Raw genomic sequence first — 72,089 nt, 5'->3', positions numbered from 1 at the left:
TGCATATCGAAATAATTTCAGTACATCTTCAACATTATTGTCTTTGTTATCACTAGAGCCATTTTTGAGACGAGTCATTTAACTCAACTTTTCAGAGCATGTCACCTATACTTCTGCTTGAGGACTCGGAGTTGATCTACAAATCATACTCACATCTGAAATGTAATCCAAAGCACTAAGTACCCTTTTTCAGAACACTGGAATTTCTGCTTTTATTTGTCTTCTTGTGTAGATTTGTGATATTCAAAGCATAACCACTTTAATTCTATTGTTTTATGAAGCTGTCTAACTTTGACCCAACACTTACATTTGAGAAGGCAGAGCCCAAGAAAACTTACTGAATCTGGAGTTCCCATCGTGGCTCAGCGGTTAACAAATTTGCCTAGCATCCATGAGGACAGAGATTCGATCCCTGGCCTTGGCTCGGTGGGTTGAGGATACAGCGTTGCCGTGAGCTGTGATGTAGGTAGCAGACACGGCTTGGATCCTGCGTTGCTCCGGCTGTGGCATAGGCCGGCAGCTACAGCTCTGATTTGATCCCCAGCCTGGGAACCTCCACATGCCACAGGTGTGGCCTTAAAAAGCAAAAAAAAAAAAACTTACTGAATCTGTGTTAGATTCCTCTATCATTCTAAATGGCTACATCAGGTTGTATTTAGGTATACAGGGTAATGACTTTTTATAAAGTCTGTTTCATTCTATGATAGCACAGATATACTGAAATGTAATTTTGGTATTATGAATTCTAAGTTGTTAAATTTTTATAATTAATACAACACATATAAATTCCATATTTTTGCTTTTTAATCTCTGCTTAAACTCTAAATCCCTCAACACTGGAAATAAAACCGGCCTACATCATTCCTTCTCCCCAAATATAAAGATCTCCGTCTTTCTTGTCTTGCCTTTTTTGCTTTTTCATTCATCACCCTGAAATTCATTCATTCATGCATTCAGAGAACTCACCACGTGTCTAACCAGCTCATGAACATCAAAAGAAAGACCGCCCTCAGGCCGCCACTAGTCAATGGCATGGGATGCAAATTCATTTCATAATATTTGTCATTTTCAGTAAACTTACAGTTTTTTCTTGGTCTATTTCAAGTAGAGTTAAGTAATTTCTCTTATTATCTCAACAGTGCTTACTAGTCTTTTGACTTTTCAGAAAGCTCTCAGCATGGCCAAAAATAGAAAGGCTGGAATGAACCAAGCACTGAAGAGGAATTCAGGATCCTGCCCTGGCCCAAGCAGTAAGTTCATGCCAGAAAAACGGTGACAGTGAATGTGCAGCAGGAGAACCTGACTGGGAATTTGGACATTACCTTCTGGGCAATGGGGTACCACTGAATAGTTTTCAGCTGATAATAGTTCTAAGAAATTCACAGGTCATTTAGCATAACAGGGACGTGAGAAAGCACTGCATTCAAATCTGGTCATTTAATAACTGTAAGATCTTGGACATCTCACTTCCCATAAGCTTCTATTTAGGTGAACATCATAATACACACTTCAAAGAGTTGTTGAGTAAATTTCAGAAGAAGCCAGTTAGCCTCTTCCTCTCCTGTCCAGACATTCCTTGGGAATAGCACTGAAGTTGGCTTGATTAGGTATGTAGCTAGACTACCTCCGTCATCTTCAGTGCTTTTATCCTGATGCTTCTCCGGGAAGGCACTGGTATCCCCTCATTTAGGTGATTAGCGGGGTTGACTATCTGAGTCATCCCTAGTCTCATCTCTGTCTTGTCCCATCTGTCCTCTCTATCCCCAAGTCTCGTAGAATTTCATGGCATTATTCCAATCTTCCTGTACATTATAATTATTTCACTGCCTCTAATCCTTCATGTATACCCACCTCTAATAAATTAATTTTCACCAAACAAGACTTCATAACATGACTTGACAGCCATCATTTATTGAGCACCTAGTTTATGCCAAGTTCGATGCTAAGCATTTTATATTCACTGTATTTTTAAATCTACTCAACAGATTTTTGAGGTATATATTATTGTTTTTATTATGTTCACCTAAATAACAGCAGCTTATGCAAAATGAGATGTGATGTCCAAGACCTTGCAGTTTTTTTGCCTCTGATTATCTCAAGCAGTTCTGAAGCTCTAATCATCCCTTCATAGGGAAGAGTTGTGGGCAGAGATTTCAAAGGCGAAGGGGTGGATGCAGTCAAGAGCAATGAAATGGTCGAGAACCCCGGAGGACAGAAACACTGCCCCTCCCTGTGCATGTGATTCCGGCTTGGGGAAACAACCCTATTTGCCTGGGTTACTAAAACTGGGCCTCACTGGGGCAGGGAGGGGACTCTATCAAAGAGGGTCAGCCACAGCCTTGACGGAAGAGAAAGGAAGGCAGCCTGAGGAGGAAGACCAGTTTGGCTCAGACCACACCTGATTCTGCAGCCCCTCCCTGCCAGGTTGGGACTCTCCGAGCTCACACCTCATCAGCTCTGCAGGTGCTTTCCTCTTTCATTTCTAGTCTCCCAGCCTGACATTTCCTAGTGCCAACATGCCACTCTTCTCATTCCACTGGAATGAATGCTACCTTCTGGGTATGCCTTTCAAGTAGAATCAATACTCACCTCTCTTTCAAGTAGAATCAATATTCGCTCAACACTTTACAAATGGCAAGAGTGGAAGGCAGCCATGGAAAGCCTGAATCTCCTGATAGTTGAAAACCAATCACTACTGGATGAGGCTGTGGTCACACACGTTCAACAACTGAGGTTCCTGAGGGACTTTCCTCTGTAGGTTTCTAGGCTTTTCAAGAGGTTTTACCATCATCAGGACAGGGTTTCCCAGTTAGCCTAAAGAAATCAACATTACATAGATCAAAATGATTGCACCCTTCTACCTGCCAAAAGAGTTCTATTGTCTGTTTCCCAGCCAAAATACAGGCTTCAGGAAATACCCCCATTAGCAACTTGAATGTGATTACAGTAAAGCATTCTACAGTGGCCTGACCTTGCCCTTGAAGAAGAAAAAAAAATTCTTCCAACAACTGGCTTCACTTCCCCTCCCCCAAAAGAAGGATGAAAATAATAATAAATCAGATACCTCTCTAACATCGAAATCTGTCCCATGGGGTGTAGAACTGATTCGTCCATGTGATTGGCTGGTCTATAGCTGAGGTGACAGCCAAAAATAGGGATTTAAACCACAAACCCAAACAGGAAACCACAATTCAAGGAAACCATGTACACACCTCTCTCCAATCCCCTGGCCCTGGAAGAGGAAACAATCTATGAACAGTGTCCAGGGCTGCTTTTCCTCTTCTGCAGCAGTATCAAATTTGACAAATGGTGACCAAGCTTCTTTTGAAGGGGAGAAAAAGGGAATTTTGCTAACCTCAAAAGCGGATATTGCCAGACCTGGGCAAGGCCTGCTGACTACATAAGAGCACATGATCGTCACCCAGTTTTCTAAACATAATAACTTCAGAGTAAGACCTGTGTGTCACCAGATCTAAAGTCCACCCCTTGCTGGTGCATAAGCTCCTCAAAAACTGGGGATCTTGTCCGACTTGTTCACCGGTGGACCCCAAGCACTCAAGATGGTGCCTGGCACACAATGGACACTCAAAAATTTGCCTGGATATATGAACAGATGCCTCAAATGTGGTTTCTATTTGGAATTCCTGATGAACTTTAATGAAAGACACATGACATATCATTGATGCGCAGCAACAAACAAGCTTCTGGAGGTGAGATCCGATGTACAGGGTGGTCTATAACGTGTCGATGACTTCCCTTCCACCAGCATTTCAGAAAAGCACTGATTTGGGCGCAGGCAGACCTGGCCTCAAAGCCTGGCCCTACCGCTTTCTCTCTGGGTAAATCTGGGCAAGTTATTCCACTTCCCTGGATTCAGGTTACCATCTGTAAAATGGGAACGGTAACATATATCTCATCTGGCCTTTGTGAGAATTAAACAGAACAGGGCATGTCACATGTGTAATGCAGTACCAGCCCCAGAGCAGATGTTAAATGATATATACCATGGCTGGTGTTCTTATCCCTCCCAGGGTGGAGGAAGGAGAGGCAAACGGTGAGTGGCCTCCTAATGTCTATGACCTCCATTCTTCTCCATTCCTCTCTAGACACCATTAACCCTTCTGCCCAAGTTCCTGCTGGCAGGGAGGAAGACCAAGCTGGGCATTCAGGATTTGAAAAGCCCATTACCACAAACCTCTACCTATTTTAGCCAGTGCCAGGCTAGTAAATGTTTAATAACTGGTTCTCTAAGGGAGAAAAAGGGCCTTGATTTGTAGCTCTTGCCAGCTTCCATGGTGTAAATATTCCTTCCCCAAACCCCACCTGTCCACACCCCCATCCCTGTGGCCAATTTCAAGCTGCCAATGTGACATCACAGAGCATTGGTAAAAGATGAGTAATGCATGTCCTTGTATTTTCACCATTCAGCTACACTAGATGTCAATAACCTCAAGAATAAATAATTATACTAATAGCAAAATGTGGCAAAACAATTAAGAAGTGCTATCTTGACTATTCCCTTACCACTGTTTCCATTATAATTCATTTTGTTATAACTTTATATAATTTTCAATAAAGATTGTGTTTCACAACTAGCTTGCAGAATTTCTGAAAATGTTTAACCAACGGACCAGTATGAACTAGTTCTCGCCCAATGCTGATTTTAGCCTACTTCGCCCACAGTGTCAGTACCATCAGAATGGAGTCTGGGGAGCTCCCCTCCTGGCACAGTGGTTAACGAATCCGACTAGGAACCATGAGGTTGCGGGTTCGATCCCTGCCCTTGCTCAGTGGGTTAAGGATCCGGCACTGCTGTGAGCTGTGGCATAGGTCGCAGATGCGGCTCGGATCCCACGTTGCTATGGCTCTGGCGTAGGCTGGCGGCTACAGCTCCGATTAGACCCCTAGCCTGGGAACCTCCATATGCCGTGGGAGCGGCCCAAGAAATGGCAAAAAGACACCCCCCCCCCAAAAAAAAGAATGGAGTTTGGACAAATGCAGCAGGCCTGGACAGAGAAAGACTACAATGACCAACGAGACGTCCCCAGAATTCAAAACAACTTTCAGGGAGACAAATTCTCCTTTGACCTTCTCGAAAAATTCCTCTCAGAGAAAGTGGTCATCCTTAGGGGTCCTTAAATGAGGAGATTATTTGGTTCCTGATGTTCAGGGAAAATCCCCCATGTGTCAGCACACTGGAATACCAGATTTAATCTATAAAGCTGAAGCGACAGAGTGATGTTTGGAGGAAAGTATGTGGGCCATCACCTGCCTCTGCTGCCACATGGCTATGTGTCTTTAAGCAAGTGACTTCATCTCTCTTAGCTTCATTTTCATCACCTACAGGAAAGGGATAGCGCCTTCCTATAAAGTGTGGTTGGAAGGCTGATGAGATTATTTACCCCAGATGACTTTGTGAACGGCAAAGCATCATAAACACGTAAGGTATTGCTTCCATGTGGGGAATGAGGCAGAAACCTGGAGTGAGAAAGCACTGGGTGTGAAACAAAGGAGGAAGAAGGTAGCCAATTTAGATAGAGGACAACAGAAGAAGTCAGGAAGAAGAGGTTCAGAGTAGGAGGAAGATAGGGAAGTGTGGGGTGAGAGAGGGCAGTAAGCAGCCCACTGCTTTCGGAATCATTGCCTCAATGTTTTCCCAACCCTCTAGTCACACTTGCTATAGCTGGTTCTTCCTTATTTTTTTAACAGTTCCTGTGTTCATCCTAGGACAAGGCTTTTAGCCCATTCCTAAAACTAGGAATGGATTCTGGTTTTCTCAGCCTCCACCCTGTGGCCTTTCAGATCCACATGTACTCCTCATCGTGGGTATAACCATCTCACTTACAGCTGGCATTAGAATTATCTGACACCCAGAGCTCTATTTTGACAAAGTCCTTCTTGAGCTCAACCACGTTTCTGTCTCTATTTGACAGGAAGCTTGATATACTGTGGTGCCTTAAATTAAAAAAAAAAAAATGAAAATCAATTTCCATCAAGGCAAATGGCTTGTTTTTGTAATGCCTTTGTTAATCAAGCATTTTTGTGCAAGGATTCTTAAGACAGTCTCTTTCTAAGACACTCCATTCTCTGGCCAAGGTGGGGCAGAACTGGGACAGACTGGTTGATGTTCAGGGCTGAGACTTTTCAGCAATGGAACAGGTAACTCAGAAGGGGAGTGTCTTCTCATTACAAAAAGGACCAAGAGACTGGATCCTTCCTGTAATGAATGTCTTCAGTGAGCATGTTGTAGAGGTGTTGAGAGCACCCAACAGGATGGCTTCTCAAGGTCCTTCCAAACCTTAGACTCTCTTCTAATTTCTCAAATGTACCCAGCCTTAGCTTCCATCCTTCAAGTTTCAGAGCATAGTTTCTTCACCCTTTGGCTGGGCTGTTGTGAAAATTGGAGCACTCCCTCCCCCAAATATACCTAGCCAATAAAATTACAGTGAGTTTACAAAATGGTATTCCTCCAGAAGACAATCATTTTCCAGGGTATCTCCAATATCAGCTGTAGTTACACATTATTTTAGTCTTTGAGGCCATCATAGAAACTTGAGTTCAGAAATATTTTATTTGACTGTACAGATGGGGAATCTGCAGCCCCCACCCCATCTCCCTAGCTCCTGCCTTAGTCATCTCTCACCTGGACAAGTAGCACAGGCTTCCCTCCTGCCAGCCTCACCCCAACTCGTCCTCCACACAGCACTAGAATGATGGTTTTGAAAGGCAAATTGACTATGTTCCTCTCCTACCCACAATTTTCTGTAGCTTATCACTGTTCACAGGTACAAAAGTCCCAGGGAGTCTGGTTTTGCTGGATATTTATGATCTGTGCCCTCCCTTCTTCCCTGCTTTCTTCTCCATAGAGCTTAGGCTGGAGGTGTGCCCAGTCACAGCTGATTGCCCTAAGACACCATGCTTCCTCCTGCCTCCACACTTTGTGCAAGTTATCCTCTCCTTTGGGAACAGCGCCACCTGAACCACCATCATTCCTACTCGACCTGGTAAAGGTCGCTTCCTCTCTTAATGCCTATCTCAAACACCACCTCCTCTCTAATACCTCCCCAGAACCACTGGAGCAGGCTCAAGCCCTCCCCCTTTTGCATTCCCACAGTATCTGGACATCCTCTATCTCTGCAGCCATCACTCATCTTTGCCCGACCTGTGTGAATCCCCCAGGCCTGGGAGGGCTGAGACTGAGTTACACTCATCTCTATCTCCCAGAAGGCCTGAAACAATACTGAGTTCTTCTAGAAATGGCTTGTCCAAGGTCACTCAACTAGAAGAGATCCAGTGAACCAGCTCTTGATAAACTCATTTCTTCATCTGCATTCTCTCAATCTCTCAGCTCTATTTTTTACCTTTCCTCATTTCTTCTTTCCACCCTTTTGTGAACACAAATCTTACCTGAACGACCCAAAGTTTTGATTTTAAGTTTTACTGAGAAGCTCTCCCAAAACAGTGCAGCAAATACCTGTGCACTCTCTGCTTCTCCATCTACCTCAATGGCTCCCAGGGCCTAATCACTGCATAATCAGGGAGGCACACAACACTATTCCCTGTGCAAACCTCTAGAAAACACCCAAGTCTTTACCACTTACACAGAACTTGATCTGGTTATAAGCCACCAGTCATAAACTATCTGGAAATGGCTTCACTGTAAACTCTGATGTAAAGCTGGTTGTCCACAACAGTCCAGAAACAAACATATCTGGAGAATTTCCCATAGAGAAATCATAAAGAAAGGAAAGCGATGAAAGCAAAGTATTTTTCCCAAAAGACCTTCATATCCACTATTGAACTAAATCTTTACATCCATTCATCTCGCCTACTTCATTTTACAGACCAATCAGCAAACCAGAGAGGGTAAGGTGCTTGCCCAAGGTTGCACAGTTGGTTGTAAGCAAAAGTACAGATGTCCTCAGGGTCTCCAGCACCAGTTGGGGTTTTTTTTGTTGTTGTTTTTGATCTTTTGTCTTTTTAGGGCCACACCCATGGCATATGGAGGTTCCCAGGCCAGGGGTCAAATCAGAGCCATAGCTGCCAGCCTACACCACAGACACAGTAATGCAGGATCCGAGCCATGTCTGCGATCTACACCACAGCTCACGGCCATGCGGGATCCTTAACCCACTGAGCAAGGCTAGGGATCAAACCCGCGTCCTCATGGACACTAGTCATGTTGGTTAACCACTGAGCCACAGTGGGAACTCCTCCAGCCAGTCTTTAAGACTCTCCATTCTCAAGGAACAGTGGGTTCATTCACTCATTTCCTTCCTTTCTCCCTCCTTCCTTCCCCTACCATACACCAGCTGCTATGCTAGGTATCAGGGACACAGTAGTAACAAAACGTTTCTGCCTTCATGAAGCTTATATTCTAGTTTCTTATCTTAATTTTTATGGACCCATATGAACCACAGGAAAGATTTATTTTTTGAAAAAGCCACAAAGAAAGTTTAAAATCAGAAAACCAAAAAGAGAATTTGACTCTATTGCACTGGGCCACACAACATACCTTGACACGTTATAAGGCAACACTCTGATCCGAAGGAGAACGCCTCCAACTAGCATAACTAGCTAGTTTGGTACAACTTGGGGCAAAACATAAAAGAGGCAGAATCTAGCTGTAGAACTCCATGCAGTAAAAGTCAAGGCACACAATGTAAAAATAAACAAGATGCTTTTTCCTTCCAAAGCACACCGTTTGATTTAGGAATGCAATGAATCTCAGCCCAAAAGAATCCCTTTGCGTGTGTGAGGCCCCTTTATCCTCTGGTTGGTTCAGCCCCTGCCAATCACTGAAGGGCAAGAGAATTGGGCTAGATTCAATTCTGACGGGCCACATTGAGTCAGTCTTTGTCAGTGGCTTGAATAGATTTGGCAAAAATGCCATGAGATCAGATCAGAGAAGAGCAACTTATGGTCCACTATGATTTAGCAAACATCTGCTCAGATCAAACTCAGCAGTGCTAACTGCTAACTGCTTTTATAGATGTGGCCGTTTGGATCTTCACAGTTCCACTGTGCTATCCCTACTTTACCGGTAAAAGAAAACTGAGGCACCAAGAGGTTCTGTATAACTTGTTTTAATACCAGAGAGCTAAGAAGTGCTGAACTTCACACCCAGGTCTGTCTTTCTCCATAGTCCTTGCTTGTGTGCCATATGAAGTGTCCTCTTTTATTCCCCGGCACTTCTAATTAGGGCCTAACGGTTGGGGCACCATATTGAGCTCTTACAGATAAAGAATGAAAAGAAAATTGGCTTCCAGGATCATCATTTGGGGAAAAAAAAAAAAAAATGGGACTCTAAGCCTACCCAAATTTTTCACCCTTGCAGGCTTAGGTTTGGAGAGAGGACAAATGAATCAGAGTAAGGCTGTATCTAGTAGAGGAACAGGGGGCTGACAGATTTAAATTTAGAGCACAAGAGGAAGCTGTGATTTGCAAGGGACTCCAGGAGGAGAGTGTGTTGGGAGATGAGGCTGGCTGGGTGAGATAGATGCAGACCATGAACAGCTTTAATTAGGTCTCGCTGAAATCAGGCTGAACATTAGTCTAAAGTCCCTGAGGCCATACTGGGCAGGATGGAAGAGGGATGGAATTAGATGAATCAGAATTAGATGTTCACCAAAGATAAGCAAGAATTGACTCTAGCACCCTCAAGGCTTAATAGAACTCAGATGGTCCTCAAGGGACCAACAGTAAGAGATCTACTAATTAAGATGAACTTTTCATTTACTTTAGTCTCCTAGGATGAAGAGCATGACAAGGGGATGGCATGGAGCATCTGAGATTTTCTAAAGCTCATTTGTGGCTCTGAGAGTTAGAGGGTGAGCACAGCCAAGGGGGCAAGAGTGCCGCTTTGGGGTTGGCCAGGCATGAATACAAAACTTGACTCTGCCATTTCCTCACTGTTTGACTCTGCAGTTTCCTTCATGCCTCTTTGCCTCAATTTGCTCAGTGCGGATGGGGGAAATAATTCTGACCTTCCTCACATAGCTTCTGCAAATGTATGAAATTACAAATGTCAACTCATTTAGCAGTTTGCCCACCCCAAGTTAGCACTTAATAACTCATAACTGACACTAAACTAAAGTGAGCTCAAGAGAAGACTAACCATCTATCAAACACTCAGTGGGTACCAGGTGACGTATAGGCATTATTTTATTTAACTCTCCCAGCAATACTTCTAAGGATATATTATCATCCCAATTTAGCATATTAAAAAAGTAAAGTTCCAGGAAGTTATGTTATCCCTAATTATTATTTTTTAATCTCAATTTGGCCATTTATACTCTGGAGCCCGAATGCCTTGGGTTAAACTTCTCACTCCACCACTTCTGACTTTGCTAGTCAATGTAACTTTGTATCTTAAACTCTCTGAAACACAGTTTTCTTCTCCACAAACTGTGAACCCTTCTTCGCATAGCTGTCATAAGAATTAACAAGATAATGCATGTAAAGTGACCCATGGGTACCATTCAAAAATGGTGTTATCCTTGTGGTAAATTCAGACACCTATAAAGAGGTGTAGCTGGAATCTGAACCAATGTCCAAAGCCCCGGTTCTTTCCTCTAAGTCACACGATGGGAAACAACCCCAGTGTGCACCTCTCTGTCGACAATGGTAGACTGAGTACATGACCGCCAAAGATGGAAATTCTCCAAAAAGAACTGGCTATTCCAAAATTCTTTCTAAACCTAGCCCAGTGCCTCAGAGTCCTACTATGAATTTCACTTCACTGGGTCAAACTCAATTAAAAGCCTTTTGGGAGGTAAAGTAAACACACTATTTCTTGCTAAAGAGTTATAGTTTTATGTTCACCAATCAGAAATTCAGATACAGAAGTGTAAAACCAAAGACATATTAAGATTCAGCGCAATGAAGACTTCAGCCAAGAAGTGAACACAGGGAGGCTTCCAGAGTGAGACGGCACAGAGTGGGAGAAAGAACACCAGACTACCAGACTCTGAACCAAGAAGCCTGCAACTGATAAGAAGTCCTAGAGTTCTACACAGCAACATGCCCATAGCTAACAACACTGTACTGTATACTTAAAATCTGCCAAGAGGGTGGATCTTATGTAAAGTATTCTTACCACAAAAAATTAATAATAATAATAATTAATAATAATAATAATAAAAAAGCAGGAAACTTTGGGAGGTGATGAATGGGCCTATGACCTTGATGAGGGTGACGGTTTCACACACTTGATCCCCAAACCAACAGAGTTACATACATTAAATAAGTACACATTTTCACTTGTCAATCATACCTCAATGAAGCAGTTTAAAAAAAAAAAATGGAGTCTCCATTGTGACTCAGTAGGTTAAGAACCCAACACAATCTCTGAGTGAGAGTGTGGGTTCAATTCCTGGCCTCGTTCAGTGGGTGAAGGATCCAGCAGTGCTCCGAGCTGTGGTGTAGCTCGCAGATGTGGCTCAGATCCATTGCTGCTGTGGCTGTGGTGTAGGCCAGATGCTGCAGCTCCAATGTGACTCCTAGCCTGGGAACATAGATATGCTGCAGGTACAGACATGAAAAGAAAAAAATAAAATAAAAGGAAATGAAATTTAAAAATAAATTAAAAAAAGAAAGAAACCTGGTCAATTAGAGGTCTTCCTCTAACATACTGTGTGACCTCAGCTAAGTCTCTTCCCTCTTCTGACTCTCAATTTCTCCCTCTCTAACAAAGGCCTCAGATCAAATGTTTCCAAGCACTTTCCAGCTCTGACAGTCTCAGCTGCTGGAGAGGAAAATAGCCAAAAGTGACTGAATTAGCCACTCCATCCTGGGACATCATGAGACGCTCTAAGGGAGGCAGCCGAGTTGGCCTGTGGAGACATGCTGTCTTGAGCACACAGAGGCTTGAATCTTATTGGCTGATTGTAGCTGCCCGGCCATAGATTCTCGGTCCTGAGCTCCTCCACCGCCTTCATCAGTCCTAAGACCAAAACTGAACTTGGAAGGAGTCACCATATTCTGGACTTGCATTGCTCCATTACTTCAGATGAGGAGGCTTTTATCTACAGAGGTCAAACTTCCCCAAAGTCAAACATGCTAATCTGGAATTCATATTGAACTTATTAAAAAACATCTTCTGGAGTTCCTGTCATGGCTCAGGGGAAACAAATCTGACTAGTACCATGAGGATGCAGGTTCGATCCCTGGCCTCACTCAGTGGGTTAAGGATCCAGCATTGCTGGGAGCTACGGTGTAGGTCACAGATGCCTCTCGGATCTGGCGTTGCTATGGCTGTGGTGTAGACTGGCAGCTGTAGCTCTGATTGGACCCCCTAGCCTGGGAATCTCCATTTGCCACGTGTGTGGCCTTAAAAAGACCAAAAAAAAAACAAAAAACAAAAAACAAAAAAAACTTCTATAAATGGCAAAGTTGGCAATGAACTTTAAACCCAACTCTCATCCTGTGTTCCCTTGGCTCCATCAGGTGGGCTCTAGTTCTAATTCTTCTGGGGCGTGATTCTCAAGCAGGGCCAATTTTGTCTCCACAGGGAACATCTGGCAATGTCTAGAGACATTTTTGGTTGTCACAATGCCACAAAGCACCACCAGCATGTAGTGAGTAGAAGCCAGGGATGCTGCAAAACATCCTACAATGCCCAGACTATCCCCGCCAACAAAGAATTAGCTGACCCGAAAAGTCAATAATGTTGAGAAATCCTCCTCTAAAGCATAGCAAAAGCTCACCTAGTTTTTCAAATTACATCATCCGAAAGACTCATTCATAAATTCTCTGAGAGCTAAGTTAAAAGTGAATCCTAGGTCATATACCTCTTGGTTCTCTAAACTTTTCCATCTGACATTCATACCACAAAAAGGAACAGGAGGTCCTTGTCAGATAAGGAGATGGTTTTTTATCTTAATGTCAAAGTTAACTGAGTCACATTTCTACCAAACAGGATAATCTTCCTGTTGAAATCCTGGAGATTTCAAGATGAAAAGAGGGGTTTCTGAGCCAATTTTAGGACCAGTTCCTACTTGTCGGTTTCTATTAACTCACTGCTTTGGTTTTCTCCTTCTTTCCGACAGCCACTCTTTAAGTGATGCAACACTGAGTATCATTCAGTTGTCTTTCAAACAATTTTTATATTTTATTATAGCAAGGCTCATGCTGGGTACTGGGGATTAGAAAAATGGTAAGCTAGTGGGGGAGAGAGAACTGTCCACAGATGATGATGGCACAGTATAGTAACTGCCTTCGTGGGGAAGCTAATGGAGGTTCTTGGTCAGGTTTAGGGACCAGAGAAGGATCCCAAGAGGCCAGGAGATCTAAGCTGAGGCTTGATGGAGTTATCTAAGCCAGAGCAAAAGTAACATGGAAGTGAGGAGAAAACACATGCAGAAAGCTAAAGAGAAGGGAGAGCACAGCCCCTTTGAGAATTGTGCGTGGTTCCATATGGCTGAAACTGAGAAAACAGTCGGGAGAGAGGCCAAAGCTGAAGGTGAAGAGAAGATGGAGCCAGAATGAGAAGGGCTCCAGTGCTGGTTAAGGAAATGGCATTTATCCTGAGAATAATGATGAAGAGACCTGGTCAGGTGCATAGCCGAGAGGATTATTCTGGCTGCACTTTCAGGATGCATTGTGAGGAAAAGTGTGGAGGCAATGAGATTGGTTTGAAAGCACTTTCAGCACCCGAATGCAAGGTATGATGACCTGGCCAGGAAAGAAAGGCAGAGAGGATGGAAGATGTAGACAAATGCAGGTAGGTCTCAGCAAGTACTTCGGATAGAGCCGGTTACTGCTTGGCCACAGGCAGTGAGGAGCTTGGAGACATCAAGAATGACTCCCAGAGTCCTGGCTTAGGTGACCAGGGTCACTGAAAAAAGGGACACAATGGAGAAGTAGACAACAGGCAGCGTGACTACTTCAGTTCTGGCTGTATTGAGTACAGACTTTCTGATGACCTCTGTCTATGCTGGTCTGGATGGATACAAGAAAGGCCTAGCCATCCAAGAGAGGATAATCCCAGGAATGAGGTGATACACTATGGAATGATGTTTTCAAACACTCCAGAATTGCTGAAGCCACACCCAGAGCTGCAGGGAAGGAATGAAAGCAATGTCAACAGTGTTCTCCACTGTTGCTAAGCATATTCGTTAGCTGGAGAAGGACCTGGTATGCCAGCTGTGTCTCTGCCTCATTTTATCCTCCAATGACGTACAAGTTGGTATTATCTTCAATTGAGCAATAGAAGAAATAGAGCTCAGTAAGGGGATGATGACCAGCTCATCCACTTGGAAGTGATCTTTTTTTTTTTTGTCTTTTTGTCTTTTTGCGATTTCTTGGGCCACTCCCACGGCATATGGAGGTGCCCAGGCTAGGGCTCTAATCGGAGCTGTAGCTGCCAGCCTACGCCAGAGCCATGAGCCGCATCTGCAACCTACACCACAGCTCACAGCAACGCCGGATCGTTAACCCACTGAGCAAGGGCAGGGATCAAACCCACAACCTCATGGTTCCTAGTCAGATTCGTTAGCCACTGCACCACGACGGGAACTCCGGAAGTGATCTTCTAAATGAGGTCTGTCTGCTTCCAAATTCTGTGTTCTTACTAAATAAACTATACTGCCATACTTTTCAAAAGACTTCTTCTATATTTCTAAAAATTTTAAAAAATGAAGCAAAACCTTCTTAATAAAATTCAATATCCAACGGCCAATATCAAAAAGTCTACAAACAATAAATGTCAGAGAGGGTGTGGAGAAAAGGGAATCCTATCACCCTGTTGGTGGGAATGTAAATGGGTGCAACCACTGTGGAAAACTAAAAGTAGAATTACCATTTGATCCAGCAATCCCACTCCTGGGCATCTATCCAGAAAAAACCATGACTCAAAAAGACACATGTACTCCAATGTTCATTGCAGCACTATATACAACAGCCAAGACATAGAAACAACCTAAATGCCCATTGACAGAAAAGTGGATAAAGAAGATGTGGTACATATGCACAATGGAATATTGCTCAGCCATTAAAAGGAAAGAAATAATGGCATTTGCAGCAACATGGATGGACCTAGAAATTATCATGCTAAGTGAAGTCACTTAGACAGTGAGACACCAACAGCAAATGCTATCACTTACATGTGGAATCTAAAAAAAAAAGGACACAATGAACTTCTTGGCAGAACAGATACTGACTCTCAGACTTTGAAAAACTTATGGTTTCCAAATGGGATGGGAGGGTTTGGGATGGAAATGCTATAAAATTTGGTAGTGAGGATCACTGTACAACTACAAGTGTAATCGAGTAATTAAAAAAAAAAATTCAACATCCATTTATGATAAAAAATCTCCACAAAGTGGGCATAGAGAAAACATACTTTGACATAATAAAGAAAAAAAAAGCTGGAAGACTCAGGGTCCCTGACTTCAGGCTATACTACAAAGCCACAATAATCAGAATAGTATATACTGGAACAAAAATAGAAATATAGATCAGTGGAACAGAACAGAAAGCCCAGAGATAAACCCATGCACCAAAGGTCAATTAATCTATGACAAAGGAGGCAAGAATACACAATGGAAAAAAGACAGTCTCTTCAATAAATGGTTCTGGGAAAACTGGACAGCTACATGTAAAAAACAAAATTAGAACATTCTCTAACACCACAAACAAAAAGAAACTCAAAATAAATTAAAGACCTAAATGTAAGACCAGATTCTATAAAATTCCTAGAGCAAAACATAGGCAGAACACTCTTTGATATAAATCACAGCAATATGGAGTTCCCATCGTGGCACAGCGGAAATGAAACCAACTAGGAACCATGAGGTTGAGGGTTCAATCCCTGGCCTCGCTCAGTGGGTTGAGGATCTGGCACTGCCATGAGCTGTGGTGTAGGTCGCAGATGCAGCTTGGATCCCACGTTGCTGTGGCTGTGGTGTAGGCCAGCAGCTGTAGCTCCAAATTCGACCCGTAGACTGGGAACCTCCATATGCCACAGGTGTAGCCCTAAAATGCAATAAATAAATAAATCATAGCAATTTCTTTTTGGATCCATCTCCTAAAGTAATAGAAATAAAAACAAAAATAAACAAATTGGACCTAATTAAACTTAAAAGCTCCTGAACAGCAAAGGAAACCATAAATAAAATGAAAAGATAACCAACAGAATGGTAGAAAACATTTGCGAATGATGTGACCAACAAGAGATTAATTTCCATAATATACAAATAGATAATACAACTCCAAATGTATACAACTCAGTATCAAAAGAACAAAAACTCAATAAAAAAAGGGCTGAATATCTAAACAGACATTTCACCAAAGAAGACATATTCAGCCATAAAAAAGAATGAAATAATATCATCTGCAGCAACATGGATAAACTAGAGATTATCATACTAAATGAGGTAAACCAGACAAAGACAAATATATAATATCACTTACATGTGGAATCCAAAAACTGATATAAATGAACTTACATACAAAACAGAAACAGACCCACCAACATAGAAAACAAATGTATGGCTATTGGAGTTCCCATTGCTGCTCAGTGGTTAACGAACCCGACTAGTATCTGTGAAGATGCGGGTTCAATCCCTGGCCTTGCTCAGTGGGTTAGGGATCCGGCGTTGCCATGAGCTGTGTTGCAGGTCACAGACACTGCTTGGATCCTGCATTGCTGTGGCTGTGACAAAGGCAACCCTTAGCCCGAGCACCTCCATATGCCATGGGTGCATCCCCAAAAAGACAAAAGACAAAAAAAAAAAAAGAAAAGGAAAGAAATTCATGGCTACCACAGGGGAAAGGGGGAGGATAAATTAGGAGTTTGGGGATTAATTTATGAACACTACTACATATTAAATAACCAACAAGGGCCTACTGTGTAGCACAGGGAACTATAACTATACTGAGTATTTTGTAATAACCTATAAGAGCAAAGAATCTGAAAAAAATAGATATATATGTATGTATAACCAGATCACTTTGAGGGACACACCTGAAACTAAACACAACATTGTAAATCAACTACACTTCAATTTAAAAACAATTTTAATTAAAAAAAAAGATAAAGTGGTGAAGCACTACAAGCTCTGAAGTTGGGATGGGTTCAAATCCCAGCTTCATCATTTATTCGTAGCTCAACACCTTCATGTGCTACACAGAGGCTATTAATACCTATTCTGCAAGGATATTATGAGGGCTAAATATGATTCCAGCGTGGAAATCTCAACATTGGGGCTGGCATAAAGAAGTACTCAACAAAGGTGGTCAGCATTATGTTTAGGTATCCCCAAGTCAATGGTCCTCAACCAAGTCCATTTTGCTCCCCCCACTCCCAGGACATTTGGCAGACTGAAGGTATACTTGGGTTGTCACAACTTGGAAGAGAGACACTACTGACATATGCGGATGGAGGCCAGGGCTGCTGTTAAACATTCTACAATATACAGAACAAGAAAGAACTATCTGCCCGGTAATGTCAACAAGGCCGAGGTTGAGAAATCCTGCTATAATTTAACACAAAATATCTAAGGTGGGGTGGGACAAAATACATTAGATTAGAGATGATCTAATTTAAACTATTAATTTCACAGAAGAAAAAATGCAAGTCAGAAAGGGAAAGGGACTCGTGTCCCCAGGAGGGATTCGATGGAGAGGAAGAGAATACTGCAGATTAAGAGCTGGCTATCCAGAAGCTTCCCACGAGGACAGTGGCATACCCTTCCTCACTCCACCTGGGGCGTGCAGCTGCGCGCTTCCTTTCCAGCCTCTTCCACGAACAGAAAGGAAGGTCCAGGCGCCCTGGGTGAGGGCATCCTGGCTCAGTCCTTCTGGTGGTCACACCCCAATCCAGCAGTGTCCGGTCCAATTAAGGGAGGCAATCAGGAATACACATTGCATGATGTGCCCAGCACTTTATGAGCCATATGTCATTTGCTCTTTAGGACACATGGTTCTATTGTTGTCATCTCACTGTGGCTAATGAAGACACTGAGGCCCAAGGAGGCAGGCAGCATTGTTTATTTAACTGGGGAATGCATCGGGGACTGGAAGCCAGGCAGTAGTGCTCCTAAATTCATGCTGACCCACTTCTCTCACCAAAGAGACCCAGACTTGAGCCTCCAAAGCCAGTGTTTCCTCCATGTTTATGAGGAGAAGAGCTAGCTTCTTCTGGATACATGGTTTGGCCGTCACTGAAATTCCACTCAGCCAAAATCATCACAAAGTCCATTTCTCTGGATTAGCCCACTCTTTAGGTACAGAGATGAGAACTGTGGATCTAGGTGGGTGGATTCTCAGCCCAGTCGTTTTTCCAGAGATCAGAAACAGCAAGTTTGTGACTGATCTCCTGACTCCCTGACTGATGTGTATTTGGAAACAGAAAAGCAAAAGGAAAAACACGAACTTTGAATGCTGCCTTCTCAGGAGTGGGCAGAGACTTAACCTCCGGACAGTTTCTTTCTGAGACAAAGACATCTGCATGAAGTGATTCCCCAAAAGACTTTGGAGAGAGGGTTTTCTTGCCTCCCTAGGCCAGCTGAAGTAAAAGGGACTCTAGATTGTTAAAACAGCAACTTAAAAGGGGTAAGTAAAACTGCAGAATGAAAAAGAAAAGCTACTTGCAAATCCTAAGCCCAAACAAGTTTCAATTCTGTAAATGTTCAGACCAGGACCCAAAGCTCCACTTTCCTTTTTATAGAAGGAAAGGACACTTACTGTTTCGCCAGTTTCCCTTTAATAGCAGCCACCTTCCAGCAAGAATGCTTTTGATTCATTTATTTACTCTATAGCTCATCCCCAAAGGTACTTTTGTATTTTGAGGCAACAGACAAAAGTCCATGCAATACTGGGGGAAGGAGGGGGAAGATGGAAAAAAAATATCAAAGTCCTAGGCAAAAGAGAGTCAAACAGGAAGATGAACCAGGGAACATCAGTAAACAGCAACGGAACAGTTGTTATCATGAGCTTCCTAGTAGCCAAGTCAATAAGCAAAATCAATTACCAGGCTCACTGACAATACTCATAAGAAAAAACATATATATATATATATTACACTAGACAAGTGTTTGTTTGGTGGCAGGCTCAGGGTGGGGGGTTGTTCTGTGCATTGCAGGATGTTCAGCAGCATCCCTGGCCTGTATTTACTAAATGCCAATAGCACCCCTCCCCTAGTTGTGACAACCAAAAATGCCTCCAGATTAACTAACACAACACTGTGAATTAACTGTACTTCAACTTACAAAAAAAAATGCCTCCAAGCATTGTCAAATGCCGCCCAGTAGAGAATCACTACCCTACCCATGTTATCTAAAGAACAAATTATACATCTCTCTTTCCCACCCATCCCTATCCCCCCACACCTCACATCCAAAATACAATGGAGGAAGAGGGGCAGGATAACCACATTAACACACCTGCTTGGAAAGAATGGGAAATAGACCAGAGTCAGAGATCTGGAGCAGTTCTGAAACCCTAATGGGCAGACTTCAGGAAGGGTCCTGCCCTGGGTAAGGGCAACAAATGTCCTCTCAGAGAAGCAAATGCTTGTCCATTGTTCTCACGACCCCAGGTCCAGCTTTTGGGAGCCATGACCTTCCTTGGACACTTAGGAAGTGAGTATTAGGGATTATGGCCTCCTCAGACACTATCTTTCTCTTCATCTACTTTCTGTTCAGAGAAGGTTGTCATCCCAAGAGTTATTTTAAGCCTCAAAGATATTCTAGACTGGGCTCATGGTTTCTCTGGCATTGCATTTCACTCAGTAACAGGTTTCTGATCTATTTCCACTGACCACAGCCAAAGCTCTTTTTAAGACATAATTCTCAGGAGTTCCCATCGTGGTACAGCAGAAACGAATCCGACTAGGAACCATGAGGTTGTGGATTCAATCGCTGCCCTTGCTCAGTAGGTTATGGATCCAGCTTTGCCATGAGCTGTGGTATAGGCTACAGATGAGGCTCAGATCTGGCATTGCTGTGGCTCTGGCATAGGCCAGCAGCTACAGCTCTGATTGGACCCCTAGCCTGGGAACCTCCACATGCCATGGGTGCGGCCCTAGAAAGACAAAGCCAAAAAAAAAAAAAAAAGATATAGTTCTCAAATCTGTCCTTTTCCTTGTGTTCTCATTCCCTTGCTTCTCTTAAGCCAATGGCAGCTATCTTGAAACTATATGGAAAAAAAATCAATGAGAAGTCTGCTCTTTTCATATGCCCTGAGTCATTTTTTTCAACTAAGAGGTTTTGCTGGGCCTCTTCCACTTAGATCTTTATTGACTCTCATCTCTTATAGTTTGGTGTCTATAGCAGCATGCTATTCTAACTGCAGGGTCTCACATGACTGGACTCTCTCTCAATTTCGGTTTGCAATCCACCTAAGAACTTTCTGAGCTCATCTCACAAATGCAGCCATGCTACCATAATTCTATTTTCCTACCTCTTCTCAGGAATAGAAGTTCAGTAACCACAAGATCTGCATTTTCAAGTCATCACAAGAAACAACTTTATAAATACCTTATCACAAAATACTTCTACCTCCATCTTTCCAGTCTCCAATTCAGCTTCTCATTACCTTTTCCCAATCACTAATATAACATATATTTTACGGTTTTGTTTAAGAGCACTTTACCTCTCATACCAATTTCTGTATTAAAATAATTAACAGGAGCTGTCGAAATAGACAAATCTTAAAATTTTAGGGGGTTAAAACAATAAAGGTATATTTCTCATTCATTCTTAGTCCAGTGAAAATCAGATACCCTTTTCCACCTCGGAGCTACAGAAAAGCCAATTGCTTCTAGACCCCAAGAAATAACAGATACGGTTTTTAAATCACTGAATAATAAGCCCAGTAAAACCTAGGTATAAAGATCAAATTAAAGGTGTGCTTTCTCTCTCTCTTCCATGGTCTTGGTAAACTTGGCGGACCCATACTACATATGCTGTAACTATAAGATGGAAGATGATCATTCATGGGTATCATCACCTAGTGCATCACCTGCAAGGTTCTTGTCCAGTGCTGGTTCCAAAATATCAAGAGGACCATCAATACACTTGGCAGGGCCTTAAACAAGGGATTAGCTTAGGGAGCTGGAAACTGTAGTGTGGGAGAAGCCACTGCGGTAAACTCTACTGTTGTTTACAAATCTTCACAGCCCCTTCCTGAGCAGAAAATCTTCCTTCCCACCTCAGTGACACAAGGCTCTGGCCAATGCAGTGTGACTGCAGGTGGTATGGGTCACCTCCACTAGAAGGTTTTTCAGGACTAGAATATGGAGACTCAGGGTCTCTTCTTCAACCAACAGAACCGAAAATGTTTTATTTTTTGTTTTGTGTAGTGTTTTTAACTCTTCATGCGTTCATTTTAAAAAAACTGGGGGAGGGGCACGGCATTTGAGTTTCCCTTTGAAGAAATGAAAACAAGTCTGAGGCGTCCTCTTCCCTCCCCCACCTCCACCGACCAAATAAGTACCTGCTGCGAGGGCATTTCTGCTGCCTCTAAAGTCCTGAAATAAATATGGAAAGAAAAGGCACCGAGTATTGATGGCGACGGATGGCGCAGAGTTGGCCCCAGAAACCTGCTGGGGAATACTGCCAGTCTGAACAGTCTCGCGAGAGGTCATGAGGCGGATGTGAAGGCGGTGGCAGGCTGCACATCGCGGGCCAGATGCAGGTGCTGCATGATGAGTCCTTCCCCAAGGCTGTAGGAGGCAGCCTACCACCTGCCCAGGAAGTTGTCTGGGGCTGAGATGCCTTTCTTCAGGCCTTCAGGCTTGCGTGTCTCCGCCCAGGCCCCTGGCTGGGCCACCTGGGCCTGTCCAAGGGGTCTGCTGGCAAGGAGGTGCCACAGGACACACACGCGCTGCAGGAAGGTGCAGACTGCAGGTCAGCGGTGAAGCCAAAGGACTCGTGACCGCCAGCCAGGTCTTCACGACCCACGTGGCGCGCGGGGTGGGGGTGGGGGGGCCCCTGTGAGTCCTCCAAGACGTAGCCGGCTTACTGTACAAGACCCGGCCGGCGGCACTTTTCGTGCACAACGTAAAAGGCTTCCTGGAGGCGGGGCTGGCTGGCGTCCAGCACACCGCGTAGAGGCTGCGCGGAGCGTGTGGGTGGGACGATCCCACAGCTATGGCCTGCTACGTCACATACAGACATCAAAGCGCATGCTCCGCTGGTCTCTTCTCCCAGCACTTCCCCTCCCCCCCCACTCCCACTCCCCCCCCACTCCCACTCCCCCGCCCCCGGCCCCTGCCCCTCACCTTGGTGGGAACTGCATTAGGAGGAGGCTGCTTGACCATCCTGGGTCCTGGAATGAATATGAGTTGGAGAAGTTGTTCTGACCCACAGTGAACAGTGTGAGTAATTACAAAGATTGACTCCTTGGACCATTCTGTTCAGGGTCCTGTGAGCTGTCTTCTCAAGTAGACTGACTTTTGAGCTTTAGTGTTCTAATTTGCATTAGCCACTTTTAGCAAGAATACTGCCAAGTCAGTTTAGCCAGAATCCTCCATCCTCCATATCTGATGGCTGTCAATATTTGATCAGGTCTTCATCCTCCACCCCACCCCCAAGTGATATGTGATCACCCTGGCCAGCCTTCAGGAGAATCCTGTTAGATTCTGTTCGCCAGAATCCTCCTTACTCCTTACTAGAAATTTTCCATCCACTGATCCCCACTCTGATCCTTGGCTATAAAATTCCTCTTGCCCATGATGTATTTGGAGTTGAGTTCAATTTCTGCAAGGCCTTGTTACAATGGTCCTGATACCCATCAAAATACTCACCTCACTCTCGAATAAAGTCTGCCATAGCATTCTGTAACAAGTGTCATGAACAACTTTTTTTTTTAACAGATTATTATTTTTTTCTTTATACAAGAAGTAAACGTTTGTTTCCGACATCCCCTGAAATCTTAGGATTGTTACTACAGCATAACTTAGCCTGTCCTGGCTGGTCACACTAGTGAAGGAACTGCCCATGATGGTTCTGAAGGAAAGAGACCATATGGGAACATGGTCATTATTATCGATAATCTGAAAGGCCAAGTAGAAAAGCAGCAGCAGATTTGCTTATGTGATGCTCCCAAACTGGAAGTCACAGGGAAATGGCTGAGCCTAAGGAATCCTATTCTGAGAGTCGGGACTAAGTGGTTGGTCTTTGGAAGTTCAATGGAGGGGTTGGTTGGTCTTTGGAAGTTCAATGGAGGGGTGCAAGCAGAGGTCTGAGATGGGAGGATGGGAAACAGTGCTAAGGCCTCTTCCAGGGCAGAGATGCTGTGATTACAGGGAAAGTCTATACAGTTGATGGCCTTTTACCCTGGGGTTTCCACCTGTTGGCGAGGAAAGCACAGAGACTTAGGACTGTCCAGCACCTCAGGACAGAACCCCACCTCCTGGGGAGGCCCAAAGGGCCAGAAAGCCATCCTTCTAAGGAAGTTTTTCTCCATGAAACACAACTATCGACCAGGTGTTTTGTGTCACTGTCCCTCTCTGTCGCTGTCCCTATGTCTCTGCCTCTCTGATTCTCTTACTGCTCTGCTTTCTATGTGCATCTGGATCTCCAGAGTGTTATCTCTGTATCTTTGTGTTTTCCTTTTATCCATCTCTGCCTCTATCTCAGTCTGTCTCTCTGTCCCTATCTTCTCTCCCCTCTCCCCATCTTCACTCTCTCCCCTACACACATTGCCTCCAGCAATATACCACTCAGATGTTTCTGGATGACCCCCATGAAACCAGAACTTGGGCTCCTCTCTCACCAGAAATGGGACTAAAACCATGTACTTGTTCAGCCACATCTTCTGGCTCTGATTCTTTTTTTGTCACTTCCTTTTCATCCTAGAGTGGAGCTCCTCCCCTAAACCAGACATTACTCATCTCCAGCCCCAAAGGCCAAAAACTTGTGCTCAACCTCTCCCTTCTAAATTCCAAAATCATCTCTGGCCTTGGTTCCAGGGCAGTGGCTTGCCCTCCTTCCCTACCTGAGCTCTCTGTCCAGTTCCAGAAACATTCCCCAGAAAGCCCATGACAAGGGTGTGGCCACTGTGGACTTTCTTGTATATGAAGGGTGGAGGTTTGAAGACTCTAAATAGAATGTCCCTGACCACGGACACACACCCGCCTAAGGAGCGGCCTAGCCTTCCGCTGCAGCCTCGTTCTTGCTCCTCCCACGCACAGTCCTCTGGATGTGTCTAATGGCTCCCACCTTGGGGCGCCCCCCTTGACCTCCACTGGCCACACCCTCTACACGTGGGAGTGTGACAAGAAGGCAGAGGGAACAGAGCACAGGCCTAGGACCTTGGAGGTCTGGGTTCAATTTCAGCACCAGCTCTACTACTCACTTCTTGGGTAATTCTGAGGAAGTTGCATTACCCTCCAAGTAGTCTCTTTCCTATTCTTAAAAATCGAAGTCAGGGTTGTGTGAGGTTCAAGTAAGATCATGTACAGAAAATCCTGGCGCAGGGCTGAAATAAAGAGGGTGACAGTGAGACATTTATTTCCATTCTGCCTCTTTACCGCCCAAACCCCATCCCCTCTTTGTCCTCCTGGCTGACCTGCAGCTTGTAGACACTGGGACTGCAATACTATCATCAGAGTCTACCCTGGTGGGTCAGCAGGCATGCAGTTCCAGTTGCTATTTCCTTTGAATATCCTCACCCCACCATCACAACCAACCCTTCCACATTCTGCCCCCTCCATCTCCTTCCATGAAAACCACTTCAAAGTCCAAACCAAATCACCCCTTTCTCTCCAAGCTTCCCTGGATCCTTCTAAACAATGATAATCTCTCCCCACTTTGAGGTCCCACGCTCCTGGGCACTGATGACAAGGTGAAATGCATCATGCTCCCTCAAACATTTATGTAGCATCCACACTCTGCTCTGGACTTTGGAGACTTGACATAGTCTCTACTGGTGAGATGTTCAGAGGCTAGTGGGTGGGAGAGCTATGTAACTGAGGTGTGGGCTGGACATACTGAGAGGAGGGAGCTCTAACTTTGCAGGAGGCTTCTGTCACTGTGAACGCAATTCTATAGCTGAACCCTCTGCTTTTTTATTGCAAAATCCACTTGACACACTTCTGCATTAAGAGCCAATACTGTGCGTGTTGAGCGAGAATAAGCCGTAGACAAGATAATTATGATCTTCTACCTCAGATCTGGGTCATGTCTGTGCATCCAGTTACTGGTTGAGTCTGGGCAACAGAGTAGGTGTCTGAGGAATCAGGGAATACCCACACCTACAGCTAGGCCTCACAACTTGTGACATTCTTGGTTGAAACTGAGTAATACTGTAAAGGCCAGAGACAGAAGAAAGAGTTCAAGGAAACAGTCTAGTTGTTTGGCCAAGACAACTCAGGTTCCATCTTGACTGCTCCAAACGTTCCAGCCCTCCCTTCACCCAGGCACTCTTCTCCCAGCTAGAATATGTCATCTCTCCAGAAACAGGTCTCCTTTTTCTTACCATGACCAAATGATCAACAAATACACAGTCAGAACTCTAGGCCATTTTAATGGAATGTGGATTAGTCTTAACAATGGGACCAGTTTCAACAAGAACTCATATATCTAGCAACATCAACTACTGAGCCAGAATCAGGATCTAAGAAGAAACAAAAAGATTCTTCCATGAAGCCGAAACAGACACCCTGAAATCTATGTACTAACACTCATCCACATGATCCACTGGAAAGTCTATCAGGAGCACATGAAGCACCTGCTGACTTATTTCTTGTCTATTTTTGGATCTCAGAAAGACAGAGTTGGAATTGTCATAATCCCTGGATCATGTCACACCATCATTATGGTCCATGCCTGGACCGCCTTTTAATTAGTCAGTTAATTAATTAGTCATAACATTGTAAATACCAATTACCCCACAGTGTCAAACAAAAGCTGGAAACTTGAGGGTATCATGTGATACCTCTTACAACTACCTGTTAAGGGCCCCAGCTCAGTGTAGCCCTTATCCTGAGTCCTGTGTTCATCCTTGCTTTACTCTACTTTTGAATTAGTTGTATCCACAGGTATTTGTGTGTATGTGTGTGCACGCACATGCTTTATTTTTTAACTCTATGTAACTTTGCTATATATAATCTCTGGGAAGTTATCTTGCACTTTATATCATGTTGCTAAGATTCATCCTCACTAAGGCATGCTGTGCTGTTCTTTCATTTGAACAGCTGAATAATGCCCCATTGGGTGGCTTTACCACACTTTATTCACCACCTTTCCTGGTGACATCCTGGTTTTTGCTACTGTGACAAGTGCTAGGACAAAGGTCCTTGTACATACCTCCTGTTGAAGTCCTGTGCAAGACTTTCTTTTGCACACGTGCCTAGGAGTGGAGCAGTTGGCTCTAACCTGCTTAAGAATTTTGATAAATCTAAAAGGTGTAAAGACCTAAAAGTAAAACTGGAAACTATAAATCTCCTAGAGGAAAATATAAGCAGAACATTCTGACATAAATTGGAGCAATATTGTTTTGGATCTGTCTCCTAAAGCAAAAAAATAAATAAATAAATAAACGGGACCAAATTAGACTCAAAGCTTTTGCACAGCAAAGTAAACCATCAACAAAATGGGGATGGCCTACTGAATGGGAGAAAATATTTGCAAATGATATGACTGGTCATGGGTTATTATCCAAAATATACAAACAGCTCATATAACTCAACAGCAAAAAAAAAAAAAAAAAAAAACATGAAAAAATGAGCAGAAGACCTGAATCAACATTTCTCCAAAGAAGACATGCAGATGACCACCAGGCACATGAAAAGATGCTCAACACCACTAATTATCAGGGAACTGTAAATCAAAACTACAATGAGGTATCACTTCACACGTCAGAATGGCTGTCATTAAAAACATAAATAATAAATGTTGGTGAGGCGATGTGGAGAAAGGGAACCTCTGCACATTGTTGATGGGAATATAAATTAGCGCAACCACCGTGAAAACAGTATGGTGGTTTCTCAAAAAACTAAAAATAGGAGTTCCCATCATGGCTTAGTGGTTAGTGAATCTGACTAGGAACCATGGGGTTGCAGGTTCGATCCCTGGCCTTGCTCAGTGGGTTAAGGATCTAGCATTGCCATGAGCTGTGGTGTAGGTCACAGACACGGTTCAGATCTGGCGTTGCTGTGGCTCTATATAGGCCAGCGGCTACAGCTCTGATTAGACCCCTAGCCTGGAAACCTCCAAATGTTGCAGGAGAGGCCCTAGAAAAGGCAAAAAGACAAAAAAAAAAACCCAAAAACAAAAGAAACAAAAACTAAAAATATAACTACCATATGACCCAGCAATTCCACTCCTGGTTATATATCTGAAAAAAAAGCAAAAATATTCATTCAAAAACATACATGCATCCAATGTTCGTAGCATTGTTACAACTGCCAAGATGTGGAAGCAACCTAAGTGTCCATCAACAGATGAATGGATAAAGAAGATGTGGTATAGATATAAATGGAATACTACTCGGTTATAGAAAGGAGTGAAATTTTTCTGTTTTCAGCAACATGGATGGACTTGGAGGGTATTATGTTAAGTGAAGTAAGTCAGGCAGAGAAAGACAAATACTGTATCACTTATATGTGGAATTTAAAAAACAGGACAAACTAATTAATGTAACAAAAAAAGAAACAGCCTCACAGATATAGGGAACAAACTAGTGGTTACCAGTGGGAAACAGGAAGTTGGGGGGGGGGCAATATGGAGGTGGGAAATTAAGAGGTACAAACTATTAGGCATAAAATAAACTACAAGGATATACTGCACAATGCAGGGAATATAGCCAATATTTTGTAATGACTATTAATGGAGTATAACCTTTAAAAACTGGGAATCAGGAGTTCCCGTTGTGGCTCAGTGGTTAACGAATCTGACTAGGGACCATGAGGTTGCAGGTTCAATCCCTGGCCTTGCTCCATGGGTTAAAGATCTGGCATTGCCATGAGCTGTGGTGTAGGTCGCAGATGCGGCTCGGATCCCACGTGGCTATGGCTCTGGTATAGGCAGGCAGCTATAGCTCCAATTAGACCCCTAGCCTGGGAACCTCCATGTGCCACAGGTGCAGCCCTAGAAAAAACAAAAAAAAATTGGGAATTACTACATTGTACACCTGTAACTTATATAATACTGTACATCAATTATACTTCAGTAAAAATAAATTTAAAAATTTTTTCAAAAAAAGAAAAATTATTTCATCAAATAGCTCATTTCCCAAGAGAGCTGGAAAGGGGCAGCTATCAACATTCCTGGAAGGTGGAGCTGTGCCCTACATTAGCAATCTCACAGGAAGCCCGTGGATGTTGCACAAGTCAAAACAAACTTAGATGTCAAGAAATAATTACTGAAAAATGACTCTTTTCCCAATTTGGGAACAACAGGGAAAACCTCTGCCTGCCCATCCAGCTGCCCATGTTAATCCCTCATTGTACACTGTAAGGAAATTGCCATGTACAATGGGAAAAGGGTTACTCAGCAAACAAGGATGTGTAGAGGTGGATGGGGAACAACCAGGGAACAAAGAGAAGACACAGAGAAGCCAAGAACCTTGAAAATATTAGTGCCAAAAGCACCCTCAGCCATCACAAAGTTCAACTCGTTGTTCCCATTTTACAAATGCCAAGAATGAGGCCTGAAGGATATGTATCCTGTTTCAGTGAGATCGAGAGCTGTAAAAGCTCTTAAGCCCAGCATCTCCCTAATAATTGAATTTCTCCTAAAATATCCCCCAATAAGTCATTATGTAGGTCTTGTATTTAGTCGTAGAACAGAGGGCTCCCCCCTTTGGAAACAGCATGATTTATCATTGAAAAGCAGGCTTAAAATTGAGTTGAAATGCACCTCTCAGTACCTTCCACTCATTCAACTCTCTGGATGCCACAGAGAATGGTCAAATGACAAGCAATGAGGTCCTACCATATAGCACAGGGAACTAGATCCAGTCTTTTAGGACAGAACATAATGGAAGGTAATATAAAAAAGGGAACATGTATACATATACATGACTGGGTCACTTTGCTGTTGAGCAGAAATCAGCACAACGTTGTAAATCAACTATCCTTTAATTAAAAGGGGGGAATGATAATAACAACAGCAATGATAATAATAGCCCACAATCCAAAATTAAAAAAAAAAAGATACAAAGCTCTAAAAATGTGACACGCAAATGTGAGATGCCGTTATGACGAGTTTGGCAGCAAAAGCTGACCTGAAAGTGTGTGTGTATGTGTGTAGATAAATCCCATTTAGCATATGTTGGGCTTATAGAAATATTTCTGTGTTTAATTACGGAGTGCTGTTCCAGACCCCACCGAGAGTGTTACATAATATAAGGCATGTGGGATGTATTATTAGGGTAATCCATGTAAAATTATTATTATTTTAGGTCAAGAATGGTCAGATATTGGCAATTTCATATGGTTCAACTCCATGCTTTTCTAAAACTGGTCCCAAGGGTTTTGCATGAAGGACTTGAGGACCTGTAATCCAAAGAGGAGGCTCTACTGCAAAGCACTGTGTGACAGGAGCTGCCCCAAGAGGGGCTAGTAAATTAAGATCTCCATCCAAGCCTCACACCAGGACCCCAGACTCGTCATCCAACTGCCTCCTAGTCATGTCCTCTCCACTTGGTGTCTAACATCACCTGTCTGGATCCAAGAGCTCAAGCTCCCTCCCACATGCCCTTGTCTCCATGAAGGGTATCTCCATCCTTTCAATGTTCCAACCAAGAACTTGAACCTAAACTTTTCTCTTCTTTCTCACCCCACACCCAGGTTGATAAGAAATTATGTCTACTCTACTTCAAAATATATCTGAAATCTCCTTCTCTGCCACTACTTTATTCAATCCACCACTGTGCCTCATCTAGGTTATCGTAGTAGTTTCAAAACTGGTCTCCCTGGTCCCACCCTTCTCTCTTCAAGATGCTCCCAACAGAGCAGTCAGGATGAACATGGCTGCTTCAAGTTCAGGTGCAATCTTCTACTCAATACTCATGGGGCTTCCTTTCATTCCAGGTCTTCACTCAAACATCTACTCCCAGGAAAAATTGACCTTTCTGACCATTCTATTTAAAATTTCAACTAAGGTAAACTCCTCGTACTCTTCTCTGCTTTTTTTCCCCCCCTAAAGGCCATCTGCTATACTACATAAATTTAACTTATTTATGTTATCTACTGGCCATCCCCCCCCCCAAACTATAAGCTTCATGAAAGCAGGGGGTTTAATCTGTTTTCTTCACCGCTTTATCTCATCACCTAGAACACTATCTTGCAACCAACAGCAAGAACTCGGGTACAATAACTCTGCTTTTATCTGCATTAAAATCCACTGAGAATCAACAGGGAAGAGAAAAGTCTCTTGTAGCAGCCCAAACAGATGGTGTACCACCAAAGAGGTTATACAGATGTCAAATAAGTGCATGAAAAAATGTTCAATGTTGGGAGTTCCCATCGTAGCTCAGCAGAAATGAATCCAACTAGAATCCAAGAGGACTCGGGTTCCACCCCAGCCTCTATCAGTGGGTTAAGGATCCGGCATTGCCGGGAGCTGTGGTGTAGGTAACAGACGTGGGCTGGATCCTAAGTTGTTGTGGCTCTGGCTTTGACCACGGCAGCTGCAGCTCAGATTCATCCCCAAGCCTGGGAACCTCCATATGCCACAGTTGTGGCCATAAAAAGAAAAAAAAAGTTCAATGTTATTATCCATTAGGGAAATGCAAATTAAAACCACAGTGATCTATCACTATATACATAGCAAAATAGCTAAAATAAAAAGTAGTTATAGCACCAAATTCTGGAGAGAGGATGCAGAGAGGATGTTGGCTCTTTCGCACGTTTCTCTGTGGGAAGGAAAATGATACAACCACTCTGAAAGAGTCTGGTGGTTACCTACAAACTAAATATGTGCCAACTGTATGACCCAGCAATTTCACTCTTGGGCATTTACACAATAGAAATGAAAACATGTTCACACAAGAATCTGTAAACCAGTGTTCACCACAGCTTTATTCATAGTAACTCCAAATTGGAAATAACCCAAATACCTATCAGTGGGTAACTGGTTAAACAAACTGTGGTCCCTCCATACCATGGAACACCACTCAGCAATTTAAAAAAAAATGAAATATTAATCATACAATAATTTGGAAAGACCTCAAGGAAATGATGAGTGGGGGAAAAAGACGCCAATCCCCAAAGGATACAAACCGCATGATTCATTTAAATAACATTTGTCAAGTAACATAATTACCAAGTTGTAGAGCAGATTAGTGGTTGCCAGGGGTTAAGGGAGGAGGAAGGGGAGGATGGCAGCTCTGACTACAAAATGCAGCATGAGGGATCTTTGTGATGGAGCTTTTCTGAATCTGGAGTGTATGTGATGGTTACACAGATCTACACATGTGATAAACATCACAGAATTAAATACATATACACAAACAGGGGCATATAAAACTGGTCCAATCTTAATAGCCATGTCAGCGTCAACTTCCCAGTTGTGGTATTAGACTCATGCAAAATGTTGCCTTTGGGGAAAACTGAGTAAAGAGTATTATATAGAATCTCTCACTATTTTGTCTTACACCTACATGTAAATCTACCTTAAACAGATGTCCATAGGTCCATGCCCTAAAACTCTTATCCTCTTCCTAGAGGATGTTCCCCAGGCATAACCCGTTTACCCTCACTTTACACAGAATTATAGGAGTTTCCCATTGTGGTGCAGCAGGTTAAGAACCTGTCGTTGTCTCGGTGAGGATGTGGGTTTGATCCCTGGCCTTGCTCAGTGGGTTAAGAATATGGTGTTGCCACAAGCTGTGGCATAGTTTGCAAACCCAGCTCAAATTCGGTGTTGCTGCAGCTCCAATTCACCCATTAGCCTGGTAACTTCCATATGCCGCAGGTGTGTCCCTAAAAGGAAAAAAACAAAACGAAAAACCAGAATTATAGCTAGCTTAGACACCATGTTTTTCAGATGGCCAGATCAGTTAGAATGAGAAGAGTATGCCACAGTGCTCAAGGTCACACAATAGAGGGACTAAAACTCAGGTCTCCAGATCCCCAGTCTGGTGTTTTTAGTATTAACCATCTCTTGAGGTCTTTTGTCTTGTGAATGACAACACAGACCTCTTCATTTGAACTCATACATTTACCACTTTTTTTTTTTTTTTTTGCTTTTTATGGCTACACCCATGGTATATGGAGGTTCCAGGCTAGGGATCAAATTGGAGCTGTAGCTGCTGGCCTACGCCAGAGCCACAGCAACACAGGATCCAAGCCCATCTGCAACCTACACCACAGCTCCCGGCAACGCCGGATCCTTAACCCACTGAGCAAGGCCAGGGATCAAACTCACAACCTCATGGTTTCTAGTCGGATTTGTTTCTGCTGTGCCACAACGGGAACTCCCATTTACCACTTTTAAGACTCTGGTTTGATCAAGCCCACTAACTTCCTAAAAAAGAAATACAAGAGTAAGAACACATTTGCAAATTGTAATTCGAAAGTTACAACAGCAAAGGAGTTCCCCAGTGGCTCAGTGGGTTAGGGATCTGGCATTGTCACTGCTGTGGCTTGGGGTTGAGCCTGTGGCATGGATTTGATCCCTGACCTAGGAAGTTCCACATACCATGGACACGGCCAAAAAAAAAAAAAGTTATAACAGCAAAGATTTAGGTTAGACTCAAGAAAAAGTTTATTAGATTTGCTAAACCAGGATTGGGTATTACCAAGGAACATTAAAAAACAAATCATCCTTTACTGGGATTCTTTGACAATATGTTAGATGCTTATTTCAATAGATGTTGGTTAAGAGTCTATTATGTGACAGTTACTGTGTTAGAAGCTTCAGGGAAGCGATGTGACCTAGTACCTTTCCTCTTGATCTAACAGTTGAATGAGAGTGATGAAAAACAGTCAGTCACAATCTAGTATGAAGTAGTCAACAATGGAGGAAGAAAGGGAAGCTAAAATAACACGGCTGAGGAGCTCCCGTCATGGTGCTGCAGAAACAAATCCAACTAGGAACCATGAGGTTGAGTTCCATCCCTGGCATCACTCAGCGGGTTAAGGACCCAGCATTGCCGTGAGCTGTGGTGTAGGTTGCAGACATGGCTCAGACCCTGCGTTGCTTTGGTTGTGGCACAGACTAGCAGCAGTAGCTCCAATTAGACCCCTAGCCTGGGAACCTCCATATGCCACAGGTGTGGCCCTAAAAATCAAAACAACAACAACAAAAAAAATGGCTGAGCATGAGCGGAGCATCTCACCCCATCTTGGAGAGGGAGATGCAGGAAAGCGTTCTACATGATGTTAAAAAAATAAGGGAGCTAGGTGATAATGAAAGGAAAGGAATGATGGATGCTTTCCCAGTCAAAGGATCAGCATGTAGTCCATAGTACATATGGGGGAGATGCAGCTTGGGAAAATAATAAGAGAAGAGCTGGACACTGAGGAGGGATGATGGTGGGCAGGTCATGAAAGGCTTTTCAAAGCAGTCTGAAGGGTTTAGGCTGTGACATAAGCAGAAGGAGCAACTGAATAGAGGCTAGTCAGATTGGTTTCCACCACATGCCACAGGACATCCTTAAGCTTTCCTCTTTGTGTAACCAATCTTTTTACAAGGTCCTCTGTTCTCTGTTCGCTAAGATTCAAGGTCTTGTTTCCATACCATGAAGCCTCTCCAACCCCTAGCTAGAAGGGATGTCCTGCTCCTGGTAGAATGCACTGCACAGCATACAGACAGTGAAGCGTAAGTTAGGAAGCTCTGGAAACAGCTTGCCCCAGTCCCAAGCCTGGCTTTACCTCTAGGCTTCATTGCCCTTATCTGTCGAGTGGGAATAACAACATCACTCATCAAAAGGTTATCTCAGGATAAAATAATTTCATTGATACATTTAACGTGCTCAGAAGAGTGACTGGCACAAAGTCAGTGTTTATTCAGTGTCAGCCTGTTACATGTTGTGGCCCCTGTACACACCCAGCGGTAGGCTAGTCAACTTTGGACTCATCGGAGAGTAGAAGTCAACGTCCTCCCCTCCTGAACCTCTGTGACCTCATACTCTTTCCTCAGAGAACTGGTCAACACAGGCTAGAAATACAACTTCCTTTCACAGACAACCATGTAGTAGAGACAAGAACCCCAGACCATGATTTAGAAGAACTAGATCCTCTTCCTAGCTCCTCTGTCTGAATCCCTGGCTGACCTAGGGCAAGTGCCTTCTCCTGGAACGTCGGTATTCCCCTCTGTGCAATGGGAATGAGCTCCTAGGAGGCTCAAAAAGACAGAGGGCCTGGCGGCACTTTACAAAGTGGTGATGCAAACATGCTTTCCATCTCCCAGTCTGCAAGCCCCATCTCATACCTCCCCAACCTCGCTTTCACTTCCGGAAGAAGCACACTCCCCAGACTGGCACACTGGCAGCCTCCAGTGCAGGGAGCAGGTATATTTTCATTTGCCCCACCTACTGACTTGATGAATTCTTTTTCTCCTCCTCCAGGGACTTTCCTAACTTCCTTCTGTAAACGAAGAAGGAGCACATGAGCACACTGTATATAAATATGCTTGGGAAAGCTTTCTTCTTCTCTTTTTTTTTTTTCCTTAAACCAAACTTGGTTTCTGTTGTAGGCGGTGCATTCCCTAGCAGGGCGGGGCGCAGTGCGTTGTAGAAGGGGAGGTGGGGAGGTCAGGGGGAGGAGCAAGCAGTGATTAATTCACCCACTCCGAGAGCTGGGCTTCTATTTAATGGAGGGGTCTCTTTGCCCAGGAGAATCAGAGGCAACTCCAGAACCAGCCAGAGCATGGCAGAGGATCTGGGACTGGGCTTTGGGGAGACAGCCAGCGTGGAAATGCTGCCCGAGCACGGCAGCTGCAGACCCAAGGCCAGAAGTAGGCTAGCATCTGGAAGTGGCAGCGCACGCTGGGCTCTGACCTGCTGCCTGGTGTCGCTCTCCATCCTGGCAGGACTCACCACCTACCTGCTCATCGGCCAGCTCCGGGCCCAAGGAGAAGCCTGTGTGTTTCAGGTAAGCAAGACTCCGCGGTGACCTGGAGGATCAGCAGCCCCGCTGCGGCCACTTGGCCACATTTCCAGCTCTGGACAGAGCTCCGTGATCCATCATATTCCTTGATTCCATATGCAGAGGAAATACAAAACGTGAGGGATGGAGAGGTCCAATTCGATTTTTTTTCTCAGTATTTCCAGGGGATAAATTGTACCTTTTTATGTTTATATAGGGACAACCTCAAGCCACATATTTTAGATAATTATTATTACTGATAATTTGGGAACATTCTTATTTTTTTTAAAAAAATCTTTAAGTACAAAACTAGTATCTGATCCTTCAAAAAAAGGTAGAAAACACCCATAAGGAAAAGAAAATGTCATTACCCATTAACATTAGGGGGCATATAATTTCATATTTTTTAATAAAATAGATTGTTTTGTATCTTCTGATATGATTTTATGTATTTTAGTAAATTCACAGCAGCATGATGTTATATAGGTGGTTGTATTACATATTTGTATATGTGTGTGCTATAATTTATTGAATTGGCCCCCTTTCTTGGGTTTAGAAATATTCTTTTTCAGGGTTCCCATTGTGGCTCAGCAGTAACAAACCCATGTGGTGTCCCTGAGGATTGGGTTCAATCTCTGGCTTTGCTCAGTGGGTTAAGGATCCAGCATTGCCGTGAGCTGTGGTGTAGATCGCAGACGCATCTTGGATCTGGTGTTGCTGTGGCTATAGTTTAGGCCGGCATCTGCAGCTTCAATTCGACCCCTAGCCTGGGAACCTCCTTATGCTGCAGGTTGGGCCCTAAAAAGCAAAAAAGGAAAGAAAGAAAGAGAGAAGGAAGAAAGGAACGAGCCTTTCTCAAAACTCAAGAAAGATCCTCTTACCCAATTTCTATCTCACTGGTCTTGCTGGGAGCAGGGAGTTGGGAAGCTTAGTCAAAAAAGAATATAGCGTCTAGGGAAAACAATGATGCATTGGTGGGAGGGTACTTACAGGTGACAGGGAAAACATAATTCTAGGCTAGGAACTTCAAAAACCTTAAAGCCTAAAGAATGTGTCATTGAACTAATGTCCTTTTCAAAAAACTATCCTGCATAATCTGTGGTAACTGATTAACTGCAGTCCAAAGTATTAAATTTGGGAAAATAAGCTTTTCAATTGGTTTAATTGGAAGCTTGTTTTCTAAGCAATGCTGGCGACTTCAAAGCACAGACACTGAGAGCAAGCCATGGTTGATGTGTCACTCTCACTGCCAAGCAGGGTCAGCAAACAGACCGAGATCAGACAGCAGCAGCCATGGCCACGTGCCATCACTCAGAAAATGTGGAAATGGGCAGACAACAGGAAATGCTGCTTGGAGTCAGAGGAGAGCAGGAGGGCATGGGGGCTCAGGCTCTGACCCCTAGACTACTGTGGAGCTGTTCCTACAAAGTCAAACTGCAGTGTCCAGTCAGCATTCTGGACTCTGTCTCTCTTTAGCCAGAAAGAGATGGTTGTTCTTAAGTGAGGCATTCGGTGGCTTCCAGGAACCTGAGCTCTCTGGGTTCTAATGGGAAACCCTCTCTCTGCCCAAAACCATGTCTGAGATTGCCCATGTTGTGTTGATCTAGAAGTCCCTCAGGTGCACTGCCACGGTCCAGCGGGGCCCCATCAGGAAGAGAGTCTGAAGCACAAGCTGGCACTAGACAGGAAGGGCTGCACATCCTCCCTCCAGAGATGGAAAAGCTAATACCCCCTTCCTGGTATTCAACCAATCTCCCTGGAGAGTGGATATGTGGGGACATTTGGAGTTGTGGTTTCGCCAGGCTATAGAACTTCTTCTTCTTCTTCTTTTTCTTTTTCTTTATTTTTGTCTTTTTAGGGCCACGACCGCTGCATATAGATGTTCCCAGGCTAAAGGTCGAATTGGAGCTGCAGCTGCCAGCCTACACCACAGCCACAGCAACACCAGATCCGAGCCCCATCTGTGACCTACACCACAGCTCATGGCAAAGCTGGATCCTTAACCCACTGAGTGAGGAAAGGGATCAAATCTGAATCCTCATGGGTACTAGTCAGGTTCATTACTGCTGTGGCCCCACGGGAACTCCAAGGTTATAGAACTTCTTGGTTAGAAGAAAGAGAAAGGGAAGTTGGACTGAAGCTGGGGCACATGCGGCAACTAGAGTCCTGAAAAGAAACACCTGGCCCACTCAAAGAAGAGATTTAAAGAATAACCACACTATATTTCTTATACGTGGAATCTAAAATATGGCATAGATGAACCTATCTACAGAACAGAAACAGACTCACAGACATGGAGAGCAGACTTGTAGTTGCCAAGGGGGAGGGAGGAGGGAGTGGGATGGACATGGAGTTTGGGGATAGTAAATGAAAACTATTACATTGAGAATGGATAAGCAGTAAGGTCCTACTGTATAGCACAGAGAAGTACACTCAATCACTTGTGGTAGAACAGGATAAAAGGTAATATGAGAAAAAAGTGGGTCACCTTGCTGAACAGCAGAAATTGTCAGAACATTGTAAATCAACTACAATATAAAAAAAAATGTAAGGAGTTCCCATTGTGGTGCAGTGGAAATGAATCCGACTAGTATCCATGAGGATGCGGGTTCAATTCCTGACCTTGCTCAGTGGGTTGGGGATCCTGCATTGCTATGGCTGTGGTATAGGCTGGCTGCTGCAGCTCTGATCTGATCCCTAGCCTGGGAACTTCCAAATGCCACAGGTGTGGCCTTAAAAAGAAAACAACAACAACAAAAAAATTTTTAAAAAGAAGAATATTTCAAGTTAAAAGGAGTCCAAAGAAAGGTCAATGCCCTGAGTTGCAGACAGATTTATGGGAAGCACAGGGCTGGAGGCATCCTGGGTAAGCAACAGTATGAAGCTGGTCACCACCCCATGGCCTGAAGAGGCAAGTAAAGGGAAGAGTTTTAGAGGAATCCAAGGAGACCTAAAATGTAGGAGAAAGTTGCTGCAGGCTGAGTGGAGGCAAGGAAAACTCTGACCACTGTCTGCTTCCAGCATCTTACCCCACTGGCCAGACCCGAGTGGTAGCAAGGCTCCAAGGAGGCAGGGAGCGAGTGTACCAGGTCAGTCCCGCAGGGCACAGGGTGGAGAGTGGATCTGGAGAGGCTAACAGACACTAACCAGCTCAGAGGAGACAGAAGAAGATGGGCTTTGAGGAGGGAAAACCTGATCATCAGGGCAGCTTAGGTGGGCAAAACAATGAAATGTCAGGGCTCTTCATCACCTGAGCTTGAATCCCAGCTCAGTACCCTCCAGCCCTGAGAAAACAGGCACATGGCTTTTTTTTTTTTTTTTTTTTTTGAGCCTGTTTCTTTTTCAACTGCAAAAAAAGGATACTAAAGTCAGTACTCCCTCAGCATTAATAAGGCATGTGCAGGAGGAGTTTCTATGCTGAGAATGTGGGAAGAGCTACACTCACACCATAAGCCTACTTGACAGCACCTGTTCATCATACAGAGTTCATCCAAACTTCACCTTGTAACTCAAATGACCATCTGTGTTAGCTAATTGGCTTTCTCTAGGGGAAAAACCAACTTCTCTTTTTTTATTGAGATATGGTTAACATACAACACTGTGTTAGTTTCAAGTGTATATCAAAGTGAATCAGTTTATATATATACATATATATATACATATATATACATATATATATATGTATATGTATATATATATATATATATGGGGAGAGAGAGACCATATATATATGTTCTTTTTCAGATTCTTTCACCATATAGGCTATTACAGACTACTGAATAGATTTTCCTGTGCTATACAGTAGGTCCTTGTTACTTACCCATTTTGTATATAGCAGTATGTCTATGCCAATCCCAACCTCCCAATTTATCCCTCCCCACAATATTTGATCTCATTTCTGTATGATAAGAGGTAGTTTTGCAACTTGGAGCAAGATGACCATTTAGGAGTTCCCGTAGTGGCTCAGTCGTAACGAACCCAACTAGTATCCATGAGGATTGGGTTCGATCCCCGGCCTCGCTCAGTGGGTTAAGGATCCTGTGTTGTGGCTATGGTGTAGGCCAGCAGCTGCAGCTCCAATTCAACCCCTAGCCTAGAAGCTTCCATATGCTGTGGGTGTGACCTTAAAAAGACAAAAAAAAAAAATGCCCATCTAATGCCTCCCATATCTACCTTTCCATGGAAACTGGGAGATGGGGGCACTGTATCTTCATGTTATCATTTCAGAAAGATGCTCCCAGGTCACAGGGGAAGAAAAAGCCCATCTCATCTTCAAAAGGATTTATATACACTTCAAAGCAAGGAAAAAATAGTTGTAAGTTTTCTAATGTAAATGTTCTAGGGAAAGAAATCTCTTCCTTTATTTTCAACAGGGAGACCTAAGCCTCTTATTTTTCATCTGCATTTGTCCTTATCACCTAGATCCCACCTATTAAGACCTAGATCCAGAACTCAAACCCAGATGATCTCCCTCAAACCTGGAATGTTCCACAAGCCATGCAAATTCAAAGCCCCACTGGGATCTGCCTGAGGGAGATCCCCTAGGGGCAAATAATCACCTACACGTCCCTACCCAATACCCTCACTTCCTCTCTGTGTCCCAGCCCATGCTCCCTCCTCCTCTTCACCTTCAGCCACCAGCCCCACAGTCCCCGCCTTCTGCCCACAGAGATCCAGAATATCTGAGACTGTTCAGGGAATGAGTTCTCCATTCCCATAGTGGCCTGGGCCCAAGGCAATTCAATTCTAACACAAGGAGAATTAAGAGAGAAGGGTCACCCGGTATATTCGCAGACCCGAAGAGCAGACTCAGCAGCAGAGGCTCAGCTAATGACAAGAAGAAGATGACAGGACCTTCCACCTCACACTTGCAGAGAATGATGCCGGGGGTAGTCACACCAGTGTAGAGATGCAGTGAGATGGGGAGCGGTCACCTTTGGCAAGTGAAGAACTTGGAGAGAGAGAGAGGAGTTACAGCCCGAGAGGAATGAAGCTAGGGCTTCATTTCTTTCTGTTTCCCTGTTGCCTCCCCTGCCCTCCCCTCCCACCATCAAGCTTTTGATCAACATAAGCATTTTCCATCTGCCCTTTTTATGAATGAGTGGATAAATCACTGTCCTGTATTGGGGAGGATAGGAAACAGGAGTGAGTATTCCGTAAAACAAGAAATTCTGAAAAGAGGAGACTGGCCTTGATTTTCTACACGGGAGCCAAAGTGATTCTTTGGAAGCTTTCACTGCTTTGTGTCACTGCCCGCCCGCCCACTTCTGTAGCTTCCTCTTCTCCTCTCTCAGGCCACTGGCCTCTCAGCTACCCTGGCTTCCCTAGGTTGCCCAGCACCCAACTGGTCTCCTCGCCTGGGATATTCCCCCCAGCTGGGACTCTGCTAAAGGACTTCTTCAGTCCCTCCTTCTAAGAACCATAGGAGGCCAGCTCTTCTGAGAATCTTTTCTCACTGAACTTAGAAAGAAAATGAGGCATGAGAAGAGGTGGCTCATAAGGGGCTTAAAAGAAGAGAGTGAGTCAAGAACAGAAGCTCCTGAGTTTCAGTTTTCCCATAATACCCAAGACTGAAGTGTTAGGAGCATACTGAGGACCCTCCATAAAGCCCCTGGCAGTGCCTGTCAATCTGGGCCTTAGTTGGGTGTTCGTCCCTTTCCTCCCCCTAAGTAGGAAAGCTCTTCACAGGTTTATAGAAGTTCGGAGATGGAAATTCCTTTAGTCCAAGGGTCAGCAACCATGACCCTCGGGCCAAATCTCACCCACTGTCTGTTTTGTAAGTGTTTATTTACAACCACACCCATTCGCTTAAGCACTGCCTAGGCTGTTTTCACACTTAACGACAGAGCTAAGTATTTATGACAGAGGCCATATGACCTGCAAAGTTAATATTTACTATGTGGCCCTTTATAGGAAAAGTTTGCTGACCCTTGATCTAGTCTAACCTTCTTTATTTTACAGTTGAGGAAACCAAGGAGCGAGAAGAGAAAGAAAAGTTCAGGGTCACAGAGTAGGCTGGGGACAGACCTAGAACTAGATCCTGTAACTCTGGTTGCTTGGCCTCATTCTACTAAAACTGGGACCAACTCCTTTCTTGCTGGGCCCCTAGACCAGATATTGGAAAAGCAACAGCAATTTGTGAGTAATGCTCCAGGTTTTTATTAGCAGCAGCAAAAAATGGTTACCAGGATTGCTAAAAAATAGTTCAAACTGAATTCTTCCTTCAGGGATTGTATAAGGAAAGATTCAAAGTGACAAAATAATTACCCAGAAAGCTGCAAAGCAAAAATCAAAATTAGATTGGAGAAGCTTGAGTTAGCTGTCTTTAGGTGAAGTGACCATAAATATATCATGGTCCTTCCAGGCAACGGAAAAATAAAATGAAGCATCTCCACATGTAAAGATGGAGAACTTCTGGAAGGTATATCATTAGTGAAAAAAAGCAAAATGCATAACACAATATATAATACAGAACACTTCATTTTCTGAAAAAAGGATGCATATTCACACATGTGAGTGTGTTTATAAATAAACTATCTCAGGAAAAGGACTAAAGAGACTGGTAACTCTGTTAGCATCCGGGTGGGGAAACTGGGTGACTTGGAGATAATGGAAAGGGGAAGACATTTTTGACCCATATCCTTTTATACCAAATATATATGTTACCTATAAATTTTTTTTTAAATTGAGACTGCGAAATATTTTAGGATCTTTAGGCTCCTAGAGAAAGTTAGATAAATTTGCACCGTGGGAGTTCCCATCGTGGCTCTGTAGAAACAAATCTTACTAGCATCCATGAGGACGCACGTTCAATCCACGGCCTTGCTCAGTGGGTTAAGGATCCAGCATTGCCGTGAGCTGTGGTATAGGTCACAGATGCGGCTCAGATCCCATGTTGCTGTGGCTGTGGTGTAGGCTGGCAGCTACATCTCCAATTCGATCCCTAGCCTGGGAACCTCCATATGCCATGGGTGAGGCCCTAAAAAACAAAACAAAACAAAACAAAAACAGACAAACAAAAAGATTTGCACTGTGGAAAAACCTCAGGTCAAAAGTTTAAATACAGTTTGCATTGTGGCTTAGCCACTTTTTAGCCATGCTGCCTAACCTCCTGGGCCTCAGATTCTTATGTATGAAATAGGGATAATCTGAAATAAAATCCTTAAAGTACCTGGCAGTGGGTGGGGGATTAGCAATTGTAGCAGTGATGGCCTGGGAACTTCCCTGCTCATGGAAATTCCATCACAGACAACAACTTCTGCAGCTGCCCTGGAACCTGCCATCCCCAGTCCAGAGAGCAGGTTCTGCTTTTTTTTTTTTTCTTTCTTTTGTCTTTTTTGTTGTTGTTGTTGTTGCTATTTCTTGGGCCGCTCCCGCGGCATATGGAGGTTCCCAGGCTAGGGGTCGAATTGGAGCTATAGCCACCGGCCTACGCCAGAGCCACAGCAACGTGGGATCCGAGCCGCGTCTGCAACCTACACCACAGCTCACGGCAACGCCGGATCGTTAACCCACTGAGCAAAGGCAGGGACCGAACCCGCAACCTCATGGTTCCTAGTCGGATTCGTTAACCACTGTGCCACGACGGGAACTCCCAGGTTCTGCTTTTCTTGGTCTCTGATATTTGTGAGCTATCACCATGCTTCCTTCTCCACCCTGGTCTTGCATATTTAACCCTTCAATCTGCCCTTTACTGGCTGCATGTGACCATGGCCAGGGCCTTCTTTTGGGTCCTAGTGGCATCTGTTGTCTTCAGAATAGGTCCAAAGCCCCTATTCTGGCCCACAGATACCCAGAGACCAAATTTTTGTCTTCCCTGGACACTGCTCTAACACAGAGTCTGTGCTCTGGGCGTACCTGGATGCACCACACTGGCTAAGCCCTGGCTCTGCACAGCATAAGCCCTCAGTACTAAGCAATGAAGAGTCAGGAGGGAGGCACTGCTTCCCAGGGCTGTGTCACTGTGCTGTCTCTGTCCTTCCCTTCAGGTCCTACTTCTAGAATCATATGCATGTACTCTCACCTCTCCTTGGTCCCCTCCATCTCACTTCCATCCCTTTCTGAAAATCCATGCAAGGCTGCTGGCCCTTGATCCCCAAACCCCCTTCTTCCTACTAAGACTCCCTGGTTTCTCCCCATACCAGGCTTTAGAGGTACACAGACCAGAGGGGAAGCCCCACCACACTTTATGTGACCGTATAAGACTTTATTATATACCAGACTCCATTCTCAGCTTTTTCATATCTAGGGTTTTGAGAAGAGTACCTGAGGTCATGCCTATAGAGTTCTCAGCTTGGGGTCTGGGATATGACATGTGCACTCCATGTTTCCTGCCAATTCGTCATGTACCATCTGTTAATCCCTGAAATTGAGGAAAGTCCTACTACTATCTCCATTTTAGAGTAGATTATTTGTTTATTTATTTATTTATTTAGAGTAGATGGTTCTGAGGCTTAGAAAATCTAAGCTACCTGTCCAAAGTCACACCGAGGGTGACACTGGAATTCGAACCCACCGTGTATGTTCCTCCTAACCACTATGCCAGTCTGCCTCTGAGTATAAACCCATCAAATTATTCACATTCTGGGGGTGGTCAGGGTGGTTGAACAATGTTACCCTAGAAAATGCCTGTCACATAGTAAGTGCTCATAAATGCTCCTTCCCTGCCCCCTGGGGAGACTTAGCTGTCCTAGCATACAGAAGGCACTCACTAAATATTTGCTACATGGACAGAAGGGTGAAGGGATGCATAAGGTATCTGATCGCCCTAAGCCTATACTCCTTGTCTATAAAACGGGGAGGTTAACACCCCTGCTTCATAGCACTGTGCCGAAAATTCTGCAAAGAGATGTCCAGAAAGCGAAAGCCATAAGTAGATGCTCCATGGACACTATTTCTCTGCTTACTCCACAGTCTTTTACTGCACTCAAGCTGTTCCCTCTCTTGGATGAGGACAGTAAAGATAAGGCCCTCTTGGTGTCGTCTAGAGGAAAGAGAGAGCTGAGAGAAAAGTGCTTTGTGGACTGCAGAACACGGAGCTTTTGGCCACTGCCTCTGCTGTAGCCTCAGGAAGTCCTGGCACACGTGGGGGAGAAGCCCAGCTCACTCCCAAGGTCAGGCTGCGGGAAAGGGGCAGAGAATCCACAGGAAGTGAGCTTGGGCCATAGAAATGAAAGGAAGGGAGGGTAAGCAAGCAAGAGGTATCCCACACCTCCGCCAAAGCACTTGGCTGGTGATTCCAAAGTCCATCCATTCCCCCATTAAAGTAAGCACACACATTGCTCAATGCCCAGTGTCCTCATCTAACAGGCCACATGCAGCCCAGGAGCAGCAGCACCGTGGCTGTAAGAGGTGATGGCAGCAAGGAGGCCCAGCAGCTGTCAGCAGTACCCAGCTTGGGGTTTGGAATGGGCAGAGATATATGCCATTCCCTCAATTCCTGTGGACCCTGAAAGGGCAGAAGTCCAGACACAAACAGCAGACTGAAGCTTTTCCCATAGGGAGAAGGAGGAAGCCATCCAGAGCTCCAAAGGGGTCCACATCTGCCACTGGTCAAGAAGAGATACCAGGGCAGCTTCTGTTCATCAATATAGCAGTGAGGCCAAGGGGAAGAAACATGGTAACCAACAACACATACCACAAGGATTGATGGAGCTCAGATAAAGGAAAACAAATTGGCTATCCCCTCTACGTGTATGGTCTTTCTTAGCCATCATAACATTCCTGAGAGGGATGGGTCAGAGTTTGCTTTTATTGATGAGGAAATCGAGTCTCACTGAGGTTAGGAGCTAATAGAGCTGGGATGGCCACATTTGCTGGGCTGCACACACCACATTCCTGGCTCTATGCCACTTGGAGTATTGTATGTCAAGCCCCATCCGGTGCACCTCGGAGGAGGACAAAATGAAACGGCCTTGGAATCAAACACTTCCAGGTTGCACTGATCCCTGTACAAGCACACACAGGAGGAGATGCAAAAGGAAAAGGCAAGGAGGCAAACATCTGCATATTCTCCTAGAAGAGCTGGGAGGATGTTATGGGTCATAAAAACATTTATGCCTTTGTAATTACGGCATTTATGATGGCAAGAAATAGATATCACTTCCTGTTTATGAATATGCTGGAGGGTGAGTGCAGAACAAGGGAGAAAGGCTACATGGGTCATTAGGATTTTTTTCTGGGGAAATGCCAATAAAAGAATCTCAAAGATTGTAGTGATTCAGTCTCCTCCAATATGCAGCCAACCAATGTTTATGGGGCTCCTGATGTGTGCCAGTCCGTACTTAGTCTAAAGGTTCAGATCCCAGGCCCTCTGTGCACTCTTTGTCTTTGGTTTACAAAGACTTTAAACAGGTGACAACCTCCTCTGAATGCCCCAGGAGTATTAGATGAGGAGGACACTCAAACACCAATAGGACCTTGGCACTGGGGAGCCCTCAACTACACAGTAATTTCCTCCTTCTCTCCATCTTTCCTTCTTTCCTGTGGGAAACATTTTGAGAATTCTGTCTGAAAATGCCTGAAGCAATAGGTCATGGTCAGTTTGAGCTGGGGATTACCAATCAATATGCACGCCCCACCCACTCCCACCCCCAAAAAGCAAGAAGGAAAAAGGAAAGAAAAATCAGATGAAAGTGAAAATTCCCTGACCTGGTGAAAAGCACCAGCTTGCTCAGCTTGGGTTAATAAATAGCAGGGTGGCAGGCATCCCATTCTCCCAGGAATAGGCATGCCCCCGGACAGACACATGTGCCTTTTCTGGCTCTGATCCTAGCCAACTTTTACAACTTTCAACAAACACTTCCAGAGCTGTCACTACGCTCCAAGCAGAGCCTGATGAAGACCTTCAGAGGCCCCAGGACTAAAAGATTATGGCTACCACCTCCACATAATTAACTTCTTAAATTTAAATATATTCTAAAATTAAAAGGTCTCTTTCCTAGTTTTTGGAATTGAAAAACTCTTGGCTCAGATCAGTAAAGCTAAACCTTACTCTACCTCCAGCTCTTTCTGCCTGTTTCGTTGGTTTATTTTGCCAGTTGGCCAACCCAGTGGGAGTTCCAGGCACTGTCTGAGGTGCTAGGAATATAGTGGTGAGCAAAACAGATAGACCAAGTCCTTGCCTGAATGCAGATGAAATTGTGCTAGAGAGAGAAAAGCAACAAGCACACAAATAAGTTCTATCCCTTGAAGGAGAGATAAATGCCCAGAAGGGGAAATAAAATTGGATCCTGATTCACAGCCAGTGGTTTGAGAAGGTATTTAAGGGGAAACAAATCATATTCTTCTGGGGTACTCTTGGACCCCATCCATGTCTATTCAGATTTAAAAGCTAAAGTTGCAGTGACCAGCATTTCTCAGGTGATATCATCTCCTTGGTGCCCCAGAATAGCCATAGGTGATGGAGATGAATCTCAGCTAGAAGAAGACAGTGAGCCATTTATTGACATTTTTTATAAGCAACCACCTTGAGAGGAAGGCACTGAGCCAGCTCACATGTATAAACCTTTCCTCAAATATTTCCTCTATTTTATCCTCTCAAATCTCCCTTCATTCATTCCTGATCCCATCACAAAAATCATCCTCCCATGACAGACAGTCATTATTAAGAAAAACAGCAGAGTTCCCATCTTGGCACAGTGGAAACAAATCCAATTAGGAACCATGAGGTTGCGGGTTTGATCCCTGGCCTCGCTCAGTGGGTTAAGGATCTGGCGTGGCTGTAAGCTGTGGTGTAGGTCGCAGATGCAGCTTGGATCCAGCATTGCTATGGCTGTGGTTTAGGCTGACAGCTGTAGCTCAGATCCGACCTCTAGCCTGAGAACCTCCATATGCTGCGGGTGCAGCCCTAAATAGAAAAAAGAAAGAAAGAGGGAGGGAGGGAAGGAGGAAGGAAGGGAGTAAGGAAGGAAGGAAGGAAGAAAGAGAAAGAAGGAAAGAAAGAAAGAAGGAAAGACAGACAGACAGTGATAGAAGGCTTTAGATGCTGTTCTTGGAAAGAGTCTCAGCTGATATTTTTCTTGGGGACTCTAGTAATGTGAGCTTCAAAGCTGCCAACTGGCACCACCATGATCTCCAGATGTTTATTAGTAGTATTCTGGGTGGTCCACATACCACAGACCCATCCACATATGAAAATATAAAATGTGTGCACAAGTTACAGGACAAATAGGGAAAATGTGTTCACTCCCCAATACTTGGTAATGATACGGGACTCTGAGGCAAAAGAAATGCTCCAAACTCTTAGCTGAGTGTCTGTGTAAACAAAAATAAGCAGAATGTTCAATAAGATTGCTCAGCAGAGAACTAAATCAAGCAAAAGAAAGCCAACCAGGGCAGGGTCCATTTTCTATGTAAGGGGATGCAACCAAGCACTCCCCAGTTCTCTTTGAGAACTCACCTTCAGTTTTCTGCCTTGCCAAAGGACTTTATCAGCTGTCAATAGCAAGTAAAGAAACAGGAACGAGAATAAGCTCATTTCTAAGCTGCTTCTCCACCTCCTAAGCCCATTAAAGTTATTGATGCTGGACTAGTGGTCAGGTCAATTGGGTTTAGGTTTTCAAAGTTCATTCTACTCATTCATGACCTTCCGCTAAAAGATTATAATGTATTCATTTGGCATCAGAAATCATTGCAATTTCCCAACTGCTCCTGTGCTCTGTTGGGCCTCCTTTACTCTTGCACAAGTACTTGGCCTTGTCTGGAATGGTCATTAGCTTTTATCACCTGGCTAATACCTGTGAGACCTGCACAAGCACTTGGCCTTGTCTGGAATGGTCATTAGCTTTTATCACCTGGCTAAAACCTGAGGAACCTGTAAGACTCAGCTTACGGGTAATTCCCCGACTCCCACATTTAGAGCCAGGTTCCTGTTTTCTGGACTCTGTGTTTCCCCTGCTGTCACAGTACATGGAACTGCTGGTACTTATGCATCTACTTCAGCAGGTAAGGAGCTTGCCCAGAAATTGTAAGGAGTGATGGCTAAGGGCTTGAGATTGTGGAGTCAACTGGCCTGGGTTAAAATCCTGCTCCTCCACTTTCCAGGTGTCAGACACTGGGCAAGTTTTTTTAACATCCCTAAGCCCAATTTTCAGTATGAGGCTATAAATAGCATCCACCTTAGAGAAGCACTGCCAGGCTGGAGAAGATAATGCACACAAAGGGCTTAGGATAACACAATGTCACAACTCATTCAATAAACAGTAGTTACACATCTACTGCCATTTTCAGGTCCCTTCACTCATTCACTGTGGTTGCCTCTTATGGCTGGAGCACAGAGAACTTAAAGAGAAATAAATAGCGAGTAACAAGACTCGGGTGGCAATTAGGACTTTGAATGCCAACATTAAGTCTTTGGGACTGTGTCTTAAAGGCCATGGGGAGCTATTGAAAGTTGACGAACAGAGTTGTATCTCAATAAAGTGATGCTTTAAAAAAAGCCTTCTGAAGGTAGGCTAAACGATGGATTTGAGAAGAAAAACCAGACCCAGGAAGACCTGTTAGGAGACTATGGGAAGAATCCAGGAGGGAAGCATGCCGAGGCCTGGAGTGGAGGCATGAAGTTTCTCAAAACTACAAAACAGAAATGACAGCTTCTATTTGCAGAAGAAAGAAGCAAATTTCAAGCTTGGTAACTGAGGAGATGCAGCAGTAGTGTCCTCCACAGAATTAGGAAGTGGGGAAATGGGTGCTGGAAAGGTGATGAACTCAGTCATACAGAGACCAGGTCTCTGCCTCCCAATGGAGATCCAGTAACATGGCTGGGCAGTCAAAAGAGCCTGGGGGTCAGAGTTCCCGTTGTGGCGCAGCGGGAACGAATCTGACTAGGAACTATGAGGTTGTGGGTTCGATCCCTGACCTCCCTCAGTGGGTTAAGGATCTGGCGAGGCCATGAGTGGTGGGGTAGGTTGCAGACATGGCTCGGATCTGGTGTTGCTGTGGCTATGGTGTAGACCCACAGCCTGGGAACATCCATACGCCATGGGGTCGGCCCTAAAATCACAAAAAAAGAGCTTGGGGATCTGGGCTCTAACAAGATCACTGTTATCACAGAACTGCTCACAGACTGAGAATCAACAATGACACAGCTACATCGACAGGACCACACGTACACATGTAGATAATCCATGCATACACCACCACACCGTAGACACATGTAGACACACAGATGCAAAAACACATTGACTTACACCCGCTCCCACTGATAAAGCTGTCTTCTCTCATACTCACACAGACACACAATTTCTCATTCACATGTGTACACACACACACATATCACACACACAGATTTTAAGATTAAAATTGATCAAGCGTTCTTGGTGACATGAGGATCACTGTTTGTGGGGTCTGTGTCGCTATGAGAATCAAATCAAAGACTCAGTTAAGTCAAAATCATACCAGAGAAGGTTTTTGGGAAACACTGGGAAATGTAAAGTGGTGATTTTATATTTCAACTAAAAGCTTAGTTTTGCTTCTGGATTTGTATGCAGGTCTTGTGAGTGGTGGTTCTTCATTTTCCACACATTCTTCGCTGCCTTATACATTTTCTTCTTCTCAAATCCAGGCATTATCTATTGCTGGGGATTTTATTATTCCCATTTTACAAACTGAAGATGCCAATGCTCAGAGAGGAAGTGTCTTGCTCAAGATCATACTGTTAATAAATGGTGGAACGAGGATTCAAATTCAGGTCTATCTGCTCTTAAAGCAGTTACTCTTTAACTGCCATATGATACCTGAAATGAGAGAGCCCACAAACTAGGATTGCAAGGATGAAAAAGTCTTCAGAGACTGCACAGAAACAAGGCAGAATTGTGGAAGCTGATGAGAAAGGGCATAGTCATTCTTTCTTTCTCTATCATTTGTATAATAGTTCCAATTTTTAAATTGTGAAGAAAATAAAGCAAGTGTCATCATTTGTTCAAGTAACAGAAGCAACAATAAGATGTCAGAGTGACCTAGAATAGAACAGGAAAAGCACTCAGGACAGAACTTTAAAGTCAAGCTTCAGAGACAAGTGTTAGAGAAAGAAAGGTCACTGGGGTGCTGGGGGAGGAAAGGGGAGAGTTTGGGGGCTGAATTCACATCAATCAAATAAGATTCCCATCAACCAAATGGTCTCATTCCCATTTCCCTTATCTCTGAGTACCCAGGCTAGATGGCAGTAGCATCTTCATCATGCCCAGGGTATGGAAAGCTGTATGGGTAAAGGGTCAAAAGGACCACAGATTATCTGAACCATATCTTTCTTTCCCAATAGACTCCAAAAGGACAGGAACTTGGACCTTCACATCAGCGAGTTTGTAAGTGTGTTTGTATTTTATGCCTTTTCTTTTGGGGAACAAGAATATTTCTTATAGTTCTGGCATGTGGGAGGTTCAGAGTGATGCAAGCCCAGAGGAAAAGTGAGGCTCCTCCCCAGTCACTAGGAAGGCAAAATGCTGCCATGGCCAAGAGCATGGCCTGTGGAGTTGACAGCCTTTAGGCAAATAATTTCATCTTTCCCTGTCTCAGTTTACTCATCTATAACAATAGTTAAAATAGAACCTACCTCTCAGGGTTAGTGTGGATTAAATTAGTTAACTTCTTTAAAAGTCTTAGAATAATACCTAGCATATCAAAATATGCAATGTTTTTTTCCTTTTTATCATCCATAATGACATCTTTATCACAGCAGTGAGAATATATGCATCCAATATAATTATCTCTGAGAACCAAAAGGAAATTCTGAGGTCTTCTGGAGAATTGAAAGGGAAATAGAGGCCCAGAGAGGAAAAGAGATTTGCTGAGGTCATATAGCTACAGAGTAATTCCCACCCAGTTTTGCTAGGATATCCAGATGGCTCAAGCAGATATGCTTAAAGGGACCATGAAGAAGGCAAAAGGCCAACTAGCTGCCACAGAAGCAATAAAAGCCAAGGAAAGTCAAGGTGAGCTTTACTGAATCCTGACCATGTGGCAGGAATCATTCTGAGAGCTCATCAACCTCAGTGGGAATCAACATACGCATCTTAGTGATGCGAAAATAGCATCTCAGACAGATTGGACGTCCTGCCCAAAGCCATGGGGCCAAGGGTCATTTGTGTACAAGACCATTTCTCCCCAGGCTGCTCTGTCCCTGAAAAGAAAACCTGCAAAGAGTGGACCTGGACCCACTGAAGGAGAGGAAAGTTTCTCTCTAGGGGCAGGCATGAGGTAACTCCAAAAATGGTGTCTTTGGAGTTCCTGTCGTGGCTCAGTGGTTAACGAATCCAGCTAGGAACCATGAGGTTATGGGTTCGATCCCTGGCCTTGCTCGGTGGCTTAAGGATCCGGTGTTGCCATGAGCTGTGGTGTAGGCTGCAGACGCGGTTCGGATCCCATGTTGCTGTAGCTCTGGCATAGGCTGGCAGCTACAGCTCTGGGAACCTCCATAGGCCGAGGGAGCAGCCCAAGAAATGGCGAAAAGAACAAAAAAAAAAAAAAAAATGCTGCCTTCACTCTAGTCACCCTCTGAGTCATACAAAGCATTTTTTCCCTTTCGTTACAGATGCACCTCCTGGAGCTGGTAGAGATAAGCCAAGGGCACACCTGACAGGTAATTCTTCCATGTATATATATTTCCCAGAAGGCTGAGGGCCTGGGCCTGGGCCTGGGAATTATTTCAGTGTTAGTCAAAACACAGCCTTGTAGTTTCAACGCAGAAACCACGTCCCCTGGTAACAGGCTCCTCCTCTCAGCCAAGGATTTTCCGATGTCTTCCTCCCTTGAAGGTTCCAAAGCCCAGTATCTCTTGGGCATTTTCTTTCAGATTCTATCAGCTCTCTTCATTTCTCTGCTGTTTCTCTCTCTCATTCGCACACACAATCACTCAGAAATGGCTTTCTTCAGACTGAGATTCTGTAATTCTGAATCTAGTCAAAGATGAAAGCTCCCCTAAGTTGCCAATTTACTGAATTCATCTGTGCCCTATTCAAGAAGAAGTTATTGGATATTTATATTCAGGTAGGTATTTCTGAAGAATTTTCATTGATGTGAAGAGATTAAGAGTAATCACTTGATAGCACCAGTTGGCCAGATTCCCAAGCCTAGTGTTGAAATTCCTGCCACCTCATATGTGGAGTCACACATACCTCAAAGACTTCAGAGAAAACAGCTAGACAGTACAGAAATGTGTGTTAAAAACTCACTGAAAAACTAGAGTTAAAAAGCAAGCATTTCTCCTGACATATAAGCAAATGTGCAACCCATAAGGGGATATTCTTGTGGCCCCCAACATTTGTCTTAATGTTTGATCACGAGGAAACAACTGTAGTGAGGCCTGAGCAAGGATTAGGACCAGGGGGGTGCCAGTCGCTACCACTTACCACTTTCCTGTAAGAAGGGGAGTGACTGAATAGGCTGGGCAGGAAAATCCTAGAAACTGAGTATGGAGATGCCAGTCCTCGTCCTGCTGAATGAGGTGTGGGAATCAGGGAGGGAATCTAGGTTCTACTGAGCTTTTAATAGGTACCAAGCCCTGTGTGGTAGGCACGTTATATCCATGTTCTCATTTAAACTGCACATCAGCCCAATGAAATGGAGAGACTGGGGCTTGGACAACTAAATTCACTTGTCCCACATCACAGGAATAGGAACAGTTGAGATCTAAGACTGACTCCAACTGCTGCGATTACAATATACTTCCTACCCACGTTCCTCCTTGCTGCTGTGTGGGCCTAGCTAATTGCACACCAACCTAACAGAACTTTGTCTAGAAGATACATGATTTTGGCTTTTGCATCACTTGAGAGAAATGTTTTAAATCTATTGCATCATCCACAAAGAAGGAGTAATAAAAAAAAAGGCTAATAAAAAAGGCTTTTATAGATCCTTCAAAGAATCAACAGAGCTCTCCAGGGACCACTTAGTGCAGGAGCCAGGGGAGACCGCCCACATTCTGAACATGTGTCATGACTGCAAAAGAGGCCATCGTTTAGACAGCAATAGGAAAGATATTTTTAAAAATCCAGGAACTAGGTTTTTAGTCAACCACCATGTGAGAAGTCTGTTGAATGCTTCTTTAAAGGTAACTTATCCCCAAAATGTGGCTGACAGTACATAATGGTGATCACTAGGGATTTCCAAAGCAGTTGAGAAAATTAAAATGTGCATTTTTTTCTGAAAAGTGTTCGTTTTAGTGCAGATTGTCTGACTTGAAATCAATGGGTTGATTCTATTCATTTTTTTCTGATAGACATAACCTTATAAAAGCATTCATTCTTATGCTCTATGTAATGTACACTTAAGTGATGCAAACATCAAAACATAAAAATACATAAACTGAGACATGCTTATTTTGTAATCAGTCAGAATGAAAGATATTAGTTTATTTGGGGAAAGAAAATAAATATGTTTTGAGTAACACTGTTCGCAGCCATCACGATAAAAATGCCGTCTCTTCCATTCATTTGATCTTCAGGACAAGACTATAAGGGAGCTTTATCTCAAGTTCACAGACAGGAAACTGAGACTCAAAGAGAAGAACCCACATATTGTACAGTTGAGATTGGAACTGAGCCTATATGGCACAGACCCCCGCCCCAATCCCTTTCACTCCACAAAGCAGTTATATTTTGGTTTATATTTTAGCCCTGTTAATGTGGGAGAAACATTTGCAAAATCTTCTGGATCTCTGGTGTTTTGGATGCTGATGTTTCATTAATCACTGCCTGTTTTGCATTTGGCTTTGGACCACAGCTTTGGAAGGGAGTGACAAGAAAGCTCTGATTCTCTTTGAAATGTCCTCACTTGGTAACAGAGCATTTCTGAAACAAAAAGGCTTATAAAAGTAAATGTAGTTTAGAAAATATTCCTAATACACAGCATCTCTTTTAATCCTTTCCACAGGTATTACATCCTTCTTTTTTTGTTGCTCTTTTTTGTTTTTAAGGAAAGATGTGTCAAATAAAAAAACAAATCCTCATAGTTTCTGCTGTAGCACTGTGAGTTAAGAATCCCAACTGCAGTGGCTCAAGTTGCTGTGGTGGTGAGGGTTCAATCCCTAGCCCAGGAACTTCCATATGCCACGGTATAGCCATTAAAAAAAAAAAAAAATCCTCACTTAATAAAGAAATATTTTAAGCAAAAATATTATTGCAAGGTGAAAGAACTATTGAAATCAGGAGAACCTGGATCCATGAAGTCTGCCAAGTGTCTCAGAGTTAGGCTAGAAGGGTTTTTCTTTTATAGAAAGGAGGATGCAAAGCTAGAAAGAACCAGGTGTGGGGGAGTGAGGTGAAAGGTTGGCATGATAGGCTCGCAGAATGTTCTACCCTGAGGCCAGCCTATTTGCAGGAGGGTGGCTCAGGCTGAGGGTCAGGTTGAGGGTGGGACAAAAAAAAAAAAATTGGTTTTATCCAATTGCTTTCCTCTTTGAAAATGACGTAAGACTTTTTAGCAAAGCCCATAGGTTCTGGCACAAGCAAATGAAACCTCCCTCTTGTCTTTGCAGTTGTGAGACAAACGTCCACAGAGCCCTTGAAAAATCAGTTCCCAGCTCTACACTGGGAACATGAACTTGGCTTGGCCTTCACCAAGAACCGGATGAACTATACCAATAAATTCCTGGTGATCCCAGAGTCAGGAGACTACTTCATTTACTCCCAGGTCACATTCCGAGGGACTACATCTGAGTGTGGTGAAATCAGCCAAGAGCGCCGACTAAACAAGCCAGACTCCATCATCGTGGTCATCACCAAGGTAACGGACAGCTACCCGGAGCCAACCCAGCTCCTCATGGGGACCAAGTCAGTGTGTGAAATAGGCAGCAACTGGTTCCAACCCATCTACCTGGGGGCCATGTTCTCCTTGCATGAAGGGGACAAGCTGATGGTGAATGTCAGTGACATCTCTTTGGTGGATTACACAAAAGAAGATAAGACCTTTTTTGGAGCCTTCTTGTTATAAGGGCAAGGCAGATATCCTTGTCTGAAGTGCCTCTGCTTTTTAGCTCCTAATCTTCCTCATTTATATGTAATTACAACCAGGAGAGGTTTTTTTGGAGCATCCATAGAGGCAATGGTTTACTTATGAAATGTATGGCCCAAAAGTTCATACTGTATGTTACTAATAAGAATACTAATTGGAAAAAAGTAGAAGAGAGCAGACATATTATCATGGAAGAATGATGAGTTTCTAAACCTTAAAATAATGGTCATCAAATGAATGGATGATCTACTCAGAACATTTCCATGCCTTCTTTCTACACATTTGTCACCAGAAGGTGCAGGTACTGCCCAGTGTTATTATGAAGCACTTTCTGCAGTCCAGGAACCTTAAACAAAATCCAGAGCCCTAGAAAACAGTGTCAACACCTTAGAGGTGAAATCCTTCATCAGTTCCCCCAAACACATACTTTAATGCCTTGCCTTAAAAAAAAAAAGAAAAGAAAAAGAAAAGAGCTGATATTTCTCATAAATGTTCTCAAAAAAAGTGAAATTAATTTTCATGCCATGTATGGCATATGAGAAAAATTCCCTTTCTCTTTATCATGTACAATGCATCAAATCAAACAAGTAAATGTCCTACATGCATATCAAGAATACAAGAAGAGGAGTTCCCGTCGTGGCGCAGTGGTTAACGAATCTGACTAGGAACTATGAGGTTGCGGGTTCGGTCCCTGCCCTTGCTCAGTAGGTTAACAATCCGGCGTTGCCGTGAGCTGTGGTGTAGGTTGCAGACGCAGCTCGGATCCCGCGTTGCTATGGCTCTAGCGTAGGCCGGTGGCTACAGCTCCGATTCAACCCCTAGCCTGGGAACCTCCATATGCCGCGGGAGCGGCCCAAGAAATAGCAACAACAACAAAAATGACAAAAGACAAAAAAAAAAAAAAGAATACAAGAAGAGCCTCAATTCAACACAGTGTTCTTGAACACTTTTTATGTGTGCAAAAAGAAGACACTATAAAGAATAAGACAGACTCTACCCAAATTCGTATGAATACCATTAGATGACTCCTGGGCAAATATCACTCAACACACTCCAAGGATTAATTCTATCATCTGACTCTGTGTTATATAAGATCTCTGGAGCTCTCCTGACTATGTAAGATAACCAGCTGATTAGGTCACTCAAGACACTTGAAGACAGAGTTCTAGCTAACAGTCCAACTATGCAACAATCTTGATCCATGCCAAGAGACAATGGACTTATTCCCTGGTGGGTGGGGAGGGAATATCAATCACCAAATCTGGAGACATTACCCAAGATCTGCTTTGGATTTGACTCTAAAACTTTATATGCAGAATGTTATACGCATATTTTTCTCTCAAAGTACTCAAAGGGATTTAAATGTGGAATTGGCTAATCACCCCAGTCAAGGCATCTTTCCTGAAGAGGCTGGCCATGAGAAGGTCCTCCCTGTGCTTCAAGGAGTTCATATCCTCTAATCTGTGTGATTTTCCTCCACTAATGTCAAGGGTTTGAGGGGCATTTCTGCTCTCCTAACCTCTGTTGAGTTACCTGTAAATCAGGAATCCACCAATTTGTTTCCCAAGATGAAATGAGCACATGGGGATGAAACAAGCGCATGGGGATGACACCTAGTTTACTTTGAGCCTTCTGTGAAATCTGAGAGCATGTGGCAGTGTGACCTGGGAAGTGACCTCCAGCACCTTGGCCTCTATTATAAATGCTCCCTATTGTGAGACACCTCACAGAAGGGTCTGAGAGCAAATTTGGCAATGAAATCACTCTTACTCTTGCTACCAAGGAACTACAGAGGCAGAGACACACATGAAGGGGTTTCTGAACATGACAACTGGTATAGCGGTACTTGATCCATACTTGTTGAGTATAATTAAATAAAAAGTAATTTCTAATTTCTCAGTTGGGAGCTGAAGGTTCTGAAGCCCTCAAGTTTCTCAAAACAGCACAGGGCCCAGGGTGAGCACAGAGAAGGGTGTGGTCTCCTCCACCTGGTTTAGAAGTGTCTTCACAAGGGAAGTGAAGCCTGAGGAGTCCTGAAAGAAGGTGGGCAGGCAGCCAACGCCTCCAGGAAAGGGCATCTCAGATAGAGGAATTACCCTTTACTTAAAGCAGAAAGGAAAGATTTCTCAGTAACTACACAACCAGCTTGATAAGAGAATGTTCCCCCACCAACTCCTAGAATAATATTTATTGGTAAATCGGGAATGTTTTATCGATGACTCCCATCTGGCTCTGTGATCAGAACTAACACCCCAGGAAGAAAATAAAATGCTCAATCTGCATCTGCACAGCAGCACCTAGCAACTTGAGATACGGGCAAGGATTTGTGTAGAAGAGTCTACAGTGACCTGCTTACCATCCCCTCCACCAACAGGAACCCTTATACCAAGGGCCTTCAAACCTTCCGTCTGTTTCATAGGGAAATGGTGGATTTGGAAGTTTACCCAAGAAGTTTATCAATTCAACTATTCTAAAAGACTTGAGGCTTTAGAAAAATCCCTGCCACATATTTATGTTGCTCATGCCATATGCTTGTGTACTGAAGAACATACTGTGCTCAAGTTTTCCTTTCAATGGTAGGCCCAGCCAACCATTGCTAATAAGACTTAAATCAGAGCTTCAGTGTCCCAGGATGATCTCCATGGTAAAAATCTAGTGCACTGGTTTTAAAAATAAGGTGGGAAAATTCTTTTTAAGAATGTGTGATGGACCCTAAAAGGAGTAAATGAGGTGCATTCAAAGATTTGGAAGGGAAGAAGGAGCGTGTTTCCATGCATTAGAAAATAGTTAATTTAGGGGGAGAATGTTTTACTGATTCCAAGTCTCTGAAAAGGCTGAATTCAAATCAATTCCACAAACATTTACTAACAACGTACTCACCCTGGGGACACAAAGATAAATTGAGTCTCAGACATGTTGTTTTCTAACTGCTTTAGCACCTCTATTGTCTGTAGATCCTTTAATTTATTTTGGTTGTATTAGCTAATTAATTAGCTAACTTTAGGTACACGGATATTTTCTCATTACAAAAATGCATGCCATTTGATGAAGGATGATCATTAACAAAATGACTTGTGTTTACACTAAGAGGTTTTTTAAAAATAGCTACTCAAGGACAGTTCTCCTTAAATAAAAGGGAAGAAAATAAAAATACTGTTTTCTATGGTAGAATCTATTCTTTAAGCCACATGTAGAGAAAGTTTTGTTATCTCCTGGACTAGAGGGTGACCATCAACAACCTTGAAAGCATTAGAACTTTATGGATAGGAGTTCCCGTGCTGGCACAGTGGTTAACGAATCCAACTAAGAACCATGAGGTTGCGGGTTCGATCCCTGGCCTTGCTCAGTGGGTTAAGGATCTGGCATTGCCGTGAGCCGTGGTATAGATTGCAGACGAGGCTCGGATCCCACGTTGCTGTGACTCTGGTGTAAGCCAGTGGCTACAGCTCCAATTCAACCCCTAGCCCAGGAATCTCCATATGCTGCGGAAGCGGCTCTAGAAAAGGCAAAAAGACCCAAAAAAAAAAAAATTTTTTTTAAAAGAACTTTATGGATAACCCAGATGCTTTGAAAGCCTATGTTTCTCAGCAAATACAGGAACCACAATCCAAATGCATGGAGTCACTCGTATTTGACCACGGCATAGTTTAGATCTATTTGGCAGAAAAAAATTGTTTAGGCTACTAAAATTCCTAAGTCTTTTTGACTAAGGTACAGTAGAATGTGAAAAGGTACACTTTCACATCTTGAAAAGTGTCTGCTTTGACTTAACAGGGCATGCACATCTTGAAAAGTGTCTGCTTTGACTTAACAGGGCATGCCAGAGCCCTTGGCTCCATTTCCATCTAAGCTACGTCATTCCAGAGGAAATTCCATCTCTGTGCTCGTCAATAACCCCTCCAGACTATAAAATTTCAACTAGCTCACTGTGCACAAGGCGTGTCTGTTGCCAAGATTCTCTGGCAAGGTATTTTCCCAAGTCCTTTCCCAATCGTATTTCCATGATTATGACACTGGGGATTAATTCTTCAGACAGGACTGTTTATACACTGCACCTTGCAAAACACATGCAGAAGTTACTTGCCTCAAGATTTCTTTCCCTCCTAGGACCCAGAGTTCTGGAAGTATTGGGCCACTTTTATGATAACTTTTTTTAAAAGGATGCACCCTTATCCTGGATATTAAGAGCTACTGCACCATACTGGCATCGAGGCCTGGGAAAAAGAATTCAGTGGACAGTTAACCCCTGAAACCTTCTGCTTCAGCAGTCAGAGCAGTCACATCTAATGCCCTGCCCCACTTGACAACCATATTTACAACTTCCCAGGTTCTGAAACACATTTGCCCTGCCCGCCCCCCCATCCCTTCCTTTATTCCATTTTAAGAAGTAAGTACCGTACCAACCCAGACAGACGTAACTTGTTCAGGACCACATAATGAGTTAATGGCAGGTCCAGAGCTAGAATATTATCTTCTTGAATCATAATTCTAGACTTACCAATTACCCTCTGCTCTTAGCAAACAGTATTCCCCTTAATAACTGGAGGAAGACCATGAGAAATTTATCAAAAATCAATGGGGTGATATAGAAAAAGGGAAGGGAGTTCTTCCATGTCTCCCTAGCGGAAAGCGCTAGGGCTAATAAATTGACGTTGCAGGGTCACCATTTCTGTCTTGATGACCAAAGGAACTCTCTACCCCAAATGAGAATGTCCCCGGATAGTGATTTCTCAAGTCTCTGGAGACATTCAACCAAAGAGCTCATCCCAAAGCTTTTGTAGAAACAATTCCTACAATGAAGTAAGAGGAAGAATTGAGCCAAAGGAATTTTGAGGTATATTCCAAATCTATAATATATGGCCATTTTTAATTGACTTCTGAGTGTTTTGTTTGAGCATTAAGAACTAGGCAGACTTTGTCAAGAGTTTAGAGCTTCTAGCCTAAAAGTGGCTGCCATTTCCCACTTGTTCAGACAGTGTCTGAGATCCCGACCAACAGAGCATGTCATGGAGTTTTAGAGCTGGTGGGATCTGCAGCGTTTATCTGTTCCAGGTTACATCATTTTAAGAATGAAAGAATCCAGGCTCAGAAAGGTGACATAAATGGCCCAATGCCAGTCAGTAGCTAGTAGCAGTGTGAGGCTAGAATTCATATCACCTGATACCCAGCCCAGCAGTCTTTCCATTTCATCCATGACTCAAGTTATTTTTTTGTACATCCGTCACGTGACATCACTTAACCTAGATGCTGGAGAGCCAAGACAAGACAGAATATGACAGGCAAGTCCCACTCTCATGTTGCATGAGTTTTGGTGGAAGGAGAGGCACAATGTTGAATAAATAAAGTAGCAGATGACTTTATTTGTAAAGTCATTAAAATATGTAACTTCCCCCTTTTGTTTCAGGGTGAACAGATTAAACAAATGTTGGTGTTTATGTGGTTTTAGTGATAAGCCCCATGTGCTTTTATTGATTTTATGTTTTATGTTAAAACATCACAAACCCAAGGTAAACTGCATATTGTATGTCACTGGATATTTACTTAGCTGATAAGCATCCCATGTCTTCCAGCACTACTGTATGAATCCCAATCACTGTGAATGAAATGTTTTGTGTGTATTAAGGTATTTAATGGATGTAATTTAATAAATTGGCATGGAAAGCTGCAGAATTTTAGTAACTACATCAATTCTTTTGTTACTCTGTTTATTTACTTTTTCTTTCTAAATTAAAGTCTAGTAAGTTCTTGGGATTTTAAAATGCATCTAGTTCTTCATGTATGGGAATGCAAAATGGCAACTGATTTTCACAGGTTATTATAAATCTTATGCCAAATGGACTGTGAAAGCCTACAGATTGTGCCACTGGAAAAAAAAGGAGATATCTATGGATTTCTTTCTATGATTTTAAAGACCCTGTGGTTAAGTGGTTTAAACTCATATCAAACAACCCTAAAAAAGAGAAAGGCCAGAGAGCGTCACAGTAGTACTTGATGGAGCCAGAAATTGAACCCAGGTCTCTCTGAGTACACATGCTGCCACTCATGAAAACAGCAATCAGCAAGAATAAAAGGGGTTCAATTCATCCATTGCTTTCCATTTTCCAGAACAATAGCCGCTGTCACCATAGATGCTCAACCAGTATTAGCATGGGACCATACTGAACTGCCATTTCTGGGGGCCAAGAATGGTCACAGTGAAATTTCATTTGTTTGCAGCTAATAGTTGCAGGTAAAATGAGACATGGATTAAGCAAGAGGCACTCTCCTCCAAAAGCTCAATCCAAAAATTTCCCTCCCAGTGGGAAACCTAAGTGTGTAGTGATATCCTTCTGAAATTCAGTTCTCATACTCAGCTTATACCCACTCCTGGGAGTGGTAAAAACAAAACATGTAATTTTTTTTTTTTTTTTTTTTGCTTTTTAGGGTCGTACCCACAGCATAAGGAAGTTTCCAGGCTAGGGGGTGAATCAGAGCTGTAGCTGCTAGCCTACACCACAGCCACAGCAACGAGAGGATCCAAGCCCAATTTGCAACCTATAGCACAGCTCACAGCAACGCCAGATCCTTAACCCACGGAACGAGGCCAGGGTTGAAACCCACATCCTCACGGATACTAGTTGGATTCGTTTCCACCTTACCACAACAGGAACTCCCGAGGACAAAACATATTTTACACTTATGGAGAGAAATTAATTATTTGCTCTATATTTATTAAAAGTCAAACGTCTACAAAGGTCCCAATGCCATTCAGTTTTCTAGATAAAAAATATTCTTCACCTCACCCAGCTCACCAAACACAACTTTTGCAACCAGTCCTCAAAAGGACTCTGTCCCTAGGAACTTCAGAGCAAGAAGACAAAACTAACCAATTGTTAGATATTTTGATGACCATCCCTATTTACATCGCTTCCACGCTCCCACACTTACACACCAAAACCATCACAATGTCCCAGGGGAGAACTGTGGAAAACACAGTGGATAGGAGTCAATAGATCTTTGCTCCAGGCTCAGGTCTGCCAACTGGCAAATTCTGAGGCCTGGGGCAAAGCACTTCATTTCTATTGAGTCTCAACGTCCTCCTGTGAGAATCATGAGGAGGGGTAGATAAAGTGAGCTAGAGCCCCTTCCTTTTGAGGCTTGACTTTCTAATAAGCTTCCCTTTTCCCAGAGTGTGAGGGACAAGAAGAGGGTTTCTCCACAAGAAAGCAAAATTCCCCATGTGTCTTACACGGTGAAGCTCTCCATATGGCACAGGGGGACTTTTCACCCCTTCAGCACAGGAAAGGGACAGGCAGCTGGAAGTGAGCTGTCAACTCCAAGGTCAGTGACAGCTGTTCCATTTTGACAGCACTTGTTCTGCTCCACTGCTCCCCCGGCCTCTCTGACTTTCAACTGGGCTTGGCAGCCCACTCACCTTTCACACAACAAGGATGGCCCCTCACAGGCTGAGGCTGGACTTGAACACTCATGCTGAAAGCAGGCATTTCCTGTGTTCTTACCTTATGGCAGACATTGAACTCAACTATTCCTCCAGTTATCAGATAAAAGGGCCCAACTCTCAGAGTTTACTGTCAGCAGTAAACAGTCACTGACATTTATTGGGCACTTTGATGAGCACTGGATCGTCTCATTTAATCAGAGGCTGATTTCCTAGATTCAAACCAGTAAAGCACACCTGCTGTCACAGAGATGGGCCTGTGACAGGAACAGACCTCCAAACCTTCCAAAGATGACTGGGCCTTCCGTTCCATGCGATAACCACTGTTTGAACAACCAAGCTAACCTGAGGATAGATCCAAGGATGCCCTCCCTTCATGAATGCCATGTCCCTCTTGATGTCCTAATCCTGGTACCTGGAAAAGGAACACTGGTGGCACCACTGCCCTTACCCCAACTGGGGCGCCCTAAGTCTGGCCACACTCAACCCTCACACCAGCTCCAGCTCCCAACTGCAGGATCACTTGATTTTCTTCTCTACTGGCCCCAGGGTCCTTGGCAATCTCACTACCCACGAAGGGTAACCTCTAGAGCCCCATTTTACCTCTGTCTTGATCCCCCATTCTGCTTTTGCCAACCACAGAAAGTTGTGACCACCTCTAAGCATGTTGCAAACACAATCTCCATTTAGCATCACAGAACACTGGAGGGGAGGTACTATTATCCTTATGGCTAGTTTGCAAATAAAGCATCTGAGGCTCAGTGAAGTATGGTGACTTCCTCAAAGCCATATGGCCAGAGTGATAAATCTGGACTTTGACCCCTCAGTCAATCTAATCCCAACCTCTCATCCACTGTCTTATTTTGCTTCTCTGGTTTGACTGTGTTTCTACCTCTTACCCATTGTGTAGTCTTGGGCAAGTCATCTAATGTCTTTGGTCTACAGTGTAGATTTCCAAGTTCATTTCCAGCCTAAGATCCTAAGATCCCAGCTAAGCAATGCCAGAATTGTCATCATCCCCATATTATGGATGGGTAAAGTCAGGTCTTGCTAGAGCTGCAGCTGTCAGCCTGCACCACAGCCACAGCAACACAGGATCTGAGCCACTTCTGCAACCTACACCACAACTCATGGCCACACCAGATCCTTAACCCACTGACTGAGGCCAGGGATCAAACCTGCATCCTCATGGATACTAGTCAGGTTCCTTACCGCTAAGCCACGACAGGAACTCCCAGGTCTTGCTTTTTAAGGGGACATCCTGCCCAGAGCCCTCTCCTCTCCAGGTTGTGCTTTCATCCCAAAGGGCCATGATGTACCATCATCCAAGACTCTCCCAGGGAACTCTGCCTAGAGCTGCCCTCAAACTGCTTAACTGGCTCTATGTTTATCTCATGCTTTTCAGGACAATAGTTCTCAATTTTGACTACACATTGGCAGGAGGAGAGAATGGAGCTAGATGTTAAAAACTGATGCTCAGAGCATACACCAGACAACTCCAATAATGGAAGACAGGCAACCATATTTCTTTTTAACTCCCAGGTATTTCCAGCATGCAGCCAGACTGAACCAGAATTTTCAAAGCACTGGCATACACAAAGCAACAAGCAAGGCCTTAAAGCTAGAGAGATATGCATTATGTTCTCACCTCCACCACACTCCAGCTATGAGACCTCAGATAAGCTGAGGTTGTCTAACTGAGCCTGACTTTCCTCATCTGCAAAACAGGAACAATCGCAGTGCCTGCCTTGGGGGCCCCCGAAAGGATAAAATGAGGCAATGCCCATAAAGGTACATGGCCTATTCAGGGATTAGTAAATGACAGTTGTTACTCTATGAGAAAATGACCTGGAGACTCTGGCTCACTGTATTTCTTCTCTTCCACACTTACAGAAGCAACACCAACTTATGGAAATTACAAGGGCATAATGAAATGAAGGAGGATAAATGATGAGACACAGACTTGGTTATTCTTTCAGCTGCTTCTTAAGGAGCACCCTCACTTGCTAGGCTCCTGCTGGGAGTTGTGAATGAAATCGGCCTAGCTATGGAGCTCACCAAGCTACCAAGCTGTTGAGTTGAAATTGGAAGGGGAGTACAATAAAAAATTAAAATATAATAACTCATTCTGATAAGCCATCTAAAGGAAACAAACAGGGTGAACACAGAGAACAATAAGAGGGACACACACAGGAAACTCAAACTAAATATTTGATTTAGTTCACATTGGCACTGGTAACTCCACAACACAATTAGTGAGTGATAGCAAGCGTGAGTCATTCTGCAGTCACTGCTAATTACTAGGACCTTCAGAGAACAAGATAACTGAGCACTGGCCAGCTGCCAACTGTCCCTGAGCCAAAAGCCAATGAGGTGCACCATGGACTCTTCTGGCATGGCTGGTAACCACCACCTGACCAATCCCTAGAACTCCATTCCACACTCTCAGATAGGAAACAATTCTTCTGCACCACTGCCTGGGAATCCAGAACATTTCTTGGCACCCTCTACAACTTTTTGGGAAAAACCACCCAACTGGACTTTGCTTCCTACGCTAGGAAACTCTCCCAGTTATCACCCTGGCACTAGGAAATAAAATCTGACACCATAAGAAAACGTACTAGCAGGTATCCCTTCTCCCAAGAGTTCCATTAGGAGGGGAATAGGGTCTGGATGACAATAACCACTTTACAGAGAAGAAAACTGAGGCTTAGAGAGGAAACCATCAGGCCCAAAGATTCACAGGAGTAAAGGGAGCCACATCTGATCATCCTCAATACAGTGTTCCCAGCCTCATAGGGCCTTCCTAGAGGGTGCAGTCCCCAGGCAAAAGGGTCAGAAATGTCCCAACTCTGGGCAGCTACACAGCAAAACTAATCTCTGTACATGCTTGGGGATATGATACCAGAGGCGTAAGACCCCAATTCATTGGGACCTTCTCATGCCTCGAGTCTTTTCATCTTAAGCATCTTTGCCATAGCTGTCTTTGCTGCAAGCATTTTTGCCACAGAAGAGGTGTAAGGCTATTATGCCATCAAAAGAAAGGAGGGACATTTAAAAGGACACAATGAAACATGAAGAATGAGTAACAAAATTAAAGACAACTGCAAAATACAAAATATTTGAATACATTTAAAACGTGTGTAGATTCATGGCAATACTGCACAAAAAACTGATTTTATTTTGTGGGTTGTACCTAAAAACTTGTCTTGCAAGTCTTCCATTCACAGTATTATACATTTTTTGGTTTGGTGATTCATCTCCTCGTTTGGTATCACTTTTTTTTTCTTTTTTGCTAAAATTTCTTCCTTCATTAAGAGAGATTTCCAAATACTATGATACATATTTGTAACTGAGCTCTGTATTGCATTGTGAAACCTGTTCTTGGCATACTGTCATCTGTTCATTGATAGATGTTCCACGGGAAACATGGGTTCAACTCTGTGCCTTCAAAGCCCTTGGCCTCTTTCCCCTCCAATGTAGTGTATTTCAAAATAAGAAACCAACTCTTGCGGCAAACCATGGTCCTCTTAGCTTGATATAGCCATCAATAACGTCACTAACATTTGGAACAAACTGGCGATTCTCCCAGTTATTCTCCCAGGATCGCTAGTTTGTTCCAAACATTTGAAACTGGGCCATCAAACCAACGAGTTATTTTCTCTTTCCCAGCAAAAGTGCCTTGCAATCAATAAATTATGCAGCAAAAATGTCTTTGGCAAAAATGCTTGTGGCAAAGATGTTTACGGCAAAGAAGCTCACAGTGAAAACACCTAGAGCCCTCCAGGATATTCTCTCTGTATTTATGGGTACTAGCACGTCAGAGACACTGCCATCTTCCACCAAGTGTCCTAAGGAAGAAAGAAGGAAGGAGAGAGGAGGGGGCAGAGGAGGGGAGGGAAGGAGAGGAAAGGGAAGAGAAGAGATATCTACCATCTTTGAGAACCTCCCCTGAGGCAAGCATGACACGAGGTGCTCTACCTTTGTTAACTCATTTCACCTCACTGAGAAGATAGGTATTCTTATTCCCATTTTACACATGAACAAACTGAGGCTTAGAGAGCTTAAGAAAATTGACCGTTGCTACATATCTCATAAGCAAGAGAACTCAGATTTCAGAAGACTTCTTCCTCCTTCCCACAGTTTACATTTCTGACTTGACAAAATTTTCTAACCCACCTTGCCCCAGTCACTCCCAGGATATGGCTTAAATAGAAATCAATGGTTCAGCATCACCTTGAAAGAGTGAAATTCAATTGATAGTTGCTACAGAAGGACCAGGCTAATCATTAAGAATATTTAGGAAGACAGAAAAGTAGCCCATGATTGCATGAGACAGATGCTCAAAGCAATGTTCCATGGCTTTGGTACATGAAGAAGGAAACCTAGAAGAGAGTACTGAAAAACACCGGACATTTCCCTGTGCTTCCCCCATGGTACTCTAAAGTGAATCCCAAAAGGTTAAAGTGATTACATCACAAGCGTGGGTGTCAATTTCGTAAAGCCAGGAAGAAAAAGTCACTTGTGAGGAACTTAAGTCTTCTTTCCACAAAGGTGAACTCTGGGTCCCAACTCATAACCACAGAGAGAAGAAAATGAAGCCCCACAACACAGCATAGAAAAGCCAAGAGCAAGAAGCCAGCGACACGGGACCCATGCAGTGTTCTAGCCCATGCCCTTAGTTAGGTCACATAACAAAATTATTCTGCCTCGGAGTTCCCATTGTGGTGCAGTGGAAATGAATCCGACTAGGAACCATGAGGTTGTGGGTTTGATCTGGGGCCTTGCTCAGTGGGTTAAGGATCTGGCGTTGCTGTGGCTGTGGTATAGGCCAGCAGTTGTGGCTCTGATTCGACCCCTAGCCTGGGAACTTCCACATGCTGCGGGTGTGGCCTTAAAAAAAAGGGGGGGGGGCAAAAAAATAAAAAAAAATTACTCTGCCTTCATTCAACTAACCTCAGCACCTAGTTCTAAGCACTACTCTAAGCTCTGAGAAAACAAGGATAAAGAAGACATTGGGAAGTTCCCCTCATGGCTCAATGGAAACCAATCCAACTAGTATCCATGAGAACTCATGTTCAATCCCTGGCCTCACTCAGTGGGTCAAGGATTCGGTGTTGCCATGAGCTATGGTGTAGGTCACAGACATGGATCAGATCCTGCATTGCTGTGGCTGTGACATTGGCCGGCAGCTGCAGCTCCAATTCCACCCCCAGCCTGGGAACTTCCATATGCTGCAGGTACAACTATAAAAAAAGCAATAAAAAAGATAAGACACTGAGACTTCCACTTCTAGCCATGCATCATAATGATTAAAGGACATAACTTCCTGTCATAACAGCTGTAAAACTGGACAAACCCTATGAAGCAACTGCTTTGGGACACTGGACAACAGACAACATAGGGCTGTGATCTTGAGAGAAGGTAAATATGTGAGATGTGCTCCACATTCACCTCAGCTTCCTGCCTGTGCAGCTTCCAAACAGTGACCCCAAAAAGTGGTGCCCAAGGAGAAAGCAGGTAGAGCAAACAGATATCAGGTTTGGGGACTGCTGAGGGAGCTAGAATGTGTGGGGACAGATAAGGAAAGAAGGATGTGGTGCAGAGAAGCTGCAGAAATCTTCATACAGGTCCCCTCAGTCGAATATCAAACTATGCAAATGCAGAAGCATCAGAGAAAACAGCTACCAGGAGCTTAAGAGCTGATCGGAGATTCCAGAAGTCACTCACTAATGAGATAGACAGAATTTTGACCCACCAGAGTGAAAAAAGATGACTGTAAGCCCAGGCATTCAGTCGAGACCCAAGAAAGACCACATTTAGGAATAGGATACATGTTAGTAGACATTAGTCTCATCCTAACAAGCCCTTAGAACCTTGACAGGATCAAGCCTCCAAGAGAAAACAAACAAACAAAAACAATATTTTTAAAATAAAGACAACAAAATTCTAGGCTCTTAACAACATGGTATCCACAATAACCAGCATACAATAAAAATTACCAGACATGGAAAGAAGTCAGGGAAAATGTGACACACAAACAGAAAGAACAAGAAATTGGAGTTTCTTGGCACATGGCACAGTGGGTTAGGAATCTGGCTGCAGTGGATCAGGTCACTTCGGAGATGCAGGTTCACCCTGGCCCAGCACAGTGGGTCGAAGGATTTGGCATTGCCGCAGCTGTGGAATGGGTCGCAGCTGTGACTTGGATTCAATCCCTGGCCCAGGAACTTCCATGTGCCATGGGTATGGCTATAAAATTTTAAAAAAAATCATAACATAACCAAAGATGGCAGAGCTGTTGGAATTAGAGGACAAGAACATTTAAACAGATATTGCATATGGTAACAGATTTAAATGAAAAATGGACATAAAAAGTGAACATCTGGGGACTCTCAGTAAATAACTATAAACTATAAACACAATCTAAAGAAAATTCTAGCACTGAAAAACACTGCATCATAAATTTTCAAGTTTGCTAGATAGGTTTAACAGCTCAATGGATATTGCAGGAAAAAATTATTGGCAAACTCAAAGACAGGTCAATAGAAATTTTCCAAATTAAGACATAAGGAGAAAAAAGTACTGAAAATATTAGCAGAATCCCAGTGGCCTGAGGGACAAAATCAGGTCTAATATATATTTAATTACAGTTCCCAGAAGAGGGAAGAAAAAAAACTGAATCAGAAAACATACACGAAGAAATAATAGCAAAAATTTTCCAAACTTGGTGAGAAACAACCACCCATAGAAACTTAGAGACACAGACATTTTTTTAAATAAAGGAAGAATACCGAACAAAGTTTATCATATTCAAATGAATGGAGAAGAGGAAAATCTTAAAGCAGCCAGAGAAAAATATACATTACATTCAGGGAAACAATGACAGGAATGACATCCAATTTCTCAACGGAAACAAGACAATGGGATAACATCTTTAAATTGCTAAAGGAAAAAGTATATCAACACACAATTCTGTATTCAGTGAAACTCTCCTTCAAAAATGAAGGCAAAATACAGATTAGATTGCAACATGGAAGACAGGAGAGAATTACAGTAGTCTAGGGTTGGCTGTGGCTGAAATGAATCATGACTCTCAAGCCCTTACATTAAAGTCTCAAGGAATGAGAGAGATGATGAGAAATTTACTGACCCACCATTGGAAGGGCAATTTCTTCTAGTTGTTCACCCAGAAATAGCTTTTGACTACCAAAACCTTTTGAAAATTTTTCTATGGAAGAAGTTTCTCTGGGAACCTTAACAAAAACAAAAAAGGTATATATCTTGGGGACAATGACTGAAAAGAGACTGCATGGAAAACTTCTCATTATGCAGTGTTCTGGCTTCAAGTACAGAGAAAATCTGAAGGGAGTTTTCACAGAAACAATGTAGCAAATATGATACTGCCTCTGGGATCAGAATGGAGAGAGTAATGGGGTTGAAGACAGAGATCGTAAGCAAGGAGATGATGATGATTCTAAGATAAATTTTTAAAATGTATCATGTAGAATAACTGTTGATTGCAAAGATATGAGGTGTATTCCTAGAAGTCATCAAGTGTCCCAAATGAAGTAGTTGAGCATTTGGGGGACCAGTTATTAATCCTCCAGATGAACTGGGGCCTCTTTCTAATGCTGCTGGGAATGACAATTCCCAGCCACAGCTTTTTGTATGATGTTCTAATGTATATATGAATATTCTAACTAATGTATGAATCTTTCAGGAGTTAAGGCAGCTCGACTGCTGCAATATGCAATAACTGCAGTTCAGCAGTCACATACAGGAACTCTTCTAAGATTCAATGAAAGAAAACTAGACCCTGTATGGCCATGAGCAACCTGAAATAAATCTACTGTTGTCTCAGATAGCCCATTGAGACCACCTCTCCCATTCATGTTTTTACCAATATTGATTCAAAGGCATCCAATTCTTTGATTACCTCCTTAGTGTACAGCCCTACACCTATTTTACTTCCTCCATAGCACCTTGAATAACATATTTTTGGGTGTTTATAATGTAGAACATCTGCCTTTTCCTGCAAAGTCCCACCACCTACAACACTGCCCTAATTAGTGGGTATGTAATGAAAATGTATTGAATAAAGGAATACTAAACTGGAAAATAGCTTACTGAAGGGAAGAAATTCAGATATTACACATCTTTAAATATTTATGTAAAGTAGTTTTATAGTTTTTAATTACAGTGAGTCTGTAGGACAAAACTTTAAGCTGAAATTGAAGAATAAAAAGTATAAACATTCTACAAATCCTATTCCTGAGATATACGAAAGCTATGCAACACATAAAAAATTGCAGCTTAAAGTTCATCACCAAAACAAGTCTTTAAAACCAGAATATACCTGCCCTTTCTCCTCCTTAAAGAATTCCGTATGCTGAATTTTAAGCACACATAAATTTCATTTTGGTAACCTTAATTATTTGAATTTCCATCTAACTGAATAACTCCAGTTGAGTGATATTTATAATAAAGAGTTAGGAATTCCTGTTATGGCACAGCAGAAACGAATCTGACTAGGAACCATGAGGTTTTAGGTTTGATCCCTGGCCTCGCTCAGTGGATTAAGGACCCGGCGTTGCCATGAGCTCTGGTGTAGGTCACAGACACGGCTTGGATCTGGCACTGTTGCACCTGTGGTGTAGACCGGCAGCTGTAGCTCGGATTAGACCCCTAGTCTGGGAAGCTCTATATGCCTTGGGTGCAGCCCAAAAAAAAAAAAAAAAAAAAGAGAGAGAGAGTTAAATTGAGAGCAGAGGGTATAATGTTTTGGAATTAAAAGCAAACCTTAGCTTTAGCAAAACTTTGGTGAAGTTGGAAACAATGGAGGGAGTGTAACACAGAAAGAGATCCAGAGAATAGGAACTCAAGATTTTCTTGAAATTTGTAAACTTTTAGGTAGAAGACCAAAACATGCACACATGTACTATACACATACACCTATTTACACACACCTCTTGAGATGTGCATTGTCACATAAACTAATGTACAGGCATCATGCTGGAACTAAAGAAGGGAGAACAGATGTATCTAAAAGTAGTATGAATGCTAACTGGAAATTAATAGTACTGGATATTTTGATGGGCAAGACTGAATATAAACAAATATTAACATAACAGAACTAAGAACTGCTTCTAATTTCCTGAAAATGTTACTGATATTGTCATTATCTAGTGTGCTGCTTTTTTTTTTTTGTCTTTACAAACATAAAAGTACCTAAAAGGAAATAATGAAGGCAAAATAGACCATTTAAAATATCCAAAAACATGGGAGTTCCCATCGTGGCTCAGGGGTAACAAACCCGACTAGTATCCATGAGGACTTGGGTTTGATTCCTGGCCTCACTCAGTGGGTTAAGGTTCCAGCATTGCCATGAGCTGTGGTATATAGTTCACACATGTGGCTATGACCCTACGTTGCTGTGGCTGTGTTGTAGGCTAGCAGCTATAGCTCCGATTCAACCCCTAGCCCGAGAACTTACATATGCTATGTGTGTGGCCCTAAAAAAAAAGACCCCCCCAAAAAAATCCAAAAACTAAGATAATTTATCACTAGTAGATCTGCACTGAAAGAAATGTCAGAGGAATTTCTTTAGGTTTGGGGGAGATGAAACCATAGGAAATAACAATCTACACAAAGGAATGAAAATACTAGAAAAGGTAAGTATAAGAAATATAAAAGAAATTTTCCCTTTTGTGTTAATCT

At 43.3% G+C, this 72,089-nt stretch overlaps 1 protein-coding gene across 1 annotated transcript; it reads left to right on the top strand.

Moving 5' to 3' along the window:
• Positions 1-34,662: 34,662 nt before the first annotated feature.
• On the top strand, positions 34,663-55,587 carry TNFSF15 (TNF superfamily member 15). Its single transcript, XM_047769586.1, has 4 exons — positions 34,663-34,990; positions 50,244-50,286; positions 51,513-51,560; positions 54,456-55,587. The coding sequence occupies exons 1-4, from the start codon at positions 34,766-34,768 to the stop codon at positions 54,908-54,910; spliced, it is 771 nt and encodes a 256-aa protein (XP_047625542.1). The 5' UTR covers positions 34,663-34,765; the 3' UTR covers positions 54,911-55,587.
• Positions 55,588-72,089: the final 16,502 nt, after the last annotated feature.

The sequence above is a fragment of the Phacochoerus africanus genome, chromosome 2 (assembly GCF_016906955.1).
Source record: "Phacochoerus africanus isolate WHEZ1 chromosome 2, ROS_Pafr_v1, whole genome shotgun sequence".
In the NCBI taxonomy this organism is placed as follows: domain Eukaryota; kingdom Metazoa; phylum Chordata; class Mammalia; order Artiodactyla; family Suidae; genus Phacochoerus; species Phacochoerus africanus.
This window is presented reverse-complemented; position numbering and strand designations above follow the sequence as displayed.

Bases quoted from the DNA above. Each gene is read 5' to 3' on its own strand.
- TNFSF15 (XM_047769586.1), top strand. From the start codon at position 34,766: ATGGCAGAGGATCTGGGACTGGGCTTTGGGGAGACAGCCAGCGTGGAA. The intron at 50,287-51,512 runs GTAAGTGTGTTT...CTTTCGTTACAG, and splicing joins ACCTTCACATCAGCGAGTTT to ATGCACCTCCTGGAGCTGGT. The intron at 51,561-54,455 runs GTAATTCTTCCA...TTGTCTTTGCAG, and splicing joins GCCAAGGGCACACCTGACAG to TTGTGAGACAAACGTCCACA.